This window comes from Sapajus apella, unplaced genomic scaffold (genome assembly GCF_009761245.1).
Source record: "Sapajus apella isolate SASKATOON/1434 unplaced genomic scaffold, GSC_monkey_1.0 scaffold42, whole genome shotgun sequence".
Classification (NCBI taxonomy): domain Eukaryota; kingdom Metazoa; phylum Chordata; class Mammalia; order Primates; family Cebidae; genus Sapajus; species Sapajus apella.
The window spans coordinates 6,514,948-6,587,036 of record NW_022436982.1 but is presented as its reverse complement, the minus strand read 5'-3'; the positions used below and the strand labels follow the sequence as shown (position 1 = coordinate 6,587,036).

Genomic DNA, 72,089 nt, shown 5'->3' with positions numbered 1-72,089 from the left:
AGAAAAATCAGACCACTGTGTGCTCAATGGTTTTGGGATGTTGTGCTTTCAAAGCAATTAACACAGAAAGACACAGAAAGAGAAGAGGCTAGTGACTCATGGGTGCTTCCAATATGATATAACGCTCCTTTCTCCTCTAAATAGGAAAATAGTGAAAATCTCAAATAGACGTTCTCTCTTTGAGAAACACAGCTTTACGGCTTTTGTGATCAATGCCCATTGCCCTCACCAACAAATCAGTCATTAATTCCCAACTGCCTTGCATTGCAAATACAGGAAAAAACGTCTTTTGTATCTCCTTAGCTCTCTTTGAATGTCTGTGGGAAAGAAATGAAGGAAGTAAATGTTTCTGCTCCAGACTGAAGGTAGCTTTTGATAAACTTGGAAGCTCTCCAAACCACACCCTGCTCTCCTGGCATAGAAAATAAACAAGATTTTTCATTTTACATCATAATTAAGGCAAAAGACAAAAGTGAAGGTATCATCCAACCTGATCTTCTTTAGCCTCTAGCTGTTCTACCTACACAGGACTATTTTCTCAATATTCCAATTAGGTTTGATATACTGCTCAATATTAATTTCCTTTTAAGAAGCTAATTCACCATTTGGAAAGCCCCTTGGGTTGAATAATCATTGAATTTCTAAATGGCCTCTGGATAGCCTCAATTGCGTTAGTGTTTCATGTCCAGTAAGTAATATGAAAGAGGTTTGCCTTGGGTATTTAACAGCTCTTAATGATGCTTTTCAGGGGGAAAAAATCCTTCTGAAAGGATTTTTGGAAAAGTTTCAGTTAAAATTTTCCCAAGTCTTGTTGTCTAATGCTCAACAAAGTCTCTGTAGAAATGAATAGATAACCTCCTTCCTTCATTTTTCCCTTCCTTTTTTTCTTTCTTTTATCCTGCCTTCTTCCCTCTTTTCTTTCTTTCTCTTCCCTTCTTTGTTAGAGGATTTATGATGGCTAGGTAACTCATCAAGATTTCTACCCAGTGTCCCAGAAGAACAATTGTCCCTTTTAATAAAATGAATTACATTTTCATTCCCTTTCATTGTCTTTTCATTTTCCCACGGTTTTTTTTTTTTGGTGGGAGCTGGTTTTTTTCAGCAGATGATAAATGATGTTTTCATTTGAAATTGCTTCTTACTACTGCTCAGATGATCAGCACGAGAAGTCAGAAGTAAAGCACATGTGCTAGTAAGAGAATCAGGGTGTGGAAAAGGGTCTTTAAGGGTCCAAGAAGGAGACAGGGACCCAGACATGCCCATCACCAGTTTGAGGCTCCTAGCTTGTTCGTGCAGAGCCAGAGCTTGTAGTTTGTGGAGCACAGCTTGTTAGAACCCAGATCTCATGGCTTTCAGTCCAGAAATATTTCTTGGTTTGGGAGTTGTTTTTCATTGTTGCAGTTGGCCAGTAATTATGGTACTCTTGTGAAAAGGCCGTTTTACAGGTCAATTATTTGGAAGGGCCATTTCCCCTTCGTTTGGTACGGAATAGACGTGCTTGCCTTGTTCATTTGGCAATGCCCTGAGCTCTTTAATCTCTCAGTCCTTTCTTTTAGAAACAATGGTTTGCCTATAGGATGCCAGGTGCTTTCCTCAGGGCCCTGCTCTTCTTGTATTTGATTTCTCTGTCAACCTTTTACACTACTACATATATCCAGAGTGAGATATAAAAAGAAGAGAAAGAAAGCAAAAGGAAATAAGGAAGTTGGAAGCAAAAGAAGAAAAAAGGAAGGAAGGGAGGGAGGGAGGAAAGAAGGAAAGAAGGGAGGGAGAGGTTGAAGATTATCAGTGGCTTATACAGAAAAGTTAACAATCATATATGCCTTTGTTAAATTTTAATTCTTGCAGTCATGTCTATCATAAAGGAATATAGAAGTGATTAGAAACAATCTCCCTTCCTTCACCCCCGCTCTCCCTACTCCTACCCCACCACCCACCAGGTCTTTTTTCACTGTATCTTCTTGGATGATGACATAGGAGTCTGGCATTATGTTCCTTAAATTTTTTTCTGCCTTTTGTGGGGTTTGTTTGCCAACCACCTTTCTTATCCCACCTGCAATTTCCTCATTCCTTGCTTTATTTTTGGAAGAACACATCTACCCAGACACTCCTTTCTTTGTTACCTCTCAAGTCATCTAGTTGAAATGTGTTGACCTTGACCCTTATCAGCAGAACTGCTTAGCTGACCCCGGGACTCTTGAGAAATAATAAGTGGTTGTGGTTTTAAGGTGCCACATTTTGGAGTGATTTGTTACGCAGTTTTATTGTGGCAATAAATAACTGATACAGATAACATGGTGGTTTTGATGAATAAAAGAGTGCTTGGCCCATAAGTAGACACTCAATAAATGTTGGGCTGGAAAGAACTGGCAGATAGAGTAAATTAATATTCATCAATAGGGGCTTAATTAAATATGTTGTGACATAGCCTAACAAGGGAACAAAGTGCAGGTATTAAAAACAATGAATAAAAATTCAATGAGTTGATGGCTTAGGATGTGTGCGTTTGTCTGCTTATATGTCATATTACATATTAGTAAAGAAAGCCTGTGTGCAAGCAGCAGGCATCATATGATCCCCTTTTAATATTAAAAAACTACATTGTATATATTCACAGGAAAGTATCTGGCAGTACATATTCCAAAATATTCACAATGGTTCTCCAGGTAGAATCATAACAGGTAATTAAAATTTATTCTATACTTATTTATTTTATCTGAAAATGTTCAATTTTATTTTTTCTAACAAAAGAATAAATTGATAAGATACTTTTTTCGTGACTCCAGAACGCATGGGGTGAGCTACCCTGATATGACATTTTCTCTCTCTCCCCTCAAAGCACACTGAGGATCTTGAAGGACACCAAGGGACAAGGAAGGCAACAAAGGCAGGCTTTGTTGAACAGCAAATGAATGTGCTGAGCCATTGTTCCAAGACAGCTTTGTATTCTGAAGCTCAGCATGGGCCAAACTCAACCCCTGGGTGAAATATGTGATTCCACAGGCATTGTCAGAAGTGGCAAATGGCTTTTCTCCTCCTAAATGTGGGGTGACTGTGGAGGCCTACCAAGGTGATTCTCCCAACAACCAGAGGTAGCAAGAAATGGCAAACCTGCCACGACCTCTACTGTCTGCTTTCTGTATTGCTGCCTCAGTCATGCCCCTCCTCTTGACTTGTTTCGGTGAAGAGTGTCTGGCCAGCAGCCCTGCCTACCCTCTCTTTCTTCTGGTCCTAGCACCCTGCCCCAGCCCAAGCGGTTCCAGCAGGCTCCACTTCAAGGGGCGCACCCTCCAGGCCACAGTGTAGGTTTATGACCCAAGCATCACCAACCAGAGGGGCTCTTCTCTGAGAATTTATACACGGACCCTGAGGTCAGCAAGCAAGGATGATATAAGCCACAGTTCTCTGCCGCCATCCCCTTTTCACCTCTCTCAGTTATGGATGATTTATCTGCAAAAGGGGAAAGAGAAACAACAAGGGAAGTACAGCTGAGAGAAACACCAAAAGAAAGGGTTGAAGACATTGTTTAAATTCCTGCATCCGGTAGTGCCCAAGCCAGTGCCATCCCTGGAATTCCTATCTACAAGAGTCAATGGATTCCCTTTTGCTTAAGTTCATTTGAGCTGGGCTCCTGTCACTTGCCACAGAAAGAGTTCTAATACAGTTAATAACCTGTAGGCAGCTCAGAGAATATCTCAGAGTCATTAAGTGTTAAAGGACATTTGAGACCATTTGCCTCAGCATCTAGGGCAGCTCCGGATATGCACAATGTGGAGGGCAGGGAACTAACATTTATTGAGCACCTACTATGGGTTAGGACCTGTGCTGGACATTTTCACATATACAAATTCATCTGTTTCTCCCGATGACCTTGGATGGTGAGTATCATTACCCTCATTTTGGAAGTTATGACAACTTGCCTAAGGAAGGTTCATACAGAGCTTCTTTGGTGCTCTCGATCATGACTCTGTTTCCTTGCATGCATCAGCTCTATAAGAACTGAGATTAGTGTTCGGGAGTTGTAGCTGATGCAGTAGATACCTTAAATGCCCTGTGTCACATCTCCTGTCACATCTCTGATTTCAGTGCACTTATGATGTGGCCTCTATCCCAGATCTCAAGCACTCAGCAGCCATCATTTCGCTGTCTGTCCCCGGACTGTTTCCACAGATGCAGGAGCTTGCTCAGTCTAGGAGAAGGCAGGGTGCCCCTGCTGCAGCGAGGGAGGGCTGAAGGCCTCAGGGACAACCAGTGGAGCATGAGAGCCAATCAATAAATACTTGAGGTGAGCAACTATGGGAGGCATTCTTTACATTTCTTAGAGATCCAAGGAAAATTTAGCCCCAGTTGCCTGAAGTGGCCAGTTGCCAAATGCATCCTTATACTGACTTTTCCTCTTTTGTGTTGCAGGCTGACTGATCTCTCACTCCCACTTACTGGAATCACCTCCCAAACTAACTGCACACTAGTCCTTGTCTCAGGCTCTGATTGTGGGGAATTCCAAAGCAAGATACTTTGTTTCCTGGAAGACTGGAAATGAAGACCATCTTGCGTACTGACTAGTAAAGGAAAAGGTTATTGTTGTGAGGTCTGTAAGAAAATAAGCTCAGCTTAAACCAGCGAGAGGCCTTGAAACAGAGTAAGCAATTCCAAGCTAGGAAATGTATTAAGAAACAGTCTCTTACATAGAACACCCTTTGAGAAAATGTACTCAAAGTGTATAACTTAAACATGCCTGTAAGGAAATACATCTTAATATTAATTATGATTATTAATTATTCTTCTCTTCTGAGTAAATTTCAATGGACATTCCTGAGACCTTCTTCACTTCTATTACCTATCAGTCTTGATCTGCCCCCTCAGGAATCACAACTCTTGTCACTGTAATTAATACCCCCCCTTGTTTTTTCTGTGACTCAAATTAGGTAGAAGATACTTCGCCATCATTCTCCACTTAGAAGGCAGCATAGCATGTTCATTCAGAGTATGGTGTAGGCAATAAAAGAAAGTCAAATTCTAGTCATCTGGGTCACTTGGTCTGTTACCCAGGTTTTGCTGTGGAAACAAACACCTGCTTGTGATAGTTAATTTTTAAGTTGTCCACTAGGCTAAGGGATGCTGACATAGCTGGTAAAACATTATTTCTGGATGTGTCTGTCAAGATGTTTCTGGAAGACATTAGCAGACTGAGTATAGCAGTCCACTCTTACCAATGTGGGAGGGCATCATCCAACCCACTAAGGGCCCAGAGAGGACAAAAAGGCGGAAGAAAAGCGAATTTACTCTCTCTCCTGGTGCTGGACTACCCACCTTCTCGGTGGTCTTTGAACTTCAGGACTTACACCACCTCAGCACACCCACCTTCCCAATCCCCATCCCATTTCTGAGGCCTTCAGGCTTGGGCTGAATTATACCACTAGCTCCCCTAGCTCTGTAAGTCAAAGACAGCAGAGTGGGGGACTACTCGGCTTCCATAATCATATGAGGAGTCAATTCCCACAATTAATACCAGTCCCCCACTCTGTTTCTCTGGAGAACCAAGACTAATGATTAATACAACTCCAAAACTTAGTGGTTTAAAACTGCAAAGATTAATGCATGGCTTATACAATATGCATATCTTGATGGGGGTGGGAAAGGGGGCTCTGCCCATGGCTCCCTCCGGAGGACTTAGGCTGCAGAGCACCACCACCTGGAATGTTAGTGGCCACTGTGGCAGAGTGAAAAGGAGGCAAAGCTCATGCTGGTTCTTTAGCCATCCATCTGAAAGTGACAAATGCTGCTTGTTCATATTTCATTGGCCAAAGAGAGTCACAGGTTTCACTGAAAGGGAAAGTGTAATCTTTCTTGTCGATAAGAAAGGAGGAAAAAAGGGGGGAGATTTTGAAAAATGTCTTTCCCATTTACACAATCATTTAAGCTATACTTCAGTGTTCTCATCATGTACTGCGGATGTCCACTTTACAAGGTTATTATGAGAGTTAAATGTGAAGCTGCAAAGTACTTGGCACACAATCGTTACTCAATAAGTGCTGCTGTTTTGACTGTGATCCTTTGTTTACCTGAAATATAATATTAAGATGTACTCCAATCTTTCCTACATTTCTGGGAATAAAAAGCTCTTGAACCTTTTTCTGGATGTTGCATTTTCTAGTCTTTAAAAATGAGTCCAGTGCCTTTTCCCTGAATTTCTCCAAATTCTGACTATTCCAAGATATGGATTCTAGCTCAGTGCGCCTCATGCAGAAAGGTTCTATTACTAATGAATGAGAAAATACTTTCTGCTTTAAAAAAGAGCTACACAAATATTAAATGAGAATAATTACATTTATTATTTGTGGCAAGTATTATTCTAGTACTCAGAAAAATTCAGCATAAGTTCATTAGGGCAGAATGGGCCACATTAGAAAGAACATATTATCATTATGTTTGAAAAACTAGGACCGGGTAAAAGGTTACTATGATAGTTTGGGCTCAGTTGACCAAGTATGTTATTACAGTTTCAATGGAACCGTTATCTCGTCAACAGAACACATGGTGAAACCTGAAGAGGCTTCCTCAGGCTTCATGAGAGTGAGTAGACTCTGGTTTTCCCTAGGAAAGGCAGGGGCCTGGTAGGGTCTGAGCAAGAGCCTGAGGCATAGACTGTGTCCATCCTCCTCTTCTCTCTCCACTCATCCCAGTTTTTGGTTTAGAAAGCTAGCATATTGAATATCTAGTCACAAGACTTTCTCATTGTCCTCGGGGTGGTTTGCTGCCCCCCATACCCTCCTTGTTCCCAATTGAAGGTCATTGAACTCTAGTTTTATAAGGTGTTTATTCTTGTAGAATTTGGACCAGGGACTCTTTCTGTTCAGCAAATGTTTCAGTGCATGTGGACCCTGGGGTTGTTTACATTTTCAGGAACTGCTATTGCGAAACTAAAGAAGTTTCTTTTACGTAGTGGGGTTGCTTTTGCCAGATGAATTAACTTGCTCAAGTTATTTTTAAAATGTGCTTTCCCTTAACTCCTTAGAGAAGCTCTGGTCTCCTCTTGCTTTTGTGGGTCTAGGCCAGAAAAAAAAATGCTAAAGTTATTAATGGAAGCCAGAGAAAATGTCTTGCCAAGGTGGATCAAAGACGGTTCTCAGCTTTGACCCAAAACCCTTTAACTTCCTGAAGGCTGGGCTAGCATACTAGCTGGTCCAGGCTCCAGCAGCTTCAATGACTCGTGTGTCTAGAACCAGGAAGACCATGCAGATGAGTTTCAAACTGTTCCTACAGGTGTGTTGGAAGGGGGAACCCTATGACTGAGTATTCATCCAGAAGAAACTCCCCTGCTGCCAACTGGAACCACCACAGTCCAGCAGCAGTGAGACTACTGGAGGCAGTGAGAATGCAGAGCACAGACCCTCTACCTCACTGGGGTCAAGTGGCCTGAAATGATTCATTCATCAGCCTGCTTTGCAAACATTTTACTTAAAAATTGATACTTAGACCGGGCACGGTGGCTCACGCCTGTAAACCCAGCACTTTGGAAGGCCAAGGCGGGCAGATTATGAGGGTCAGATTGAGATCATCCTGGACAACATGGTGAAACTCCATCTCTGCTGAAATACAAAACGTTAGCCAGGCATGGCGGTGTGCACCTGTAATCCCAGCTACTTGGGAGGCTGAGGCAGGGGAATTGCTTGAACCCAGGAGGCGGAGTTGGCAGTGAGCTGAGATCAGGCCAATGTACTCTGTTGCTCTGGTAACAGAGCAAGACTTTGTCTCAAAACAAAACAAAAAACAACTGATAGTTAGAAATAACTTTTTATGACATAGTTTCTTATCTTTTGGGGGAATCAGAGACGCCTTTGAGAATCTGAGGAAGGCTATGGAGAAATAGCTGATGAAGCCTGTGGGAAAAAACTGCCACTTGGAAAAATGTATATATGCAAGCTGTTCCTTAAAATTTGAGTGGTATCATTGGGATGACATCCAAAAACTGTCGGGGAAGTCCACAAATCCCCTTGCTTCAGAATTTGGTGAAATTTTAACCTGAGATTAATGGTATGTAGATACTATTCATTCAATCAGAGCTTACTGACTTCCTGTGTCATGGCAAGCACTATGCTGGAAGCTGGAAATACAATGATATATAACACGAAGAGCCAGCCTTATGGAGCTCACAGTCTAATGGAAGACAAAACAAACCCATAATGATGACACATGATAATGAGTTAAGTGCTGTGCTAGAACTGTAAGTGCAGAAGCAAACAAGAGCCCCAAGTAGAGGGTAATTAATTCAACATATATTTAATAAACACATTACGTGCCAGGCAATCGGGAATAAGCTGGTACACAGACAAGATCCCTATCCCATGGAGCTTAAAGTCTGGAATACTCTCAACTTGAAGTTGGAGGAGAGGCCTGGAAGAACATGATGCCCACCTAAGGTGAATCCTGACTGACAAGTTCATCCAGGTAAAGTGGGCAAGAGTGTTGCAGGTTGTGGGAGCAGCACGCGTACAGGCCAATAAGAGCAAGGTGAGTCAGGGGAAACTACAAATAATTCATCAGGGCTTTCCACGAAGACAGGAGCAGTGAGATACAAAGGTGGAAAGGCATGCTGGGGGCAGATCCCCAAGGCTCCTGTGCTTCACCATGGATTGTGGGTTGAAGGTTGTCAATGAGGGCTTTTTAAGGCAAATCAGGAGTTTCATATTAGAAAGATCACTGTACCACAAATGGAGAAAATTAGTTAGGCAAAGGGGAGGGGGTGGCTAGTGGGTGAAATCATGGAGACTAGAAGGAAGGAAGCTGTTGAATTAATCTAGATAAGAAATGATAAGGTCTTAATAGTGGTAGTGGAGAAGGAGTAAAGTGAACGGATTGAAAAAATGGGATGAGGCCTCTGAAGAGTAGCTCACAGGCAATTTTTTCATTCCCTACAATGACATTTGCTTAAGGCAACACTCTCTATTATGTGCAATAAGCAGTGATGGGCTGAAGCTAAGGAAATAATCTTGCTACTGACATGGTATCACCGGAATCATGGCTGTAAAATTGTAGTTTAATAATCAAATTTTGGAACTTTACATTTAATTGTTTTTTTTTTTTTTTTTTTTTTTTTTTTGAGACGGAGTTTCCCTCTTGTTACCCAGGCTGGAGTGCAATGGCGCGATCTCGGCTCACTGCAACCTCCGCCTCCCGGGTTCAGGCAATTCTCCTGCCCCAGCCTCCTGAGTCGCTGGGATTACAGGCACGCCCCACCATGCCCAGCTAATTTTTTGTATTTTTAGTAGAGACGGGGTTTCACCATGTTGACCAGGATGGTCTCGATCTCTTGACCTCGTGATCCACCCGCCTCGGCCTCCAACAGTGCTGGGATTACAGGCTTGAGCCACCGCGCCTGGCCTTACATTTAGTTGTTTAATGCTGATGATGATTATGACAGGGATAAAATGGATAATAGCTTCAACCCAAGTTTACTGAGCACTTACTGTGTGCCAGTTGCCGTTCCAAGCATTCTGAATGTATTAACCCACATAATCTTCAAGTGACTATATGGGGTAGGCTCTATTCTTAAAGAATAGATGAGGACACTGAGGCAGCACAGAGAGGTTAAATACCTTGTCGAAGGTCATACACCTAGGAAGTGAGAAAATAAGGATTTGAGCCTTGAAAGTCTGGTTCTAGGACCCGAACTTCCAACAATTCTACTATTGGCTTACAGTGATAAACATAAATTATGGTCCTTCTCCATAAAACTCAATATGAACATTGAAACTGACTTTTTACCATTTATTATGAACATTCTGAACAATCACAATAAAAAGTAGTGTGGAAACACTATTCACGTCTCCAAAAACGTCTTACGAGGGGTACATGAAGCAAAATGCTGGGTGTGAGTGTTTTTGCAGATTCAGGCTCCAAAGAACAAAAAAGCAGAAAAAACAAACAATGGTGTTTTTAAACAATGAATGTTGTTTTCCTTTAGCTGTAAGGGAATTTTAAAGCTTGACAAACCCATTCAGCTTTCAAAGCATTCCACATTCCCCACCCACAAGCAAATGCCAAAAGGTGCCAGTTTGAGCCAACTCAGCTCAGGAACGACTTTCTAAATACTGGATCAGATTTCTTGAATGTCCACACTCCATAGATGGATACTTACTATTGTCCTAATTGGTCTGATGAAAAGTACTTAGCAATTTATCAAGCAATTAATTAAAAAAAAAAAACCCAACAACCAAAATTTCACCAAGACATGAGAGAGTATGGCACAAATGCAGAAACAGAGATTTCAAAAGATTGAAGTTTACTACTTCAAAAAGATTGAAAAATTGCTCCCTAAAGTCTTTGAAACTTTAGAGCTAGGTTGTGTATAGGCTTAATTGTTAATGAAGAATCTTCTGGAAAAATAAGTTTTTGATTAGATAAAGAAAGTGATTTCCCTGATTTGCAGGAAATAATTCTTTTTGGGAAGAACAAATAAATTAATACTTAATATGCTCATTACATCCATCCAGCTAACATTTACTGGAAGCATGCCATGTGCCCTGGCACCATCCTAGGCACTGAGATACAAAAATGAAAAAGTCAAGAATCTTGTTCTTTAACCTAGTTGGGGAGATAGCTAACCAAAGGCATAGTGTAATAAATGCAACAAAAGAAATATGTACTAGCTAGACCTGTGGGAAGAAAGGTTAGAAAGATGAACAGAAGCTGTGTGCTAGAATTTTGGACCTAATTCTGTTAAGTGTTGGAGAGTCATTAAGCAGAAGTGATCCCCAGATTTCAGAAGGATCATGTTGTCATCAACATGAAGAATGGGCTGTAGTGGCAAAACATCAAAGGCAGATTCTGTTCCACTCTTCATAAAAATCACACCACATCACTCTGATACCCTTTTTGCTCTCTAATCCATTTCTCCTTTTCCCCCAAACACAGATAATTTAGAAATTATTTAATCTCTTAAAAGCACAGGTTTCCAAGTTTTTGAGGTTTTCGCAGATATTTGTTATTGGTTTATAATTTAATTCCATTGTGGTCAGAGAACATATTTTCTATGACTTGAATCCTTTTAAATTTACCAATATTTGTTTTATGGCTCAAAACATGGTCTATCTTGGTAGATGCTTCATGTGCTATTAGAAAGAATGTGTCATTCATTGTTGTTGGGGACTGCTATGCTCTGCAAATGTCACTTAAGTCAAGTTGGTTGATAGTCTTGTTCTAATCTTCTATATCTTTATGGATTTTGTATATTCTTGTCCTACTAAACATTGAGAGGATATTAAAATTTCCAATTATAATTGTGGATGTGTCTACTTCTTATAGTTCTATCAGTTTTTGCTTCATGTATTTTGATGCAGCTGTGAGGTGAAAAAATATTTAGGACTGCTATATCCTTTTGCTGAACTGACTCTTTAATCGTTATAAAATGATCATTTTTATCCCCGGTAATATTCTTTGCTCTGAAATCTATTTTGTTTCGTATTGTCACTCCAGCTTTCTTCTAATTATTAATATGGTATATCTTTTCCCCATCCTTTTACTTTTAAGCTGTTTGTCCTTTATTTTTAAGGTATGTTTCCTGTTGGCAGCATATAATTGGGTCTTGCTTTTTTATCTGATGTGAAAATCTGACTTTTTAAGGACATTTTTAAAACAAAAAAATAACAGTTGTATATATTCACAGCATACAACATGATGTTTTGAAATAGACATGCATTGTGAAATGACTAAAGTTAATTAATATATACATTACCTCACATATTTATTTGTAGTGAGAACGCTTAAAAGATACTGTCAGCAATTTTCAAGTGTACAATAGATGTTGTTATAGTCACGTTGTACAATAGATCTCTTGAACTTATTCCTCCTATCTAACTTTATATCTTTGACCAACATCTCCCCAGTCCACACCCTCTCCCCTAGCACCTGGTAACCGTGCTTTTACTCTCTGCTTCTGTGAGTTCCAAGTTTTTCAATTCCACATATAAGTCAGATCATGTGGTATTAACATGATTCCACATATAAGTGAGAGCATGTGGAATTAACAATCTCTGACTTTTAATTGGGGTGTTTTTAATATTTATATTTAAATATCTTTAGAAGATAATTGACTGTTTAAGTAAAAAATAACAATTAAGTGTGGAGTTTATAATGGATGTAGAAGTAAAAACGTAGTAAGACTGTACCAGCACAAAGGCGAGAAGAGTTTTCTTATGCTATATGTCAAACAGTATATAAACTGGTAAGTTACTAAGAGATATAACCCTAAATCAATCACTAAAATAAATCAGAGTTACAGTTAGTAAAACAACACAGGAGACACAGAATAAGAAAAATCCAAAACAATGGAGGAAAACCAAAACCAAAACCAAACGGAACAAATAGAAAACAGCAAGGTGACAGCTTTAGCCTACCATGCCAAATAATAATCATAATTAAATGTTCCAAATGCCAGTTACATGCTAGAGATTGTTAGATTGGATAAAAAAGTATGTATGAAGCACTGGTAAGGTACTGAACTAAGGATCTTACAAGGTCTCATTAAATCCTCTGGTGAAGTAGGTATTGTCATTCCATTTCAAATATTTACAAAATGAGCCTTGCATAGATTAAGTAACTTCTCCAAGCAGCACAGCAGGGGTTCACACTCGGGCTCTGAATAGTGCTAGTAGGCATGTAAAACCTGCTTCCTTCCTCTCCTTTCAATTCAACTACACAGAGTACCAGTAACATGGAGTTATTAAGTTAGGAGCTGTGCTCATGGCAATGCTGAGATGAAATCCACCTTTACCAGCTGTGTGACCATGGGCTGTGTATTACACATCTTTAAGCTTTAGTTTCCTCACTTGTAAAATGGAAATAATACCAGCCCTATGGTGTTACTGTGTGTTAACTGGAGGTGGTTGCCTGTTTCTGCTACTTTAAGCTATACCCTGCAGATCATAGAAGAAATATCAATTTGTACAATTTTACATCAAAATTAAAAGTGTTTATATGAGTGACCTCTTTAGCCGGCAGCATTACAGAAACATGCTATAAAGATAACTATCTTTTATTTACTTTATAGTATTATATGAAGTTTTGGTTTCATCTTTGAGAATTACAGTGATATGATCAATTAGTCTTTTTTCAAAGAAACCTCTCAACTTTTCTATCTTCCGTTTTTTTTTTTTTTTTTTTTTTTGAGACGGAGTTTCGCTCCTTACCCAGGCTGGAGCGCAATATCCGCTCACCGCAACCTCCGCCTCCTGGGTTCGGGCAGTTCTCCTGCCTCAGCCACCTGAGTAGCTGGGATTACAGGCACGCGCCACCATGCCCAACTAATTTTTTGTATTTTTAGTAGAGACGGGGTTTCACCATGTTGACCAGGATGGTTTCGATCTCTTAACCTCATTATCCACCTGCCTTGGCCTCCCAAAGTGCTGGGATTATAGGCATGAGCCACCGCGCCCGGCCCAACTTTTCTATTTTCAAGTAAAATTTTTTCTTGGAGTGAAAATGTCAAACCTATTCCTAGATTCGCACATAAAAGTGTTTAGATGCCTTGGACTTTTACTTTGGATACATGTATTAGATACCCTGAACAAATAACTTTAGTTTAGCTTATACTGATATTATAATAATAGGAATGTTTAAAAAGAATTTATCGAAATAGTATTTCACATTTGAAATATTTATAATTTGAAAAATCAAACTGAAATCCAGAGAGTAAAGCAGAATTTTTTTTTTTTTACCATAAGACTACAACACTATAAAGGATCTTTAAATATTTTTTCTTTGAAAAGACAAAATTAATTAAAAAAAAAAGTTTAGATCCAGCAAGACTGTCAGCTGAACAGAAGCTGATCAGTCTTCAAATATCATAGTAGTATACTTTTCTGAACAAACAACTGAGACAAAATTTCAAATATATTTTATTTAAAATTCTCCATCTAGGAGAAAAGATATATAACAATGTTTACACATGCTTTAATAACTTATTTCACTGTACAACTTACATTCTATATAACAGTACAATAAACCAGCCAAGGAAAATAACCAGTTAGCACTTAAATAAGAATCTATTATGTAAAAAACACTGAGTATGGGACACTACAAGGTAGTATTTATATATTCTTTAAATGACTGAGCTATAGTACAACAGTCATCTAGTTCAGTGTTTGTCAAAAAAAATCAAGATGTCCACATCTTTCTGATTCATGATGGGAAGGCTATTATGACCTTTCAGATTATAACATGCCTTTTTGTTAAATTTGGTGCTAGGGGGCAAAAGTGCTCTTTTACCTTTTTCCCTTTCTTATAAATGTATTTTCCCTTTTATGTTATTTCCACAGTTTTAAATAAAATATTTGTGTTTGTGTATACTACAATGTCAATACTGTGTTAGAATTATATTTATCAGTTATTTTATAGCCAGCAAAATGGTTCAAACACATTAAGGAAACAAAATAAACAGACCACTTAGCTTTGCCAAAGTAGCACCTAGAAAAATAGCACTTCAGTAAAATTTCTCCTGCTATTCCTTACACCCTGTTGCCGGCAAATGGCAACAACTTCAAAAACATGGGCAGAAATGTAAGAAGGAAGTACTCAAGAAACTATTTTCTGTTCCTGAAAAAAGACCTTATTAGTTAGTATATTCCCTAATGCATTTTATAATCTCAGAGTTACAAATGATTGCCAAAGCAGACACATGTTAAGACTCTGCAAGAAAACAAGATGGAAATGACTGACCAGTGAAATCTGAACTTGTTCCAAGTAATCAGATTTTCCAAGGAAAAAAAGGCACAGGAGGTGCACATTTCAATTTGGCTCAAAAATAATGAAAATTAATTTTAAAAGTTGGCAACAATTACTAAAACATAAAATACAATTTCCTTGTACAGAGCTCAACTATATAGAACATCAACAATAGCAACGACAATAAAACAAACAAAAAACACCCTAACTGTGGTTCACCATGAGCAGGGACTATACCCAAGTATTAGACATTTCTACAGAGTGAATCCCAAGGACTAAATTCACAAAGTAGGACCTAATAATTGATTCCAATTAAACATCTGCTTGATCAATTTTCTTTCTAAATCTTATCCTATGTTCAACCTCACTTTCTTTCTGTGGAACTGAAATCATTTAAAGGCTCTAGTTTTCAGCTGATTGCAGAAGTATTACAGTAATTCCACACACCAAAGAACACAAAAAGATAGGAAGTCAACTAATATCTGTAAAAGCTAACTCAGATTTCACCTTGATACATGTAAACCATTAATCATATATTTCAAAAAAACAGTAGTTGTGGTCAAGTTTATATCCTATTATTATATCTTTAAAAGATAGCAATAATATTTATTATGTTGTAAACATAGGTCTGTATTCCAAAAGCATAAATCTAGGAAAAGAGACATCCAATGTAATGATGCACCTGACATCCCCGCACAGACTCTTGTGAAAACTGTAGTGTAACTAACTTAACTGCAATTGCTGAGCAGAACTCTGGAGTATGACCCAGGGGGATGTTTCCCCACACCACTGAGCTACTTTAGCAGCGATCATGACTGTGATGGAATATACTTATCAAGTTACATATTTAAAAAGTCATTAGAACATCTCGCTCTTGTACACTAGTGTAGAAAGGTCTTCCAAAGATAAAAGAGTGTAAGCCTGGTTTAATTTTCTCAGCCAGAGCCATTATTATGTTAAGATCGCCCTCTGCTGTTAAATCAAGGTCTATCTTCAGGTTCCGAAGAGATTTAAAGGGCTTTTTTCCCTTCTGCCTAAAAATAATGAAAAAAGAAAAAAAAAAAAAACGCAAAAATTATGATATAGAAAATGTACAAAGGAAACAGAACAAAAAACAATGTACAAAGGTTTTTCTTCTGTGTAGGAGTTTTACTCACGTATCATCTTCTATGTATTTGATTAATGTCAAGGCTTTTCTGTGGAGGACAAGTAGAAACTGTGCAAGGAAAGTACTCCTAAGAGATAAGCCAGGTTTCAGCTGAAAGACCTGCAGGGAGAGGAGCCATTTCAACACATAATTTGCTCACATCCTACTTGTACAGCAATGTTTCTATGACAGTGTTGAGTGTGCTTGGCAGATGATACACACTAAACATCTCCTTAACTATTTCCACTGATGTCCCCTAACAGGAGTGTGGTATAGAAGCACTGGGTCTAGGAACAATCTGACAGTTTTTTGAAGTTTTCTAATTTATCTTTAAAAATGCACTCAAATTTTGCATTCTACTTCAGAATATACCCATTACTTATTTCGCTATTAAAACTCACATATGTTATTTTATATTACTTTTTTCTGCCCATGTCTTCAAATAAAACTGACACTCCCAGAAGGTGAGACTATGGTTTTGAGACATTCCTATATCTGTATTTTGCAGGGGTTGGGGTGGGTGAGTAGGAGCAGAATGTGTGCATGTGATGAGGTGAAGGGTGGGAGGGATTTTATTTCAACTAGAGAAGCATGAAATTCCAGCCTATGGATTTTCCTTGAACTTTACAGTATGTCACAGACCACAGAGATCTATATCCAAAATTTCTAGTAAACATAAGGATCTCATTATTTCAAAGCTTTATCTGTGATCGGTTTCCTGGCCTGATCTCCAGAATGTTATTACAACAAAACTGTAATAGTAAGAAATAAGTTCCATATAATATACAATTCCTTTTAACTGTATAATTAAGTAGATATTTTTTAAAAGAATGAAACAATAAAGATGCTATCATTTAAATAAGTACACTATGCTTCAAAAATATTTTTGACTCAGTTCCGGCAAATAACCCCCCTTTCTAAAAATTAAAAAAAACCTAACTGAGTTATAGGTTAATGCTTAAATTAAAATATTTGTTCCCTGAAGTATGGAATGCTGCATCCTGAATTGTTAATATACAGATTCTTCCCCATTAATAAGTCAAAAGGAAAAATCATTTAGACACTTTAGAAAGACTGGACACTACAAAAAGATAAGCACCTAATAAAAAAGATTAGGACTTAATTCTATAATGTTTTATATATGAAAAAAATTAAAATATATATTATACTCTATGTCTAAGTATATGTTATATGTTTTACATATCATATATAACATATACTCTACATATGACATATAGGGTTATAAGTCTATAACTTACATATAAGTTTTTTAAACATATAAACATATATATATATATATATCTCCTACAATGCTTATAATATATATATATATATATACACACACACATACATATATATACTTGTACTATATATACAGTACAAGCATTGTAGGATATATAGGTATATATTATATCTGTAAAAACAAACTCAGATTTCACTTTGATACATGTAAACCATGAATTCTGTTTCAAAAAACAGTAGCTGTGGTCAAGTTTACATCCTATCATTACACCTTTAAAAGACAGCACTATTTATTATATTGTAAACATAGGTCTGAATTCCGAAAGCATAAATCTAGGGCAAGAGGCATCCAATATAATGATGCACCTAACATCCTCTCACAGTCCCTTGTGAGAACTATAGTGTAACTAACTTAAGTGCAGTTGCTGAGCAGAACTCTGGGGCATGATCCAGGGGAATATATATGGCAATGGGCATTGTAGGATATATTAAACAAGAAAACATGTCATATCATTCACTCTGACAATCTCAAGTTCAACATTTACCTGATCCAGGAAGGCTTTCACTAGAGTGTCTCTGTGTAAGACATCTTGAAAAATATTTCTGAGGAAAATGAAGAAAAGAAAAAAGTTCAAATGTTGAAATGGCTATATAATGCTATTTTCCACAATCCCTCACTTAAGCCAACATTTTAAGTTCTTACAAACTGATATTACATATAAACATATCTGTAAGAATATAGATGTATATATTTGAAGATATAAAATATGCATTAATTTTAACTCAAGGATATATCTACATTTTATTGGTGTTTGCCAGGCTAATATGTAATTTTTTCTCTGAAGAATATGAACGGTCCCCAATAACGGTATGTATGTATCTATCAATCTACTTTAGTACTCTCATCTTTTTAAAAAAATTAGAGACCCTTAGGCAATTAACAAATATAACCACCAATTCTTGCCATCTCAAAAACAAAACAAAACAAAAGCCAGTAACAAAAATAAGCACACAACCACCACCACCAAAAAACAAAACAAACCAAAAAATGTGAGAAAAATTTGTGTGGGATTAGAGAACACACTCAGATGATTATCTAATGGGTTTCCCTCAGTGGGAAACCATCTACAAGTAACATCCAGCTATCCAAGCAAGTACTACCTAGTGAGAAGTAGAGATATAATGGCCACTTAAGATAATGTATGCCTAATATAGCACCTAGGTTACAGTAGGTGCTAAAAGAAACACACAAACAAGATTATTTATTCCCTTTTCAGGCCCAACCTCCCTTTCATCTTTTCTCTTTCATCTTCCCTAGGTTTTACTCAGGCCAGACCGGTAAGAGAACATTTGATAAGGGAAGGAGTTTTTAACTGAAAATGGTAGGGATTGTCCTGTAACTGACCAGAATGGCAAAAAGAGAATGGGTGTGTGCACAGACAAACAGGAAGGTAGTTCAAGTTTTCTAATCTTAAGAAATGAGTGTACCACACTGCAGAAGAAAGAAACTGTAAAGGGGAAAAATATTAGCATTTCATGCCAGATATAGGTGACGGGGGGATGGAGGCAGCAAACCACATTGCCATGTATGTACCTATGCAACAATCCTGCATGATATGCACATGTACCCCAGAACCTAAAGTACAATAAAAAATATATAAATAAATAAAAGATATTAGCATTTCATTATTATTGACTGGGCACTAATAGTACCCCTTCTTGGGCTTTGGAAAGAGAATAAGGCTTTTATTTGAGTCCAGTGGTCTTATTAAACCTGTTTCACTGAATTGATATATTAGTCACAAGTGAATTAGATAAAGCAAAGTGTTAAAAAAGAACATTTCAATTTGTTTGTGTCATCTCTCATTTCTTTCAGCAGTGTTTTGTAATTCTCATTGTAGAGATCTTTTACCTCCCTGCTTAGCTGGATTCCCAGGTATTTTACTCTTTTTGCGGCTACTGTGAATAGAACTGTGTTATTGATTTTGCTCTCATCTTGGATGCTGTTGGAGTATAGAAAATGCTGAAACTTAGCTGAAATTTTTATCTGATCTAGGAGCTTCTGGGCAGACTATGCAATTTCCTAGGTACAGAATTGTATTGTGTACAAACGGAAATAGTTTGACTTCTTCTCTTTCTATTGGAATGTCTTTTCTTTCTTTCTCTTCCCTGATTGCTCTGGCTAGGACTTCCAGAACTATGTTGAATAGGAGTGGTAAGAGGGGGCATCCTTGTCTTGTTTCGGTTCTCAAGGAGAATAGTTGCAGCTTTTGCCCATTCAGTAAGATACTGGCTGTGGGTTTGTCATAGATGGTTCTTACATTTTTGAGGCATGCTCCTTCAATGACTAGTTTGTTTAGGACTGTTTTTGTTTTTTTCTTTTTGAGACAGGGTCTCACTCTGTTGCCCAGGCTGGAGTGCAGTGGCATGACCTCAGTTGGCTGTAACCTCTGCCTCCTGGGCTCAAGAAATCCTCCCATCTCAGCCTCCTGAGTAGCTGGGACTATAGATGCATGCCACCATGCCTGGCTGATTTTTTTTTTTTTTTGTAGAGATGGGGTTTCACCATGCTGGCTAGGCTGGTCTTGAACCCACGGGCTTAAGAGATCCGCCCGTCTTGGTCACCTAAAGCGCTGGGATTCTAGGTGTGAGCCACTGCACCTTACTATAGAAGGTTTGTAACATGAAAGGATGTTAAATTTTATTGAAAGCCTTTTCTGCACCTATTTTGTTTTTAGCTCTGTTTATGTTATGAATCACACTTACTGATTTGCGTATATTGAACCAACCTTGCATCCCAGGGATAAAGCCTACTTGATCAAAGTAGATTAGCTTTTTGATATGCTGCTGGATTTGTTTTCTAGTATTTTGTTGAGGATTTTTGCATATACATTCATCAAGGATATTGGCCTGAAATTTTCTTTTGTTGAGTATTTTTGCATCTATATTCATCAAGGATATTGGCCTGAAATTTTCTTTTTCTGTTGTATCTTTGCCAGGTTTTGTTATCAGAATGACACTGGCCTCATTAGGGAGGACTTCCTCCTCCTCAATTTTTTGGACCAGACTGAGCAGGCATGATAACAGTTTTTCTTTATACACAGGTATAAAGAGAGATACAAACACATTGAAAAACATTCCACGCTCATAGATAGGAAGAATCAATATTGTTAAAATGGCCATAATGCCCAAAGCAATCTACGGATTCAATGCTATTCCTCTCAAACTACCAATGCCATCTTTCGCAAAACCAGAAAAAAACTATTTTAAAATTCATATGGAACCAAAAAGAATCCCGAATAGCCAAAGCAATTCTAAGCAAAAAGAACAAAACTGGGGGCATCACATTAGCTGACTTTATACTACAAGGCTATAGTAACCTGGGTACTGGTACAAAAACAGACACATAGATCAATGGAACAGAATCAAAAGCCGAGAAATAAAGCCACACACAACATCTGATCTTTGACAAAGTTGACAAAAACAAGCAACGGGGAAAGGACTCTGTATTCAATAAATGGTACAGGGATAATTGTTAGTCAAATGAATTAGAGTGAAACTGGACCCCTTCCTTATACTATATACGAAAATCAACACAAGATGGACTAAAGATGTAAATGTAAAATCTAAAACTATAAAAACCCTGGAAGACAACCTAGGAAATACCATTCCAGACACAGGCCCTTTTTTTTTTTGTGAAAAAAAAAAAAAAAGAAAAAAAAAAAGAAGCAACTGCAACAAAAACAAACAATGACAAATGTGACCTAACAAGCTTCTGCACAGCAAAATAAACTATCAACAGAGAAAAAAAGACAATCTACACAATGGGGGAAGAAATATCTGCAAACCATGCATCTGACTGACAAAGGAATATCCAGAATCTGGAAGGAACTTAAACTAATTAACAAGCAAAAAATAACCCCATTACAAAGTGGGCAAAGGACATGAAACAAAAGAATATATACACACAGCCAAAAGCATATGAAAAAAATACTCAATATCACTAATCATCAGAGAATTGAAAATCAATTCTCTAGGAATGGGTATTATTAAAAGTCAAAAAATAACAGATGTTGGCAAGGTTGTGGAGAAAAGGGAATGCTTACACACTGCAGGTGAGACTGTAAATTAGTTTACGTATTGTGAAAAGCAGTTTGAAGATTTCTCAAATAATGTAAAATAGAACTACCATTCACCGTAGTAACCCCATTATTCTGAATATACCTAAAGGAATACAAATTGTTCTACCATAAAGACACATGCATGTGTATGTTCATCACAGCACACTACTCATGGTAGCAAAGACAGGGAATCAACCTAAATGTCTACCAGAGGCAGACCGGTTAAAGAAAATCTGACACATATACACCATGGAATACTATGCAGCCATAAAAAACAGATGGAGCTAGATGCCTTTATCCTAAGTGAACTAACCCAGGAACAGAAAACCAAATACTGCATGTTCTCACTTCTAAGCGGGAGCTAAACATTGAGTACACATAGACACAAAGGAGGAAACAGCAACACCAGGGCCTACTTGAGGGTGAAGGGTGGGAGAAAGGTGAGGATCAAAAATCTACGTATTGGGTACTACGCTTATTACCTGGGTAATAAAATCATCTGTTCACCAAACCTTCATGACATGCAATTTACCTGTATAACAAACTTGCACATGTACACCTGAACCTAAAATAAAAGTTAAAAAAAAAAATCCCAGTGACCAATTTTTCATGTATTGGCAGTGACTAGAATTATTTTAAAAAGTTAAAATTAAAAATAACAAATGTAGGTCCGGGTGCGGTGGCTCACACCTGTAATCCCAGCACTTTGGGAGGCCGAGGTGGGCGGATCAACTGAGGTCAGGAGTTCGAGACCAGCCTGACTAACATCATGAAACCCCGTCTGTACTAGAAATACAAAAATTAGCCAGGTGTAGTGGCGGGCACCTGTAATCCCAGCTACTTGGGAGGCTGAGGCAGGAGAATCGCTTGAGCCCGGGAGGCGGAGTTTGCAGTGAGCCAAAATCACATCACCGCACCCCAGCCTGGGTGACACAGGGAGATCCCGTTTCAAAAAAAGCCAAAACAAATGTAAAGAACATGTAAAAACATAGACTTAAAAGTAAAATGAGTGTGACACATTGACTTAACACACAATCTAGTGGTTGAAAATACTATTTTTTGGGGCAATTTTGTGTTTAGAAAATTTAGAGCTGGAAATCAAAACCAGATTGAGATACCATCTCACACCAGTTAGAATGGCGATCATTAAAAAATCTGGAGACAACAGATGCTGGAGAGGATATGGAGAAATAGGAACACTTTTACACTGTTGGTATGAGTGTAAATTAGCTCAACCATTGTGGAAGACAGTGTGGCGATTCCTCAAGGACATAGAAATAGAAATTCCATTTGACCCAGCAATCCCATTACTGGGTATATATCCAAAGGATTATAAATCATTCTATAGTAGAGACACATGCACACATACGTTCACTGTGGCACTGTTTACGATAGCAAAGACCTGGAACCAACCCAAATGCCCATCGATGATAGACTGGACAAGGAAAATGTGGCACATATACACCATGGAATACTATGCAGCTATAAAAAAACGATGAATTCATGTCCTTTGTAGGGACACGGATGAATCTGGAAAACATCGTTCTCAGCAAACTGACACAAGAACAGAAAAACAAACACCGCATGTTCTCACTCACAGGCGGATGTTGAACAATGAGAACACATGGACCCAGGGACGGGAGCATCACACACTGGGGTCTGTTGCGGGTAATAGGGGAGGGACAGTCGGGGGTAGGGAGGGGAGGGATAACGGGGAGAAATGCCAGATATAGGTGATGGGGGGATGGAGGTAGCAAACCACATTGCCATGTGTGTAACTATGCAACAATCCTGCATGTTGTGCACATGTACCCCAGAACCTAAAGTGCAATTATACATACACACACACACACACACACACACACACTTAAAAAAATTTAGAGCTGGAAGCAAAATTTTAAAATTCAGGATATTATTTTGTCATGGTCAGCAAAATGAGAAGCTAATTATAGTTTGCCAAATCAGCAAAACAAATAGCTTGCAAAAAATGATTAAGAAATGTTAAAATACACATACTCCTTCTGAAAAAAACACAAAAATACTAAATGGTTGCAAACTCATTCTGCAGTTCACTAAATTTCCTCAAATAAGCTCCAATCAAAAAAGGGAAAAATAATAAGCACTTTAGGAAAAAAGAAAATGTTCCAAGGCACAGATTAATTAGAAAACTTCTACATGTCTACCAAAATTTACCAATATATAAAAACTTATTGAGATGAAATTTCAGTTTGAAGTTTGACTAATTCCTTTTCTTTTCTTTTCTTGAGATGGAGTTTCACTCTTCTTGCCCAGGCTGGAGAGCAGCGGCGTGATCTCAGCTCACCACAACCTCCGCCTCCTGGGTTCAAGTGATTCTCCTGCTTTAGCCTCCCAAGTAGGTGAGATTACAGGCATGCGCCACCACGCCCTGCTAATTTTGTATTTTTAGTAGAGATGCAGTTTCTCCATGTCTGTCAGGCTGGTCTCGAACTCCCGACCTCAGGTGATATGCCTGCCTTGGCCTCCTATAGTGCTGGGATTACAGGTGTGAGCCACCATGCCCAGCCGAACAATTCATTTTCTGAAACAATTCCCCTAATACTTTCTCAAGAACCAATAAAAACTCCAGAGACCTAGGAAAAAATGAGTCCTATATTAAGTCATCTTTCTGCACCTTGAGATATATAAGGCTGGGGATCCCTTGAACAAGATGTTTCTATTCTGTGCCTTTGGTTAACACTTAAATGCATAATTACTGGTGCTCCACATACCTGTGGCCTACACTCAAAGTCATTCTGTAGAAACACAGGACAAGGTTGTTTGCCCCAGTTTTTCTATTGCCTTATACACTTCGACCTGGGTTATTACAGTTAACATTTACTGACTACCTTCTATGTGCTAAGCATTATTCCAAGCATTTTTTTTTTTTTTTTAAGAGAGTCTCGTTGTCCCCCAGGCTGGAGAATACTGACACAATCAATCATAAAACTCCCTGTAACCTCAAACTACTGGGCTCAAGAGATCCTCGTGCTTCAGCTTTCTGAACAGCTAGGATTACAGGCACACGGAAACACATTCAACTAATTCTTTTTTACTTTTTGTATAGATGGGGTTTCACTATGTTGCCCAGGCTGGTCTGGAACTCCTGGCCTCAAATGATCTGTGTGTCGTGGACTTCCAAAGCTCTATTCTTATAGGCATAGGCTACTGTGCCTTTTTTCACTTGATAAAAGAGAGCCACAGAAGTATACTGTAATTATTTTCCTGATTTTAGAACATCATTTAAGTGTTTACTTAGTGTTTTATGATAATAGATTTATCATCACCATTTTTTTTTTTTTAAGTTGGGTCCATGTTCAACATTTAATTATCCTTACTGTTCCTTTTGAATTTACTGATCAGACTTTTTTTAAAATAAGAAGTGAATAACAATATAAAATGCAAGGTAAAAGAATGCTCTATTAATATATTTTAACAGTTTTTCTGTATTTTATATTCATATGTCAAGAAAAAAATAATTACTTCTTTGGTTTTGTTAATAAGTCCATGCAGTAACCGTTATACAATAGACTATACGCAATGTAGGGACTGGGGCTGTCTGCTTGGCCACTATTAAGCTCAGTACCTAGTACTGTGCCTAGGAGCTCAATATATATTTATTAAACAAATATTTAAATATTTACCTTAAGGGCTAATCATACCTATTTTAAGGTAAACACAATTGTATGGGGAAAAAAAATTAAGGAAAAAATGCTTGATTAAATGTTTCTTTAAGCATAATTCTGCTAGTGATATTTCTTTCCTCTTAACTGCAACTTCTGTTTTGTTTTTATTCCTAAAAGACACAGTTTTGGCCAGGCATGGTGGCTCATGCCTGTAATTCCAGCACTCTGGGAGGCTGAGGCGGGTGGATCACTTGAAGTCAGGAGTTCGAGACCAGCCTGGCCAACATGGTGAAATTCTGTCTCTGCTAAAAATACAAAAATTAGTCGGGTGTGGTGGAACTTGCCTGTAGTCCCAGCTAGTTGGGAGGCTGAGGCAGCAGAGTTGCTTGAACCCCGGAGGCGGAGGTTGCAGTGAGCCAAGACTGCACCACTGCCCTCCAGCCTAGGAGACAGAGCAAGACTTCATCTCAAAAAAAAAAAAAAAAAAAAAAAAAGACAGTTTCATATTGCTTGACTACAGTACCAGCAGGCAGAGCATTACATACAAATCAGGAGTAAAGCTTTCGTCAGTGTAGATGATCGTATCCTGAGCCATGTCTTCTTCTGAAGTGGCTCTCCAGAAGGCTGTCAGCTCGGATCTCATGTATCTACGCTGATTATAAATATGTTCATGACAGGGTGGCATCTGCTTCACAGTATTGACATCCACATCTATGTGTGTGGTGGGATATGGAGCATACATAACTTGCCGAAAAGGCAGCACAAAGCTTCCAGTTGAATCCTGTCAAAATAAAAGGAAAATTTACTGTCTTACATAAATGTTTTTTAGTTTTAAAAAATGGGCTTTGATTTAGCAAATCCATCTCTAAAACTTTATCCTAAGATATTACTCATGAGTGTGTGCAAAGTTTTAGTGACAGGAATGTTCACTATCTCATTGATTTTAATAGCAAAACATCAGAACAACCGAAGCATCCAAAAGAAGTGGTTAAATAAATAAAAATGTGTTTATTATTTAGCAGCTAAAGATGAAGTTGTAGTTTGTGTTGATATTCAAAAAGGCTTAGAATCTGCTGTGAAAAAAAAAAAGATTAGAACATGCAGAGATAATCCGTGGGGTTGGGAGTCTTAAAGAAAATACATGCAAAAGGGAAAAAAAGACTAGAAAGAGATATGCCAAATCTTAATAGTGGTTATTCACTGGATTGTGAAATTACAAGCGTCTTTTAATTTCTTAGTTACTCTATACATTTTTAAAATCTCAGTGAATATGTATTTTTATAAATAACAAATTTACTTTCCTAATCTGTTGGTGTATGTAGTTACCATATAATAACAACCTACTGTATATGAAGTACTGTGCTATATGCTATGCACAGAAGACAGAGGCTATTTCCATTTTTCACTCTTACAATGCTGTGATAATCATCTTTGTATAATGTCAAAGGTATATTCTGGAAAACTAGATAATTTGTGCTTGCATAGAGAACTATTACATATTTTTTCATTAAATCATAATTTTGAAATTTCCTCTATGCATCTGGTATAGGCCCCTTTCAGAGCTAAAATTATATAATTAAATGAGAGGGTGCTGAGGAAACAAAAGTATTAAGCACTTTATTATGTCTTTAACAGAAGTTCTAATTTACAGATCTATAGAATTCAAATAGGAAATGTTTCCTTTAACTAGTTTCTATATTTAAATACTATCATTCTGAACTCATAGCAGCACATTGTTGAAAATGCAAAAGCCTAACATAATTTTTCTTTCTAACAATTTTTAAACTTTATTCTTTCATTTTGCTGTGACTACATCTCAAGAAAGTAGTCACTATGAGACAATCACATAACCATTAGGAAAGCTATTTCTTCACGTCTTGGGACAATAATTGAAAAGACAATAATGGATTCAACAAGGTGAACAACTTTCTTCCCCTTAAGTATTGTAAATAATTGCTAATTTACATTTCTGTTTTGCGACTTGAAGAGTAGACTCAAATGAAAGAAAAATACAAGTTTTTTCTAATACATGTTATATATAGAAATATATACATTTTAGTACACATACATAGGAATTGCTTAAATCCTCTATGCTTCTTTAAGATGTTTTAATTTTTTTTCAATACAATTCAAATATGTTTAGTAAAAAAGAAATGATCTTATTTTAGACATGCAACCTGATTCATACATGTGTTTTAAAAAAATCCTGAGGCTAAACATGTAGGTACAGGTAGTTTCCCACCTGGAAGTTTCCCACCAGGAAAACAAGGATATTTTACGGTGTTTTACTGATGATACTAACTGTAAATCCATAAGACATACGGTCTATGCTCAGAACTGTGTAAAGGAAGTCAGTCCCTTGGCATATCAATGAGATACATGAAATATTAATATTTAAGATCTGTCTATAACGAGTCTCAAAAATGATTTTAGAAAATTGTTTCACTTGTGATAAGTAGAAACTATACCTTTAGTAGGCCTTGTACAAAGAGCCCTGACTCATATTTAAATGACGATTCTGCTTCACATAACCTGGAGCATTTTCTCTCTGCTGGAGTCAGAAAAAGGCATAATGTTCTGACTATCTATAAAAGAAAATATTTTAGCATTAAAATATGAAGTAAAAAGACCACTGATTTGCTTATGAAAGAAATCTGAGTAGAAATTTTAATTGTTATTATCAATAAAACATATCCTAAGAATTAAGCATTCCTTAGTCACCAGGAATCCATGGGATATAAGAGTTGTTGCTTAAAATGGGGATTCTGTGGGCAAATATAGAAAATGCTTGGTAAATTTACTGTATGGCATCTCAAAACCTTTAACATTTGGGTACATATTGTGACTCTTCAGGTGAATTATATAATACGCAGACCTTCTCAGACTTATTTGACAACGGAAAATTTATGGCTTCTGTTTAGTGGGTCTACATGTGAAATTTGTTATAAGAAATATCAAAGAATGTCCAGATCCTCCAATAAAAAGAGAATTAATTATTGAATTTGATTTAAAATAAGCAGGTCATTAATTGGGGTTTAGAAATCTGATTCTAATAATATTTGACCTACAGCTCTATTAGGAAAAATAAAAAGGAATGTAACTATCTTGAAATTCAAACTATATCCAGAATTATTATGTTGAATCAGTGGTTATCAACCTAGAGCAGTGGCAACTTCTTTCTCAAATTAAAAAAAGACAAAAGGGATGCCTTTTATCCCTTTTATCTTTGCCTCAAGAGGATGGAGGATGGGAAAAATGTTTAAAAAGCCTAACCCCAACTATGGAGCCTTTCTTCTTCATAAAGCAGCTCAGCAGTCTCTCTGGGGAACCTAAGGCTTTGGAGGTCACAGATGGAAAGCCACCTGTTTGAGGTAACAGAAATAGTAAGATCACTAGTCCCTAGATGCAATATAATAACAGAGGTATACTAAGCTCTCACAAATGGTTATATGAGAAATACAATTTTGATAAGTTAAGGTTCATGTAAATACACAAAGTAGCTTATTACGGAAAAAATAAATTATGAATACCTTTGTAAAGTAAATAATCATTTCCAACACATTTCCTATGTAAAGCGTTTTTAAAAAAATTAGGTTTGCTGAAATTGAAAGATATACGTACTTATCTCTGAACTCTTTCTAACTAATGGTCAGTGAAGAAAAGTGCAAAATCATTTAGTTTACTAGCTAAGGCTTGGAAGTGTAACTGTTCATTAATCCTTTATTAACTCAAGTAGCACTGAAGGAACGGGTGAGAAACACTACTGAATAAAGCATAATCGTCACTGACCACTTAATCCCAATAGTTCCCTAAAAGGGAGAGATTTAGAAGGAAAACCAAGACAACGAAATCAATATGAATAAACGTAGTATCTTTGGAACTAGGACCAAAAGTACAACTATCTTCAGATTTGTTAAAGATAACATTGGGAAATAGAAAAGTAGTATTTTTTTAAATATCTGATTTTAATATATTCTCAAAACCATTTATACACAACGGACACTGGTATTTACAAGTTATCAAAATAAACTGATATATAATTCCTATTCAAATAGTTTATTTCAAACTCACTGCTGCCACAAGGTGTCTCAACAATTTGATGAGATTACACTGCCTCCTTATACTATTAGACCATTTCAATTGCAAACTACCATTTAAATGACAATCCATGACATATCAACAGTATTAAACAGTCAAATCATTTGCTAGATTATAAAATAAACTACCTTATTTACTTTCTCTGCACTGCTACCTACTACAACGGAACAGCCACAGGTTTGCAAGTGTGAGCTGATGGCACTGTAAGTTAAAGAAAACAGATAAAAACATTGCTGGTAAAACAATTTAACAAACTAAAAGCAAAATAAGTAATTCAGAATAGTTTTACATGATAAACACTGAAGCTATAAGCATAATGTTATCTTTTATTTGTATAGGACCTACATTTTCTAGACACCTTTCACAGTAATTTTCTTGAGTCTTAAAACAGCCCAATTAGTAAAATATCATTTAATTAATGTATTTATATATTGAAATACCATAATTTTATAGCTGAAGAAATTGACACGTAGAGAGATGAAGTGATTTACTTAAAGTCAAATGAGATTTAAAATGATGTATGAAAGGCTGACACTGAACAGACATAGGACTAAAGTGCTTCTGATTCAAGCCATTAAGGTTCTTAGGTTAAACACATTCTGATACTCCCTCATAAGCCTGAAGGAAAAGACAGTGGACATAAAAGTGAATACTTTATCCTTTTACTTCTCTCTCTCTTTTTTTTTTTTGAGACGGAGTCTCGCTCTGTCACCCAGGCCACAGTGCAGTGGCACGATCTCGGCTCACTGCAACATCCGCCTCCTGGGTGCAAGCAATTCTCGCCCTCAGCCTCTGGAGTAGCTGGGATTACAGGCGCCCACCACCATGCCTGGCTAAAATTTTTGTATTTTTAGTTGAGATGGAGGGGGTTTCACTATCTTGGCCAGGCTAGTTTTGAACTCCTGACCTTGTAATCCACCTGCCTCTGCCTCCCAAAGTGCTGGGATTATAGGCATGAGCCACTGCACCCAGCCTACTTCTTTTTAAAAGTAAAATTTCATGATAATCTGCAATTGTAAAGAAACACTAAAGCAGAATGTGAGATAACACATGTAGAGCACTTAGTATAGAAACTAACATGTAGGCACACAACAAATAATTGGCTATTTGTTATCATTTTCCTTAGAAGAAATGTAACTAGAAAATGTTAGCTATTAGCTACTATTAAGTGTTTTTATGTTCCAGGTACTATACTAAGTGCTTTATATTATTTATCTTACTCAATGCTTACAACAATGCTATACATTAGGTACTATTACTATTATTATTGTCATTTTACAGATGAGGAAATGCATGCATAGAGAATTCAGGTACTTTGCCCAGGGATACACAGTACTAACCCAAGCAGTCTGTTTTAAGAGCACAAACTCTTACGTACTAAACTCCACTGCTGGATGGAAAAAGATCAGTACCGCTATGAATAATTTTTTTTTCTAGGCCTAAATAACTCAAGTTCATTTACAGTACAACTTAATTTGAAAGGGTTCTTTTAGCTTTAGTGAGAAGTAAAACAAGAAACCAGAATCAAGCAAGGGGCCATGACTTCTTCTCTGGGAACTACAGAAACTCAGTTTCTTTAAACAGCTAATGGATAAACATCAAATATGTTGCAGAAATATAATGAGTGAAAAATAACACAAATTTAAGCAACAGTTCAAATATACAATGTTTTCCCTAGAATAATCTGAGTAGACAGTCTGTTATTTTCTTCCTTCCAAATCTAGTCATAGGTGAACATAAGATTTATATCTGCTTCATCAAGCTTTTATGAAAAGAAAAATTCTTACTTGAGAAGAAAGCCTTCATGACAACTATCACCAATATCATCATCATTGAGTACCGTATCAGCTATCTAAAATGCGCCAAAAAATAAAAAGAAATTAGTCTGGCTATAATATAGTGTTGAAATAACACTTTTAATATACAGGTTTTCTGAAGTCTAGATTCAATATAACACACTGCCTTCATTTCTGAGACTCAAGACTCCCCATAAAACAATCTCTGTATACTACCATAAACTTTCAGAACAAATGTCAAAGCTGGTCAAGCAGGTTAAACAATTTTTACAAGAACAACTTCTTCTTCTGAGCTGTCAGAATCAGGAGACTAACCTAAATGACCAAATGAGGAAACAACAAGAATAGTTTCTTAAAGATATCTCTTAATACTCATAGTATGTAATTCAAAACATCCTCAACAAATGATTAAGGAAATGAAATTTGTGACTACAAGTAGACTTCCCTTAATGGCTACTACTTCTGCACACTGTTTGGTTTCAAAAGGTACTGCCATTAAATAGCACTGCTTTGTAAGAGCTGGGATCCTCCCACTTCTAGGAATTACAAAAGTAGTGAATAAATGAAATTAATTTTGTCATCACTGATCAAAGGGTTCTTTTAGCTTTAGTGAGAAAAAAAATCCAGGATTTTACCATAAAAATCCAGGATTTTGTGTGTGCTTATTTGTTAAAAGTGGCTAATACAGCATGTGAATAATAATGTATGACAAAATGCTTAGTATTAAAATTAGAATATTAATAATACATACAATAATAATATAACCTCCCCAAAACTGATAGAGGGCATAATTGCTCTCATTTAAAAATATAAAAACTTACATCTATTTCTTCAGGAACACTGTGTGATTTCATAGATGAAAGCAGTTCCATTACAGGAATCACTTCCCCAGTAAGCATTGGAATAATACTCTGGCCCTGCACAATAAAGTAACATGAATTGAAGAAAATCACATAATATGAGATAAGCTGGGTAATAAAAAATAAGAATCAGACAATAACATTCTTTGATAAAAATACTTGGTAATTTGTTCAAACACCGTACCAAACAAGTCTACTACTTGTCTAAAGGATTTATACACAATCTAAAGCTCACTTTCATTTATTTATTTTTTGAGATGGAGTTTTGCTTTTGTTGCCCAGGCTAGAGTGCAATGGTGCGATCTAAGCTCACTGCAACTTCCACCTCTTGGGTTCGAGTGATTCTCCTGTCTCAGCCTCCTAAGTAGTTGGGACTACAAGGGCTTGTCACCATGCCCGGGAAATTTTTGTATTTTTAGTAGAGACGGGGTTTCGCCATGTTGGCCAGCCCGATGTTGGACTCCTGACCTCAGGTAATCCACCCCCCTCAGCCTCCTAAAGTGCTGGGATTACAGGCATGAGCCACAGCCCATGGCCCGAAAGCTCACTTTTATTCTTTAGTGAGCACGGAATCATTGGTTTATCATTTACTGTTATATGCAATAATTAAGTCACCATGCCACTTTTAGAAAAGATCTCCTTTAAAATTTGAGACATATAGAAAATCTTGTTAAAGATCATCAATATATTTCATATTTAAAAATGAGGAAAACAAAGCACAAAAAGACTTTGAAATCCTTACCAAATAACACAGTAGGAAAACTTCAATCAACACCTAAATGCAAATCAAAATCAGCACATATACTTTAAGAATCAATAAAACAGAAAAGTTCCCTTTAGAGCTATTTCAAGATAATACTATTATTTATTACATCTTGAAATTGTAATTTTGAAATGTGTAGTTTATAGAATCAAATTGAAAATTCAGTATAACACGTCGCAAATGTAAAATGTTTCAAATATGGGTGGTCCCTCATTAATTCACTACCATCACCAATCTCACCAGTTTTGTGACCAACTTGGGTAAGTAAACTTTTTGAGATATAAATGAAATTGTCAAATGTCTGTGAATTTTTAGTTAAACATATTTTTTTTAATCATACATTACTAGTTGTTTTTCCTCATTTATTTTATGAAATGATTTTATTCAAAGTCTTCATATGCATCTTTAAGTTGGAATCTCTGTCAGACCCAGGGCTATTTTTTGAGAAACTTTAACCAGTTTTTCAGAGTCCTTTATTATTATTAACTTGCTTGAGAATTTAAATGTGACGGTACCTCTGTTGTAAGTTTTATCCTAAGCCATATGTCCATCTGTATAATGCTGAAAGTTTAATTTTTTTAAAAAAAATCATCCTTTAGTACCTTCCACAACTATTGTTTTTAGTTTTCAAAGTAATAATTATATGCCCGTTTAGAATTACAATGAACACATTCAATCTAACAAGAATAATGACTGGATCCATGTTAAATTTCCTGCCCTGTGAAGCAATTTTATCAAATGACAACTACAACTCAAGTTGTTTCAGACTAAAGCATCATCCCCAAACAGTATTGTTCAAAATAAAGTCGTTGTGAGATTTGCAAGGACTCAATCAAAAGACAAGGCCTTCTTTTCAGAAAGGATAATTTTGGGAAAATATTTCCTCTTAGGTTTAGACATACATAGTATTTCATTCACAGTATCTCAGACATTTATTATCATTGTAAGTTAATGGAGATCCTCATTGAAGCTCAACACCACCAAAAAAAAAAAAAAAAAAAATCCTTTAGGGCTAAATACAGAAGAGGCTCTAAAAGAAAATCCCGCAAGTTTCTGTTCCTCCTTGTGCTTCTCAAACTTGAACTTCTCAGCAGCAGTAGGATAACATTTTCAAGAAGAGCACTTAAAAGAGAGACCAAAATTCATTGAGTGGTCAACTTAAGGTTTCTGATTTGAAAAGACAAAATCCCAGTAAAAGCAGAATTTTACTTGGTTCTAAATTTCCTCATCTTGAGATAAGTCGACTTAATTACTCCATAACTAGTGGGTTACAGGGTACTGAAAGTTACCCCATTCCTGGGGACCCTGATTACCGACAAGCAAATAAAGACTGGGATTCTTTGGTTAAAGGGAAATCTTTTCTTTTCTTGTTAAATCAGACTTTTACACAGAATTACTGTCTCTGGACTGTAAAGCTATCTACAAAAGTACAAACACAACAGTTTGGTAAAGGAGATCATTGTATAGGGTTCTGTATTATGTCCCTGTATTTTCCAAGTTTTTTTTTTTTAAATTAGTTTTTTTAAGTATCATTTGTCTCAGTCATGCTAAGAACCAGAGAAAGGCAAAACAGCCATGTTTAAGACACTGGAGTTTTACAAGGAGCAATGAGGGTCACCCACAAGAGGAAATGGAAGTAAAAGTGAAGAATTCTTTCTTCACTGGAGATTCCCCTTCAGGAGAATTTCTCTGCTTTACACTGAAATGGTCTGCACCTAATTTCTAGAGGGGAAGCCACACCCTTGTAACCATGCCTCTCAAACTCTAGTGTCTGTTCCTCAGGGGCATTCAAAGCCAAGGGATAAACATGGCACATTTTCCTAGAGGAGAGAGTAAGAAATATCATTGACAAATTTTTAATATTAATATAGTTATATCATGGAATAAAATGTAAATTGCATGAGTTTTAACGATACAACATAAGACTTAAAAGAAATATTGTGTGGACTTGGGCCTATGCCCCAGACAGATACTTTAGGGGTACATATGTTCTCTCTCTGTTACAGCTACTTCTATGGAAAAGTGTGAGAAGTAATACCTTAAAGAACATATCACAGACAATTTTTAAAATTTTTACTATGAACAAGTTATCCAAAATTTACTCTTGTACAAACAGAAAAAAAAAGGGGAGCAAATATTAATTTGTAGATGTAATTACTATTTTCCTTTTTTTACTGATTTAAGTCTTCAGGAGTAAGATATGGAAATCTTCCTCCAGTTTATTCTGCACAGCTCCATAAAAGTACCATTAAGGCTTACTCGGTATGTCTCCCAGGCCTTCATAAATGTAGCCATTAACCTTATACAGATACAGGCAGAGTGAATAATAATATTTGACATTATGCAATCTGTACTTTACCTGATCTTCCATTCTCTCTGTGCCTTCTAAGATAATCTTCTGGACATTTTCTTGTCTTTCCTGAGCAAGAGAAAATTTATTTAAAAAAACAATTCACAACATTTTGGTACTTGCTTATTTTTCAATAGACATGTTATTGTGTAGTAATTGAGTTCACAAGAAAAATACTTTTCTACTTTAGAGAAAAAATGAGGGCAGAGGCAGGAAATTAACCCAACAAATGCATGTTCTCATAAACAATACAAAATAAAATCAAAACACCCTTTATTCTGCAGTGAAAAAGCAGTTAACTTCACAGAAAAGTCCATGTAACATCTGCATCGTTTCAAAACGGAAAAGAATGACTTGCACTTTTCAAATTTAACATTATGATGTTGTTTAAAAGATTCTCCTGATTTTAAAGTTTCATAATGTGAGGAAAAAAGGAAGTAAGCCTGCAAACATAGTAAAAAATTATTCTTTTAAAAGATATTATTTTTCCTTACTATTGGGTAAAAGCCTTTTAAAATTGGTAACACTTAATGGACTTTCAGGTTATTACCAAACTGGAACACAGGAAGGAGAATTCAAGATGTTCTTTAGATATACCAAAACTATACTGAAATGTAAATATCACTATATATTCAACTACAGGATTTAGAGGGAAACAATTTCTGTAAAATCAAAAGGAAATCTCTTGAAAACCATTCTGTCCAACCTCCTCATTTTATGAAGTTGGGAACTTGGCAAAGAGGTTAAAGGGACCAAAGGCTACATGATCAATAGCTTATGAAACTATGATTCTGAACTGTTATACTGACAGATAGTAGTAAGTGAAACACAGGATTGAGCAATGAAAGGAAAACAAAATGTATTCAAGTCAAAGGTTCCTAATAAGAATCCAGGATCTAAAAGTTTATTTGTCTAAGCTTCAGTTTTTCATCTGTAATGTGGAGCTACCATCTCCTGCCTTCCACAGTTAATACGAAGATGGCAGACATCAGACCAGATCTATCTGTATCTAATAGGGTAAATGCAAAATAAATAACATCTATTATTTTATGCCTATTGCATATAATTAAAAAATAAGATTTATATGTATCAGAAAATAAGTTTTCAACAGATAGGTTCACATGATTAATAAGCTGAAAAATCACTTACCTTATGCATCCATATTCTTCCTTTCCTGATTATATGTGTTAATCTATCAACACACACTCTATGAAGCGGGAGGTAGAAACTAAGTTCTGTCTGTGGAAGTATAATTGATAGTCCATATGTGCTGCGATCCCCATTCCAGTTTCCATCAAAGATTAATGAAACAATAATCACTCCCTTTTCAGACAAGACAAAAAACTTTACATCTATAGCACCACTCTCTGCATTTCGAAGGATTTCTCCATTTAGGGTGTGGTTGGCAAGAAAAGTTATTTCTCCATCACTGAGAAGTAACTGTTCTGTCTTTGGAGCCCAAATGTGCCTTACTCTAGGACCAAGAATATTGTCCCAGTAAGCAAAAGTAGCTGCTAACAAAGGTGATTCACCACTTAAAGCAATCTCTGTCTTGGCAACAGCTGGAGATGGTGGTGGGCAAAGAGTCGACATCACTGCATTCCAACTGTCACATTATCCAAACGCTCCAGAGATATCTAAACAATGACATATAAAACCAATGATTAGGTTCAGCAATTTAAAGATAGCCATCAAAACCCCAAATGATTTAGACATACATGGTTTGTCCTCTTAAGTCAGAGACTCAGAAGCCTGTTGTGTCCTATCAGGATAAAGGCATTCAACTAGCACAGTAGGTACACATTAAATGTTTGTTGATATGATCATATTATGAGACATAGTAACTTGTTACTTATATTCAGGGCATACATTTAGAAATTCAAAGGAATAACAACAAAAAAAGGGCTTATTTACACTGATATTAAATGTTACATTGTTACATAGTGAAGTTCATAGAACAGACCCTCACTATTCCGAAATATCCAGTCCATATGCAATTCTAGTATGATTGGATATTTGGCCCCTAACCCACAGCAGCTAAAAAGGAGAAAAACAGGAAGGGAAAGGCTTAGCTACAGACTGACACTTGTGGGTTGAATTGTGTCCCCAAAAAAGATATGCTCAATTCCTAACCCTTGGTGTATGTGAATGTGATCTTACTTAGAAATAGGTGTAATCATGTTAAAATGGGGTCACACTGGATTAGAGTTGGCCCTAATCCAATAACTGCTGTATTTATATGGAGACACAGACACAAAGGGTAGACAGCCATGTGAAGACAAAGGCTGATACTGGATCGCTGCAACTACGAGGCAAGAAAGGAACACTCAAGATTGCTGGTAACCACCAGAAGCCAGGAAGAGGCAAGAAGAGAGTCTTCTTTCAAGTCTTTTGAGGATCATGTCCCTGTCAACACTTTGATTTCGGACTTCTAGCTTCTAGAATTGTGAGAGAACAAATTGTTGTTGTTTAAAACCACTCAGTTTGTAGTGCTTCATTACAGTAATCCTAGAAAAGTAATACAACACCTAACAACAGACATACTTTAAAGCTGCTAAAAGGTTAAAAAAAAAAAAAAAAGATTGCAATACCACAAGTCTGGAACCGTAACAAAAAATGAGTAAACAGCCCTGTTATCCTCAGTGAACTCTCTGGGTATGAGAATACTAAAGCCAGATCCTGGTGTTTAAAATGACATTGAAATATCAAGACAAAGATAAATACATTTAATATGCTAGTCAAGAAACCGGTACAGCACTTTAACATTGCAAAGAGAGTTCTACACTAAATGGCTGGAATTAAAAAGCTTTAGTTATTTAGAACATGTAGAGAACCAAAGGGCTAAACAGGGCCTGTTCAAGTCTTTCAATTTAATGAGAAAACAAACATGATGAGAAAAGCGTAAAAGCTCACATCCAAGACAGAGCCAAGGGCTCTTGGTTCCCATGCTCAACCTGTACATCTTAATCCACACAAACATATCACTTTAAAAAGGTACATCCTATGTGATACTAATGTAAAATGAATCATTTTTGCAAATAGTTATGTGCCATGCAATGTTTCAGTCACTGGTAGACTGCATACGTGACGGTGGTTCCATTAGATTATAATGGACCTGAAAATATGCTATTGCCTTAGTGACACTGTAACCATCATGAAGTCTTAGTATAATTTTGCAAGTCGTTGAAAGTATAGCACATACTACAGTATATAACACTTGATAACACACTACCATGTTGCTGGTTTATGTATTCACTATACCTTTGTTATTTTAGAGTGCACTCCTTCTACTTTTTTTTTTGTTAACTATAAAACAGCTTCAGGCAGGTTCTTCAGGAGGTTTTCAACAGAAAGCATTGTTATCATAGGAGGTGACAGCTATATGTGTGTTATTGCCTCTAAAAACCTTTCAGTGGGTCAAGATATGGAAGTGAAGGCAGTGAGGTGGAAGGGAGTGATACTGATAATCCTAATCCTGTCTATGCTGAGATGAAAGCGTGTGCTTTAGTTTTTAACAAAAATGACTAACAAGTAAAAAAAAATAAAAACATAGAAAAGCTTCCAGAATAAGGCCATAAAGAAAAAATATTTTTGTACAGCTATAAATGTGGTTGTTTCAAGTTGTTATTTTAAAAGTTAAAAAAATTAAAAAGTTTATAAAGTTATAGTAAACTCATGTTAGTTTTTTATTGAAAAAAGAAAAACTGTTAAGATAAATTTGGGGTAGCTTAAGTGTACTGTTTATAATGTCTACAGCGGTGTACAGTAATGTCCAAGGCCTTCACATTCACTCACCACTCACTCACTAACTCACCCAGAGCAACTTCTAGTCCTGCAAGCTCTATTCATGGTAAGTGGCCTATACAGGTACACCATTATCTTTTATACCATATTTTTACTGTACCTTTCCTATGTTTGGATATATTTGGATAAATACTTACCACTGTGTTACAACTGTCTACAGTATTCAGTACAGTAACAGCTGTACAGGTTTGTAGCCAAGAAGCATACCATATAGTCTAGGTATGTAAAGGCTATAATATCTAGGTTTGTATAAGTATAGTCTATGATGTTTGCATAATGACAAAATAGGTGTTTGCATAATGACAAAATAGCCTAATGATGCATTCCTAAAGAATGTGTGACTGTACTATAATTGAAGACTTGTTATCCAAGACTGAAAGTAAAAAAATTATTTCATTTAAGCAGGTCTAAAACTGTGAAATCTATTTATCATAATAGCAATAGAAAGCAGCTAATTGGCAAACTATGATATACTTATCTTTGCCATATGATTGCTTTGGGAGCTAATATTTGATCTGTAAATGCATGACAAAGTAAACAATTTTATTTAAAGAATTTTATCCACATCTTGTCAAGAGAGTTCAGAGTCTGATTAAAAGCAGTGACTTCTATTTATAGAGCATTAGATGAGTGCTTTTATCATATTATAAGGAGGCATACAGAGCCTGGCAAAACAGTTAACTGTAAGTATGTGCAGAAATGTTTGAACACAAAGACAGTTTTAACATGTGTATTTTTAATTTCAAAAACTCATTTAGGTAATGCTTTCAGGTATATCAATTTAATAGTCATAAGAGACAACACACTGGATATAAGCTGTATAGCTTGTTTAAAATATCCACGGTTTTTAATACAATTTAAGCAGTCCGTTTACAATGATCAAATACAGTAATGTAACCTGAAATGAAATGGTAATGACACTACTGCTGTCATAACTAACAACAGCAAACTGGAGACCAACATAATGAATTAACATACAACCATAAATTATATTGTAAACATATTTTTCTTTCATTCTTTTAGAATAAAAAGGTGAATAATCATAAAGGCAATATTACAACTCTAATATTTCATCATCAAACTGAAAATAAAATTATTTCCTAAAACAGAACTGAGCCCTGAAGCAAAATCTGATTGAATTATAGGGAGACCTTTTACCATGTTGTAAAAATTGAACTGCTATAGACTGCTAGGTAGCGGGTGGATCACCTGAGTTCAGGAGTTCAACACCAGCCTGACCAATATCGCGAAACCCTGTCTCTACTAAAAATACAAAAAATTAGCCGTGTGTGGTGGAGGGTGCCTGTAATCCTAGCTACTCAGGAGGCTGAGGCAGGAGAATTGCTTGAACCTGGGTGGCAAAGGTTGCAGTGAGCTGACAGCGCCACTGCACTCTAGCCTGGGCGACAGCGAAACGCCATCTCAAAAAAAAAAAAAAGAAAAGAAAAGAAAAGAAAATGAAGGACAAAGATCATACTGAATTATTTAGCTTTAAATCCTATCAAAAGAAACAGCTTGAAAAACGAAATGTCACAGAGAAGTATAATTAGGAAAGTTGTAAAATTATTTTACTGACACTTGAGGTCATCGTCTTTGGTGACAAAAATCCATACATACAAATGCAGCTGAAAAAAATCAGCTCAAAGCCAATAGTTGTTTATGTACCTATCTTATGTACATGCAGTGCTGGCTACGCCAGAGAGTTACCAAACATTAGTCACAGAGTGTTTTGAGGGAAGCCAAGATTCAAATTGAGTGAGACGGTGGTTTGCCACTCCTGTAAACAAAACACAGGGTTCATGAGAGGTTTCCTAATACACTTTCTGAAAATAATCCCATATATGCAGACATACAGTAATTAGCATCTGCTAAAACTGTTAGTATGAGTGCTAAGTTTGAGGTGTTGCTTTCTCTTTAAACATTTGTTAAAAATCAGCCATCTCTTCCCTGATGGGTATTTAAAAAGTTGGTTGGTCCATCGCTATTGTAAGTCAAAATTCTACCATCATAAGGCCGTCACTTCTTGTTTTTTAGAGACAAGGTCTCGTTTTGTCATCCAAGCTGGAGTGTCATCCAGGCAGGATCATAGCTCCCTGTAACTTCAAACTCCTGGTCTCAAATGCTCCTCCTGCCTCAGTCTCCCAAGTAGCTAAGACTACAGGTGTACACGACCGTGCCCAGCTAAGTTTTTATTTTTAATTTTTTGTACAGACATGGTCTATGTTGCCCAGGTTGGGCTTGAACTTCTGGCTTCAAGTGCTCCTCTTGCCTCCACCTAACAAAGCTCTGGCATTATAGGTGTAAGGCACCTTCTCCAGCCTGGCTCTCAATACTTGTAGCCATGCTGTGTATTTTCTCCCAACCGAAAGTGGTGCAGGATCCTAGACCAGTCCACTTTCCCCAACAGGAGCCGCCCAAGGACCACTGTAAGGACAGTTCACTGCTTATAGCACTAAAAAGTTCACAACACTTTCTAAATCTTCAACATTAGGAAAGACTCAGAAAGATATCATTATCTTGCCATTTCTCACAGATTCAACTTTCTCAGCCAATAGGCTAAATCTAGTCCTCCTGGGAACGACCTAATTAATGTAGAATAGAATCCAAAGGCAGACTTGAAAAACGGAAGTCGTCTTTGGTTTACTTTAACTTCTTTCTCTGAAACGAAATTTTGGAGTGCCAACATAGCCAAACAGAATAAACAACTTCATAAGTTGCTTGTAATTGTTTCCTGGAGCAGATAAATGCTGGCTTAGTGAACAATCTGGAATGTGGTCAGTAATTTCTCTCTTTCTTTCAGATGTACTGTCAGTGTGAGGCAGTTTCCAACTGATTCAGCGTTTTCCTAAAGTGACAGGGCTTGGCAGAGGTGGTGATAATAGTGCCTGTGTCAACTACATTTCAAGTATTCTGACTCCAGGTTATTAATAGCCCCTATATGATAGTCTTGCTTCTGTGATATTCACGGATTATGTTAAACGTTTCCCAAAGTCTGAGCAAAATCATACCTAACAGTATCTTTTTTTTGATCCTTTGTACAAAGTAGAAGAAATACCAGACAGATTGTGTACCTCGCGGTAAACAACTGGTGGTGCATGGGAACAGTTTGAATAGCAATTTACCAACCGCCACAACCAGGCTAGTACTCTACCAGAGCCTAACAAACTCGCTTGCATCTGAAAGGGACCTCCCTCCTGTTTCCGAATACAAAGCCTCGTGGAGTTCATCGTGGCCAGACAGACCCAGTGAGGACACAGAAATGCAATCTGTGCACTTCTGTCTGCAACTGATTACTATCAGTCAAGTGATGCCCAAGTCACAAGGGTCACTTCCTTTAAGCAAGTCTGTGTCATCTCCGAGCTGTGAAGCAACCAGGTCATCTCCCACAGAATGAGGGTACACTGACTGGCACTGCTGTCCTCACATGCAAGTACTCAGCACTCTTTAGAAGCTTGGGCTGAAATTCTGCAGGCGCGGCCACACCCCCAATGCACCCCGCAAGATCTCCTCGCCCGCAGGGACCTTCTCCGGTTCCCGGCGAACCTCGACTTCGTCCGCAGGAGCCCGCGCCGCGCGCCGCCCGCCCTCTGGCCTTCCCCCGGGAGAGGCCTTTCAGTGCCCGAGGCTCCTTTCTTCTGGAGCCCGCAGCGGCAGCGCACCCGGCGGGTCACCGCAGGATGCCGGGGAAGGAGACAGCTCCGGCACTGCGGGCGGGAAAGCGAGAAAGAGGCCAGATCCCCATGCCTTGTCCCTGCACCACCGCGGCCGGGAAGCCGGGGGCCCGGATGCAGGCAATTCCACCAGTCGCTAGGGAGGAAAGCCTGAAACCCGGCTTTGGTCAGAGAATTTAGGCGGAAAGTAAAAACGTGTGGAGCTCTCAGGAGAGCACCCGCGGCTACCCGCGCCTCTTCCTTCAGCCAGACCCCAAACAGCCACCCGCCAGGACGCCGCCGCCGCCCCCTCACTCACCGACTTGCCACCGCCTGCGCCTCGGCTGCCGCGGGCGCAAGCACCGCAACCGCAGCCCCGCCCCCGCCCCCGGCCTGGCCCCGCCCTCACCACGCCCCGCGCCCGGCCCCTCGCGCGCGTCCCCAGAGTTCCGGAGCCCGCTTCACGCTACGGTTGTTTCCCTGTTTGTTTTCTAATGGTTAATCTTTATCAGATGTTTTCTTGTTCACCCTCAGTGAGTACTGTGAGAGCAAGTAGAGGGGAAAGAAGGTGGGAAAAACAGAAACACACACCTCCTAAACCCACACCTGCTTTAGCTAGACCCCGCCCCCGACTGAAGGAACTGGGCAGCAGGGACGGCTGACGCAGCAAGCGTCATCTTTAACGTGGGCGGAACTTGTCGTTGCTTGACGCACCTCTCTTTCCTAGCGGGACACCGTAGGTTACGTCTGACTGTTAGCCTTAGGCGATGACGTTGACGCAGGAGGCTCGCGAAGCGGGGCGGGGCAACTTGCCAGGTTCTATTACCTTAGACGCGCACTGGAGGAGCGTGGGGGCAATAGCTTGCGCGAACCGTAGTCGGAGAGCCTGCTGGGCCCAGTGAAAGTGAAGCCGTTTTCGTGGTTTCGAATGGTTTTGTTTGTGCTTGGCAGTTGTGGGCGCTCAACAAATTGGTGGATGAAATTTTGTTAGACACTGTTAAGTACATTCAAAACTCCACCGCAAACCCTGGTAGGGGACCGTTCGGGCACGGCGGGCGGGAATCCGCCCCCACACCGCAGTTTTTCCTTTACATACAAGAATTCTCTCAAGCATGATTTTCACACTGGGGAGTGTAATTTTTGCTAGTTGCAATATGTGGATGAGTTTTTTTTTTTTTTTTTTTAACCTTTGAAAAATGTGCTTTACCATTCTGCTTGATGTGTGAAAAACGAAGTTTTGAAACCTTGCGTCTTTTGGTCTGCAGGTGTGTAGTTTACACTTACTACAGATGAGTAGCATTTACACCACTGTATTTGATGTGTAGAAAACAAAGGTTTTTTAAACCTTGGGCCTTTGGGTCTGCAAGTGTGTAGATTACACTTATTACAGATGAGTAGCATTTAGCCTTTCTCATCACTAAAAATCATACAGAACGTTTTAATCATTCACCGAGGCAGAAGGGGAGGAATAAATACACAAATTGATTCTCAACGTCTACATTTTTGCAGAAACAGACCCTTTTCCTACTGTTCTATGCTTTGTGAAAGCTGATCATACAAATTGAGTCATTCTTTCTATACCCAACTAAAACAGTGGGGTAGGGGGTAGAAAAGCACTCAGGACAAGTGACATTGCTCCTGCAATGTTATTCTCTCCAAGTCCCGCTGCTGAAACTACCAGTTGTGACCTGAGAACAGTTTTATTTCTTAATTGCTGAACGACTTGCTGCAACTCTGTCTACTACTGTTGCTCACCAGTAGAAACTTACTAGCTTCCTAGAACCTTACTAGTGCCAATGAGTTTTCTCAAAGAGCAGGATGTAACATTTCTCTTTTTAAATAAAACCTCCCACCTTTTCTTTGTTGTGTGGATATACCAAAGACCATCTGATCTACATGTACGTCCTAATTTTAATTCTTTCTTCCCAAATAAATCGTTTAATTCAGAGATTTGTCTCTGTATTTTTATTTTGACTGACAGCTTGTAACAAGTAGTTAGCATTTACTGAATCTCTACACTGAGTTGTACTTCACTTATACATAGAATGAGAAAAAAAATTGAATTCATGGAAACAGAGTAGACCCTTGGTTGGGGGGATTTTAGGAGAAAGTAAGTTGTGGGGTAGGGTACAAAGTTGCAGTTATGTCTAGTATGTGTAGACATTTAATGTACAAAATGAGGACTAGTGTTAATAATTGTATTGGTTCATTCTTACACTGCTATAAAGAAATACCTGAAACTTGGTAATTTATAAAGGAAAGAGGTTTAATTGGCTCACGGCTCTGCAGGCTGTACAAGAAGCATGGCTGCATCAGCTTCTGGGTAGGCCTCAGGGAACTTACAATCATGATGGAAGGCAAAGGGGGACCCCACACTTCACATGGCAGGAGCAGGTGGAAGAGAGAAATGGAGGAGATACTACATACTTTTAAATAACCAGATCTTGTTAGAACTCACTATATAGTACCCAGAGGGGATGGTGCTAAACGATTAGAAACCACTCCCATGATCCCATCACCTCCCACCAGGCCCCACGTCTAATATTGGGAATTACAATTATGTAATTTGGGTGGGAACACAGACTCAAGCCATGTAACTCCACCCTGGCTCCCCTCAAATCTAATTGTCCTTGTCACGTTGCAAAATGCTCTCATGGCTTCCCAACAATTCCCCAAAGTTAACTTGATCCAGCATGAATTCAAAAGTTCAAAGTCCCAAGTCTCATCTGAGATGAAGATAGTTCCTTCTGCCTATGGAGCCTGTAAAATCAAAACCAAATTAATTGTTTCCAAGATATAGTGGGGGTATAGCCATTGGGCAAATACCGCCATTCCGAAAGGGAGAAATCAGCTAAAAGAAAGGGGCTATAGGCTACCACCCAAGTCTGAAAGCCAGCTGAGCAGTCATTAAATCCTAAAGCTCTGAAATAATCTCCTTTAACACACACCCAGGGAACACTGATGCAAAGAGTGGTCTCCCAAAACCTTGGGTGGCACCACCCCTGTGGCTTTCCAGGGTTCAGCTCCCACAGCTGCTCTCTTGGGCTAGCATTGAGTGCCTGCAGCTCCTCTAGGCTAAGGATGCAGCTTGGATCTATCATTCTGGGGTCTGGAGGACAGTGACTGTCTTCTCATAGCTCTGCAAGGCAGTGCCCCAAGGGACTCTCACGTTTATTCTCCTCCCTTCTCTAGAGATGTTTTCCATGAGGGTTCCACCCCTGTGACAGGCTTCTGTCTGGACCTCCAGGCTGTTTCATACATCCTCTGAAATCTAGGCAGAGGTTCTCAAGCCTCAACTCTTGCATTATGTGCACCCACAGGCTTCACAGCTCATGGAAGCCACCAAGGCTTATGCCTGCACCCTGTGAAGCAGCAGCCTGAACTGTCCTCTAACTGGTGGAAGTTATCTGGGTTACTAGCTGTAAATCCATGTGGGTCTGCAGCAATCTCAATTCTTGCCTCCTCAGAAGAAAGAATTTGACTAAGGGGGATAAGGCAGAAAAGGAGACTGAGACAAGTTTCCGAGGAGGAGTAAACATTTATTAAAAGGCTTTAGAACAGGAATGAAAGGAAAGTATGTTTGGAAGAGACCCAAGTGTGTACCTTGGAGGTCAAGTGCCCTGTTTGACCCTGAATCTAGGATTTTATACTTTGCCCTACTTTTGGCATCTTGTGCTGCTTTCCGTTGGCCCTTCCCTTGGGGTGAGCTGCCGGCATGCACGGTGCCCTGCTTGCACTTGGGACGTGAGCATGTGCAGTGTGTTTACTGGAGTTGTATTCATGCTCGCCTGAGGTTTTTTTTTCCCTTTTCCAGCTGAATGCCCCCAAAGGTCATACTCCACCATTTTGCCTCTTAATGCTCTAAGACTGTGTAATGTGTAAAGAAAAGATGTTTAATTGACTCATGGTTCTGCAGGCTGTATAAGAAGCATGGCAGCGTCAGCTTTTGGGGATGCCTCAGGGAACTTACAGCAAAAGGCAAAGAGGGAGCCAGCACTTCACATGGTGGTAGTAGAAGGAAGAGAGAGAGGGAAAGGGGGGAGATGTTACACATTTTTAAACAACCATGTCTCACGAGAACTTCGTCACTGTACAGTACCAAGAGGGGTGGTGCTGAACCATTGGAAGCCACCCCCATGATCCAGTCACCTCCAACCAGGCCCCATCTCCAATGTGGGAGATTACAATTGAACATGAGGTTTGGGTGAGGACATGGATCAAACCATATCAATGTTGTATACTGGAAATTTGGTAAGAGAATATATTTTAGATAATCTCATCACACACATGAAAAGTAGCTATGAAATGATGGATATGTTAATTTGCTTGACTATAGTAATCACTATATATGTGTATATCAAAACATCATGTTTCCCATTTAAAATACATACAATATAAAAGGAATTACACTTAATCCTCCTGATATCTCTAGGATGTAGATATTGTCATCCCTGTTTTACAGGGGAGATAACTGGACTTCTGAGAGATTGAATTATTTACTCAAGGCTACATACTTTGATAAATTAGGCCAGTTTTGACAACAAGCTGGTACCAAGGTTGTGACAACCCATCTCAGATTCCTCCTATGGTGGTTAATACTAACATTAGTCCCAGTTTACAGTAGCATTGGGACTTGGATTAAGTAGCATTGGGACTTGGAGGGGAATACAACTCCAAAAGCTGGTTTTCCTATTTCAAAATTTGGCCTAGAGACAAATAATTTTTCTTTTCTCTAGTAAGTTTCTGAGTTTGTGTGTGTGTGTGTGTGTGTGTGTGTGTGATATCAACCTTAAAACAACTGTTTCCTAAGAGAGAAATAATCAACACCCAAGGCTAAATTGTACATGATCATGAGAAATAAAATACATGATGAAAATAAAATACATCATATGCATGATGTTTTCTAGCCAGTGAATGTGAATCCTCCCCCATCTAATCCGAAGGTATTTAGTCATTGTGTAGCAGCACAGTAGCTTGTATGCCTTCAATTGGATTGGAACAAAAAAATCAGGAGGGAAACAATAATTATAACATAGTACAGTGGTCCAAAATACTTTCTTGCCTAAAAAGGTAAAAGAGGAGGACAAATATACTAGCACATATCCAGTCTTCTGGGAACCAAAGAGAAAATGATATTAAGTATCTAGTGATGTGATTCATATGAGCAGCCTGAAATTTGGCTTGGGAGGGCTTTAACCCTTATCCCTTTGAAACTCCGTTAACTGGTTTATCCACCCCTCAAATAACTGTAGCATAGGTTTTTCTACAGAAATGCATCTTTAAACAAGAACCCTAGTCCTCCATTTTCAACCAGAATGACATCCGTAAGGCCTTACATAAAAAATTTTTAACTATTCACATATAATAAATGCAGTCATACAAAAAGACTCAGCAACTAAGTGATGCAGAAGAGCATATGAGTAAGAGAGTGGGCTCTGGAATCAGAGCTGTGTAAGTATTGTCTCTTTTTTTGATTCGTGGTGACATTTTGGTCAGTACTGTATTTCTCTGTGCTTCAGCTTCTTCCGCTACAAAATGGCATGCAGAATAATTTCTCCCAGGATCATTGTGAGGCTCACGTATGATCAAGCAAGCTAAGGATTTGGAACAGTACATTCAAGAAGTGGTTCTCGTCTCAATTTTAGTAACTATGCAGGGATAATAAACGCAATAACAAATGACTTATTACCCTTTTAAGCTATGTACATATGTATGATTCCAGTAATTATTAGAATCCAGATAACCTTCCTGCTATGTCACAAATGCCAGTTGTTGTCAGGAAGCCTTTTCTTCATTCTCGCTATCCGTGTATTTCAAAAATGCAATATGTGCTGCTGATTCGGAGCTGAAGCTGAGAGCTTGTTGATTAGCTCCGATTTATCCAGATTACAGCAAATTAGATTTAACTGTGACTGGCATGTGAACGATCTGATGTAGGACATGGGTGAAGAATACTGCTCCATAAACCACGGAGCATTTAATTTCTTTTAAATAATGAGATTTTATGTGGTTGCTTTAATCATTGCCGACTTAGCAGTAAGCATGTTATGGTACTTTATCTTTTGGTTGGAATGTGAATGAACCTACACCTACCTGAGGTAATTCCAGGTGAAATTTTGATTCTTGAAATTATAATGTTACTTCTGGCTGCCAGTGTGATAGAAATGGTTTAGAAAACTCTAGGGGTTCTGTGTCTGGAGACAACACTCTGTAGTTGTAATGATACACAATGTAGGCAATGCCCTTGCAAAAGACTATCAGGCCGGGTGCAGTGGCTCACACCTGTAATCCCAGCATTTTGGGAGGCCGAGGCAGGCAGGTCATTTGAGGTCAGGCGTTTCAGATCAGCCTGATCAACATGGTGAAACCCTGCCTCTATTAAAAATACAAAAAAATTAGCTGGGCATGGTGGTGCATGCCTGTAATCTTAGCTACTCAGGAGGCTGAGGCAGGAGAATCCTTTGAACCTGGGAGGTGGACGTTGCAGTGAGCCAAGGTCGCACCCCTGCACTCCAGCCTGGGCAACAGAGTGAAACTCTGTCTCAAAAAAAGAGAGAGAGAGAGAGAGAGAGAGAGATAATATTAGAATCCAATATATATTTCCTATATTTCCTGTTGGCTTTCCCTGGGACTTACAATTCTATAAATAATAAGCTAATAAGCTTTTCAACAAGGGAAATCACATCTTTGACTAGGCATGAACTTCTGTTCCTTTTTTGTTGATTCTCTGCACTTTACATGCAACAGTTTTGAGTGATCTAAGGCCTGGAATACAGAGTTCTGGGAAGAAGAAGTTCCTAGTTCATTGCAGCCTCATAAAACATAGAAGAAAGAGAACAAGAAGTAGGAAGATGAGCATGGTCTTCTTACATTTTAGTCAAGATCACTAGCTTATAGAGGAAGGGAGAATTTGAAGTAGTACCTTGATAGGTTTGTCATAATTTGATGGAATTTAGATGGAGAGAACTGTACACAATGATGGTTTTGGTGCTGACCTACCATATGCCTGAATAATGGGGGACCAGTAGCAGATGAGCCTTAGCACTCTCACAGCAATGACTCCCCTTCTAGACATACTTCTCAAATCCACTTCAGAATGGCTCCCTGAGAAAGTGGCTTAGCTTTACCCCTCTACTTGCAGCTGTCAGCATTATTTTGCATGTGTGGTTGTATTTTATTGTACTTACTGGTATATTCCTTTGTAAGTAGTTTCTTTTGTTATTTCATGTATGATATGGAAAAACTGCTTCCCAGCTTTGTCACATGCTATATGAGATCCAGGACTGTAGGCTTATAGTTTGTTAACTCCTTTATTTTTAACTCATATCAGATGATTAGCAAATGCCATGGAGCTGATTGAAACTTCATTCTAACTACTCAAAATTAGTATCCCTGAGCTAGGCTAGTTTCACAGGTTCATCACGTATTTGGAAATTTTATTAAATATTCTTATTGGTTATAAATTAAAAAAAAACAACAAACAAAACAAAAAAACAGCGATCAAAACACACAAGAAACAAGCCCTAAAACAAAAAGTTGCTAATCATTTCACTCTCATGTTCTTCAACTTTCAGTGGTTTCCATTTTCTATATGCCAAGGTCCTTCCCATGACTCTATAGTTCCTCCACAATCTGGCTCCACTTGACTTGCAAGCTTCTCTTATACTACCCTTTCCCTTTGATTTTGCAGATGCATGACTGTTTACTGCTCTGTAATGTCTCATATAATTCTCTCCACCTGAAATGTTCTCACCTTTCCATTTTGTGTGAGCAAACCTTATTAACTGCAGCCATATGCTGCCTCCTCCGGGAAATCTCCCTGGATTTTCCCAGTTGGAATAATTCCATTGTGCACTTTTTTTTTTTTTTTTTTTTTTTGAGATGGAGTCTCACTCTGTCGCCCAGGCTGGAGTGCAGTGGTGCAATCTTCTCTCACTGCAACCTCTGCCTCCCAAGTTCAACCAATTCTCCAATCTCAGCCTCCCGAGTAGCTGGGATTACAGGGGCACGCTGCCACGCCTGGCTAATTTTTTGTATTTTTAGTAGAGACGGGGTTCCACCGTGTTGCCCAGGCTGTTCTCTAACTCCTGAGCTCTGGCAATCCACCCTCCTGGGCCTCTCAAAGTGCCGGGATTACAGGCAGGAGCCACTGCGTCCGGCCCCATTGTGCACCTTTAACCTCTACCGGTAATACAAAACCTAATTCTTTGTATTAATATTTTACATTTTTGGAGCAAATAATGGTCACATAATATTAATAGAACTAATAATTGGAAGCTATTAGAGTTGGTTGCAGTGCCACAATAGGGTTTAATGGCATGAGCTTAGGAGTCAAACCAACCTAGTCTTAAATTCTGGCTCAACCACTTTGCATGTTTGGGTGAGTTACTTAACATCTTTGAGCCTTAATTTCCTTTTCTTGAAAATAGAATTGCCTTGAGGATTAAATTAGGTTATCATCATAAAGGATTTATCTTGACACCTGCCTCATGGTAATTGCTAAGTAAGTTTAGCTACTATTATCACATGGTAGATGCTCAATTTGTGTTTGTTAACAAATCTATTCCCAACCCCTAGTTTATAGATGAAGAGACTGAAAGGGAAAGGGAAAGAGACTTGCTCAAGGTAACACCTTTAGTTTGGGGCAGATCTGTAACTAACACCTTCATATGCTAGCAACCAGGTAAGAGCTTTTTTTATCAACATAAAGTGTGTAAAAGTCTTTGTGATCACTCCACTGAAAGCTTACTGAGGGCAAGGAACTTGTCTGATTCACTTTTGTCTGCCCTTTGCCTCTAAGCACAGTAATTGCCTATGTTAGGTCTTTAATAAATGTTGGATGTAATTTAAGAAAGTTACCATTAGAAACAAGAATACATTAATAAATTTTTAAAATCAGTGTGTACATTTTATATTACAAAATTTCACTAAGCTCTAAATATGGCATACAATCAAATGATGTTAATCAAAAAAAGCTTAATTTAAACATTATTGCATTTTTAGGGGACAAACCAACAGGCCACTTCATCATCAAGATTTCTAGAAAGAGCAGGTATTTCATACGCTGCCAAGCAAAAAGGATAAGATATTGAAACACCTATTTTTAAAGTGCAGTTGCACCCATGCCATTTAGCACAGTTTGAAATTTGAATACAAAAGAATATAAAGTATTGCCTTTACGGAAGTCATGGAATTTGACAAGTCATTATCATGAAGGATTAATTAGTATCCTGTGAGAACAAAACTGAGTCACAGGTAGTAAGCCTGTTTACAAAAACATAAGAAATAGATTGTCATGTTATTGTTTTTCATCTCAAATATGTAGAGATAGTTGTCTTTTTTTTTTTTTGAGACAGAGTTTCCTTCTTGTTGCCCAGGCTGGAGTGCAATGATGCTATCTCAGCTCACCCACAACCTCTGCCTCCCAGGTTCAAGTGATTCTCCTGCCTCAGCCTCTCCAGTAGGATTACAGGCACCCATCACCATGCCTGGCTAATTTTTGTATTTTTAGTAAAGATGGGGTTTCTTCATGTTGGTCAGGCTAGTCTCAAACTCTCGACCTAAGGTGATCCAGCCACCTGGGCCTCTCAAACTGCTGGGATTATAGGCATGAGCCACTGCACCTGACCGAGATAGCCATCTTAAACAGCATACCTGGGAAATTATAGAATGTTTATTTTGTCCTATTTAAGATTTTGCAAAGTTTCACATATAGATGCAGAGATAAGCATAAATAATTTGGTATAGAACAACAAACTAGATGGATAAAGAGGAAGTTATTACTTTCAAATCATAGTAGTAACTCTCAAAAATTAATTTTCTTACTTGGAAATAACTTGTTTGCCTGCCCATATTCCATGTGCAGGATATAAAAGGGAAATAGTGCTCAGACATTGCTGATCACAGCTGAGGACCATCACTTGTTTTTACCAAATAGTGCTTTAGAAAAGAATGAAGTGCTGAATGGGAAATGAAACTGGGATCTAATTTTCAAGCTTTTTTTCCACTAATAAACTATATATCAAATATCAGGAGATGTGCACATTGGTTTTCTGAACACAGGGCAAAAAAGAAAAGTAAGTGGTTCATTTGATAAATTGCAAATACCTAACACCCTTCTAGTTTTGCTACACAAAGATCCAATTATCTCTCACAGTTCTTGAGTTTTTACAAACTCCCTATTTATTCGGGAAGAATTTTTTTAAAAAATCACATTAAAAAAAAAGAACAAAGAATTGTAGTTCAGATAACTTTAAACACGTAAATAATGTCACTGTGGAAAAAACACTATAAAAAGTGCAGTTCAAATTCGTGCTTGGTCTAGGGCAGCTTGTACACAGTCCAGCTCAGTGTGCCTAGTCTTGTTAAAATTAATTATCACACACATAGCAGCTTTCATTCTCTAAGTAGAACTCCCAGAAAATATGCTTGGAGTGGAGAAATGCAGATTGGGTCGTGAGGTAATTTTGTACTGTAAGGACAGATTTTTTTTTTAAATTCACATTACCTCATGTTGGAGAAAATTCGTTATTATTTGTAAAGCAGAATGAGCCCCAAAGCCAATCCCTTTCCAGTCTCACTGTCACTTTCTGCTTTCTAAACATCACTAAATTTCTAAATGAGTAGGCTAATCCTTTCCCTACAAGAGCCATAAACCTTGCTTGGGGTTTTGCCAACTTAAGTGATAGCCCTTTTTTCAAAATAATAATAATAATATTTTTTTTTTTTGAGAAAGAGTCTAGCTCTCACTTCGTTGCCCAGGGTGGAGTGCAGTGGCGTGATATCGACACTGCAGCTTCTGCCTCCTGGGTTCAAGTGATTCTCTTACCTCAGTCTCCCGAGTAGCTGGGACCACAGACATGTGCCACTACGCCCAGCTGCTTTTTGTATTTTTAGTTTTGCCATGTTGGCCAGGCTGGTGTCAAACTCCTGGCCTCAAGTGATCACTCACCTTGGCCTCCCGAAGTGCTGAGATTATAGGCATGAGCCATCGTATTGGCCAAAATAATTCTTATTCTCCAGGAAAAACATTCAAACACCTTATTTCAATGTGGCCAGAACTCTGGTGGAAAATAAGTAATGTCTCTTGTTTATCATCACTAAATTTTGTTTCTTTGTGCACCTTGGTCCCTTAAAAATGAGGCCACTGAAATACTTTACAGTGCAGGCTTAGAAGACAATTATCATACCATTTACCATTTTACATATTTAACTTGGATTTGGTCAACAAGATGATTCAACAGTATATTTAATATAATAGGATATACTATACTATTTTGAATTAATCCAAACATTGTTACAAACATAATTATTTTAAATGCAAAATTTATAAAAGTTTGTTTAGAACCAAGTAACAACCAAAATCATCATTCACGCCCCTCCTCTACCAGCATCCCCACAGCCTTATTCCAAACTAATGTAAGGCAGGGTGAGTCTTCTGGCGTGACTAACCCAATTTAAGATGAATGAATCTTGTTTACAGGGTTCTGAGGCTGATAGCAGTCAGTGTGTTGAAGAGATGAGATTTTTCCATCATCAGATAAGAACTTCTGACACGGTTGCATCAACATAACAGTGGTAGTGAACTCCTGTCTTGGAACACATTTCAAGGGTGGCCTATCACCGATCATGAGAGAAATGTGAGGTGATGGATATCTCATTCATCCTGATGTGGTTATTGCATTGTATATGCCTGCATCAAAATATCTCATGTACCTTACAAGTATATATACCTATTATATACCCATAAACATTTTAAAAAATAACTTTAAACAAATTAAATTAATTGGGCAAAGAATGATTTGAGGATCAGGCAACCCCCAGAAACAGAAGAGGTTCAAAGCACTGTTGCCACATGGTTGGAGAGGATTTATGGACACAAAAAGAAAACAGAGATACACAGAATGGAAGTGAGGTACAGAAACAGCTGGATTGGTTACAGTTTGACATTTGCCTTATTTGAACACAATCTGAACAGTTGGAGGCCTTTGGTTGGTGGAAACTTGGTGACTGGTTCAAGAGTAGATTATAGTCTGTTTACACAAGCAGTTAGGTTACAGTTCACTATATGCGAACTGTATATAAGATTTCTGCTTAAGAAATCTTTAAGCAGAACTTAAAATATATAAAGAGGAAGCTTTAAGCTAAACTTAACACACCCAATTATCAAAAAATGAGTAGCTTTGCAAAAATGGATTTTCCTGGTCATCTTTAGTACTTCCTTAAAAGAAAAGTAGTAATTGGAAATGAGTTGGATTGAAACTCACGATTAAGAAAAAAAAGGAGACCTCACGTCTTTATTTTATTCCTTTCCAATTTAAAATTTTACATCATCTGAGGAAAGTTTTTCCCTTTGGCCGCTTTCACAGACATTTCTTCTGCATGGGTTGGCCAGAATCAGAAGAGTAATTGTAAGTTTCTGTTCCTGTCCTCCAGTTACAAAGGGGTTTCACTTTGTAAATGCTCTTTGGATGGCAGGAACCAAGCAGCCATGAAAAGAGGAAATGGATCTTTAAGGGAGTCATTACATTATGACTCTCAGGGTTGGAACATGGAATACCTGAATGGCCTCTTTGGCACAGATAAGTGATGTTGAGCACCTTTTCATGTAACTGTTTGCCATTTGTATGTCTTCTCTTAAAAAAGGTCTATTCAGATCTTTTGCACATTTTTAAGTAGATTAATACATTTTTTCCTATTGAGTTCCTTATATATTATGGTTATCAATCCCTTGTCAGATGAATAATTTGCAAATATTTTCTCCCACTCTGTGGGTTACCAGAGGCTGAGAAGGGTAATGGTGGTGGGGGAGAATAAAGATGGTTAAGGAGTACAAAAATATAGATAGGCATAATAAGATCTAGTGTCTGATAGCACAACAGGGTAATTACAGCCAATAAAAATTTATTGTGCATTTTGAAATAACTGAAGAGTATAATTGGAATGTCTGTAACACAAAGAAACAAAATATAAAAATATAAAATAAATACATATATAAAAATGAATACACATATAAAATGAATACATAAATTAAAATGAATACACTGAGAAATCTATGCCTAACCCTAGTCTTCATCGACTCAATTACTCTTACCTTTTATAGAAAACCACTTTATTCTAGCTAATGTGTGTATCTTTATTATCTCTTAATATAAAATGGAAGAAAATATAAATATGCAATTACATCAACCTTCTTTTTTAGACAAAAAGTTCTTATACTTTATGGCTTATTTTGTACTTTTGTCGTTCAGTGATATGTCTTCCATCCATGTCAGTGCATAGAGAATTTCCTCATTCTCTTTAAGGGCTGCAGAGTATTCGTGAACCATCATCATGAAACCAGTCCCTATGGGATGGATATAAGATCTGCTTTTCAGGTTGCTGCCATTACAAACAATTCTGTAATGAATGACTTCATACATTATTTTCCAAGTGTGCAGGTTTACCCTAAGACAAATCCCCATTCATAGAAGTGCTAGGATAAATGCATTTATAGTTTTTAAAGATGTTGCCCCCCAAAAAAATCCCCAAATTTTCTTCCATAAAAGTTGTATCATTTTCATTTTCTCCAGTAGTTCACAAGGAATTCACATTTTCCCACAGATCTGCCAAACAAATGTTTAGTTAATCTTCTGGATGTTTTTGAATTCTTTAGGTGAGAAATTGTAACTTAGTGTGGTATTGTTTTTGCATTTCTTTAATTGTGATTGCAGTTGAAATCTTTTCAGATGGGAAGAATTCAAGATGGTAGATGAGAAGCAGCTAGTGTGTGCTGCTCTCACAGAGAAAAAACAAAGTGGCAAGTAAGCATCAACTCTGCAAGTAGATCATCTAAGAAACCACATCAGGATAGATTAAGGGAGTGAGGGGACACAGAGAACAGGGAAGAGCGAAGCTGGGCAGCTGCCCACCCAAGATGGGCATGGATCCAGGAGAAGCTCCCCAACATTCAGAAAGGGTGAGTGAGTGACAGCCCCTGGGGGATCCTCACTTTCCACCGGGACCTATGAAATCATGGAAACAGGAGAACCCCTCCCCCCAATCCCAATTCCTGATCCCTGTCCCTGGGCCTCTAGACTGAGAATAGAGAGTTGCTGGAGTTTTTGCAGAGGCAAAGCTCAAGTCCACAGGGACTTTCACAGGCCTTGGACCCTGGAGCGGTCTCATGCCAGCTGCCACAACCCTGATAGAAGCCACAATTATAGTACCAGGGAGCAGTGACATTGCTTCACTCCCCATCACCAGACAAGGCTCAGCATCAGCTTCCAGCGCAATGGCTAGCCCTCTGCCTGAACTCTGGGGGCGGGCACAGCTCTCTGTTATTCTAGGAAGCAGTTGGACAGTGGGTTGAGAGACTCTATCTTTTTTGACTGTTTGGTTCATCAATGTATCCTCAGTTCCTATAGGCGGAGTCAACAATTCAGAATAATCAAGGACAACTCCAGCGTTCTTTGTCTGAAAACTGGAAGGCTGAATTTGCTGTTTATGGGCGACAAAGAGGAGAGAAGAAAGAAATAGAGAGGAGAGAAGAGCGCAGTCGGTTGGGGATCCCAGACCTGGGAGCTCCCCCAGCCCAGGCTGTGATTCGCCCTTTGCGGCCCCGCGGTTCCTGGAGTCTCCAAGCTTCCAGGCACCAACGCGTTCCGTGGTGCCAGCTGTGGAAGCTGCTTGTGGTGCGCTTGGTCCAGCTGCAGCCTTGCATAGCCAGCACCCGTGCCAGCCCTGGAGTTGTCCACTCCGCTGTAGCAGCCAGCGTGCCTGACTGTGTGCAGTGGCCAGACCCACGCTCACTCGCTCACACGTGCCTCACGGCTCCGCTCCGGTCTCTTTGGAGGCATGGGATCCAGGCCAGTGGTGGGAGCTGAGCTCAGACTGCCAGGATCTGAGCAAAATTCATGCAAAGGCGCCACTGGCCGCAGTTTTCCGGACAGAAAAGCAACACCCACAAGGATCCCATAACAGTATCAGTATTTTTCAGTCAGGAGGAAATTGCCTACTTCTTGTTGAGCAGTGTTGCTAAGGGTATATTTAGTTGTATTAGTTTCTAGGGCTGCTGTAATAAATTACTACAGGCGGGCACGGTGGCTTACGCCTGTAATCCTAGCACTTAGGGAGGCTGAGGCAGGAGGATTGCCTGAGCTCAGGAGTTAGAGAACAGCCTGGGTAACATGGTGAAACCTCGTCTCTACTAAAATACAAAAAATTAGCTGGGCGTGGCAGCATGCGCCTGTAGTCGTAGCTACTCCGGAGGCTAAGGCAGGAGAATTGCTTCAACCTGGAGGCGGAGGTTGCAGTGAGCCGAGATGTGCCATTGCACTCCAGCCTGGGCGACAGAGCGAGACTCCATCTCCAATAATAATAATAATAAAATAAAAATAAATAAATAAATTACTACAAATTGGTGGCTTCAAATAACAGTAATTTATCCTTTCACTGTTTTGCAGGCCAGAGCTCAACAGCAAGGTGTTGGTAGGGCTGTTCTCATTTAAAAGCTTTAGGGAAGAATCTTTCCTTGCCTCTTCCAGCTTCTGGTGGCTGCTGGAAGTCCCTGGCTTCTTCAGCTGGTGGCGACATCACTCCAATTTCTGCTGCTCCAAATCTCACATCCCCTTCTCCTCATTTGTCTGTTATGAGGATACTTGTCATTAAATTTAGGGCCCACCTAAGTAATCCAAGATGACCTAATTTCAAGATCTTTTACTTAATTACATGTGCAAAGACCCTTTTTCCAAATAAAGTAACTTTCACAGCTTTCAGGGATTTGGATGTGGACATTTTTTAGTGGGGTGGCATTATTTGATCCACTACAAGAGTTCAAAGCCTTCTTGGGAAACAGCAGCCCTCAACCACTGACATGAGTCTACTCAGGCTGGGAGTGGGAAAAGATACCATGACCTGCATGCCTTTGTTCTCACCTTTAACAGACATCACCCAAATTCAGTGGTGGAGCAAGTGAATTTAACACGAGTGAATTTAATCTCCACATATATATTGCGGGGTGCTAGAATTCAAAACATTGTTTTCAGTGCCCCCATTCTGACTGGCTCCCAAAGCCCTGCCTATTCATGGAATCCCCCTCTGTTTTGTGCTATGGGTGGGAGAAGGGCATTACTTATTGACCTCTGTGTCCTCAATAACCTGGGTAACTGGAGACAAAGGAATCCAGCACCCCATCCCTAAAGCATCCTGTTGGAAACTCCTTATTGAAGGAAGTCATTCCTAGTTGTGTCTTCCAAACAGCACAAATCTATTTATGTGTATTAGGACAGCAACTCTACTAGAAACTATTTTACATCAATGGAAACATCATTACAACACAAGATCAATATTTCTGATTTTCATGCCTAGTGCTATTTTCTGAGAATGACCAGATATTGTCATTTATATAGAGATATGTTCTATTCTGATAATCTGAAAGAACAGATAATGGCTTTGAAGAGTATCAAGATTAAGGTTCCTAGGGTCAATATTTACCCCCTGGACAATGTAATATTAAAGCTGGAAGCATTTCCCTTGAGTACTGGAACAAGACAAGGATGCCTACTCACTCCTATTCAGCATTGTACTGGGAGTCCTAGTCAGAGCAATTAGGCAAGAGAAAGAAATAAATGACCCCCAAAGAAGAAGAAGAAGTCAAACTGTCTTTCTTTGCTGATGATATGATTTCAAAGCCACTGAAAGAAAAATGAATACATTTTTTTTGGTCAACAAGTAATATAGAAAGTCCTAGATCTGTTGCATTTATTTTTTAAACTTCTTTGTAAATATAAGAATACAGTACATATAGAGAAAAGTATGCAATTCACAGGTACACTGCCTCGTCAATTATCACAAAGTAAACACTTCTGTTTATTCACCATCCAGGTCAAGGAAAGTATCGTTGCCAACCTTGCTGTCTTCAGGAAAGACCCTTGAGCCCCTTCTATGTCACTACCTGGTCCTTCTCAGCAAAAGTAGTCACTATCTTGATTGCTAACAGATTAATTTTGCCTGCTTTGGAATTTTATATTACATATATTCTTTAAGCTTTTAAAAATAAAAATATCTGGAAACCACTCCTTTCATGATATTTCATCTCAGAGGTAGAATAATTATTTCTTTGTAGGTAACTCTCTGTCAGAAAGATGAATAGCTTATCCCATAAATCATTATCATAAAAACTTATTTATAATTTACATGATAAGTCAGTATGAAGAGTTACATTACGACCTTGTTACCTAACACCTTACACAAATAGAATTATTAAAAATAAAGATAAATGAACAGTGGAATTTTCAGTTTGTGAATTACCTGGTTTTCTCTGCTCTTGTCCTTCTCTCTTGATAGTAAGGTGACTTTAGCCTTTGGGGCACAGTAACATTCTCTTGATCATGAAAAGTTTTTTTCTCTCTACCTGCTTGGTCTCTTGTTCATATGCATTTTTTTTCTTAACAAAATGTTTTATTGTTTAGTAGTTAAAAAAAGACATGACTTCAAAGTCAACAATATGTAGAAAGGCTTATATTTGGTGGCATATTTAAAAAATTATGACTGACCCCAATTCTTATTAACACATATAAGCATCATATTTACTCAATTCTAAGAAGAAATCAGGTGTAAGATGCAATGACAAAGGAAAAGGAAAGACTGCATTATATATGCAATCGGTGTAAGGTACAACTCAGTTTCAGAAATGTTGAAATGTGAAGGGAAAAGTGCATCTTAGGATTTAGGAGCAGTGCCATTTGCTGATGATATCAGCAGTGATATGGTCCAGAGGTGGCTTGATGTTGTTAGAATTTCCTTTAAAAATACAAAAAATAAAAATGAAAATAAAAAATTCAGGAAGCCACTTAGAAATTTACATTGATGTCCATCAGCTGTCCCTGGAAGTAGGTAATGGGGACATTAGTGTGTTGTGTCATTTCAGGAGTTCTACAAAGTCCTACTTTCCCTCAAATGTTTATCCTATTGCCTACCTTTCCTTTCTACCATCTGAAAAGTCCCTTCAAAACAAAACAAATAACAGGTAACTGTGTGAGAAGATGGATATGTTAATTTGTTTCTCTACAGTTACCTTTTCACTACCTATATGTATCTCATAACATCATGTTGTATAACTTAACACACAGTAAATTTTACTTTTTAAAAAGCAATTCCGTCTTTCTTTTTTTTTTTTTTTTTTTTTGACAGAGTCTCGCTCTGTCACCCAGGCTGGAGTGCAGAGTCGTGATCTCGGATCACTTACCTTTCCTTTCTACCATCTTAAAAGTCCCATCAAGCCGGGCGCGGTGGCTCAAGCCTGTAATCCCAGCACTTTGGGAGGCCGAGGCGGGTGGATCACAAGGTCAAGAGATCGAGACCATCCTGGTCAACATGGTGAAACCCCGTCTCTACTAAAACTACAAAAAAATTAGCTGGGCATGGTGGCGCGTCTGTAGTCCCAGCTACTCAGGAGGCTGAGGCAGGAGAATTGCCTGAACTCAGGAGGCGCAGGTTGCGGTGAGCCGAGATCGCGCCATTGCACTCCAGCCTGGGTAACGAGCGAAACTCCATCTCAAAAAAAAAAAAAAAAAAGTCCCATCAAAACAAAACAAACAACAGATAACTACGTGAGATGATGAATATGTTAATTTGCTTCACTACAGTTAACCTTTTTACTACCTATATATATCTCGTAACATCATGTTGTATACCTTAAAAATACACAGTACAATTTATTTTTTTTTAATAATTCCATTTTTTTTTTTTTTTTTTTGAGATGGAGTTTTTGTTTTGTTACCCAGGCTGGGGGGGAAAGGGGGAACCGCGGTTCAGCCCATCCTCCGTCTCCTGGGTTCAGGCAATTCTCCTGCCTCAGCCTCCTGAGTAGCTGGGATTACAGGCATGCGCCACCATGCCCAGCTAATTTTTTGTAGTTTTAGTAGAGACGGGGTTTCACCATGTTGACCAGGATGGTCTCGATCTCTTGACCTTGTGATCCACCCGCCTCAGCCTCCCAAAGTGCTGGGATTACAGGCTTAAGCCACCGCGCCCGGCCTCCATTTTTTTTTTTTAATGGACTCTCACTCTGTCACCCAGGCTGGAGTGCAATGGTGTGACCTCGGATCACTGCAACCTCCTCCTTCTGGATTCAAATGAAGAATTCCATCTTTTGAGTCAGTTCTTTGAACACTATTTGTATATATCTGGTAAAGGAAATTGGCCCCTGAATTTCTCCTCTAGCTTTCTCTTACTTCATTTGCATGGCTTAATTGTATATGTTAGCTAATTGTCACTATTAAAAGCACAGATCCTGACCTTGAGGGAATGAAGCTCAGGATAGATACTTGTTAGTTTTCCAACTGCAATCTCAGTTTACTGAAAATAGAAAACTTCTTACAAGGCCTGAGAATGCTTGATTAACACAGAGGGAGTTTCCCAAGAGTATAGAAGAGGAAGCACAATAGGCTGAGTAAGCTATTTCTTCACCTTGTATGTTTAAGTTTGAGTACTACCTCTTTTATGTGAACTTTAAGGAGCGGTCAGTAAATGCCACTTATTTCAAATGGTTTCACTTTGGCTTGCTAGAAAGAAGATGTATGTAGAGCAATGTCATTTGGCATATTTTCATAAATATACCAAACTTTCTTATTTTCTTTAAATTAAGCTTATTTTTCAAATATTATTTATTTTAAAGGAAGATTTTATGTAACTTCTCTAAATAGAATACCACTATCGCCTCCCGTAAATAGAAGATACATATATACCTTTAAAACCATTTCCCGTTTTGGGAAATCGCTTAGAAGAATGAATTTGGAATTTGGAATTAGAAGATCAGAGTAGTCATCTCAGCTCTGCTACTTTTGTGTTTTCTGGTTTTGGAAAAATCACTTGACTTCTCTGAGTCCCAGTCTCTTCATCTAAAAAAACAAAGGTGAAGGAGATGATAACAAATGCCCTTTGCAAAGGGCTATCATCAAGATTAGGGATGACACTTACACTCTTGGCACATTATAAGTGTAGGGGCTCAGAGGCTGACAACTCTATGATAATGCCCCTAGTGTTAGTGTCGCAATTTATTTATTTTTGGTCTTTTCTGAATCTTTGTCTTCTTTCTTTCTTTCTCAAATTACATTAGATAAATCAAGCTGCAAAAGGAAATAGGTGGTCCTTTTTATTTTCAATCTTAAAATCCAGGCAGTTATGACACATGGTTTCACCCCAAGTACAAATGCCCATTCATTTGTAGTGGCTCCTGGACCCATTCATTGAGAAGGGTTGTGATGACCTGCCCCAAGCAAGTGGAGAAGAAGTGCTACTGCATATTTGACACCACTTAACCCTTGCCTGCTCTTTATCAAGCCCTCTTAGCTCACCAGAATCTGCATCTCAGAAGCCACCTCCCATTCCGCATGAACTTCCTTTTTATAAGAGCACCCCAAAGGTTACGTCAAGTAAATCACATTCATGAAATCTCTTTTCATCCTAAAACTGTCTCCTAAAATGAAGCCCTCCCAAGCCCTTCTCATTCTATAACCACTTTCTCACTCCTCCAAAAGAAACTGCTTTTCAGTCCAACGAATTCTGTAGAGAGAGAAGAAACAAGGATCAGCCTGTGTAACTGGGGCTGTTGTTCTATCACTTTCTTTGCTTTGTTGTATGTCACAAAAGTTTAGCAGGTAACCTCCAGAGGAGGCTGGAGTGGAGGAAAAATGCATGAAGCCTGTGCTCTAGTTAGTGTTGAAGTCTCCATAGCAGCTTGCTTAATGCTAATTTCCTAGGCTTTGCAAATAGATTCTACAGTAGAAAAACCATGGGACATAAAAAACTATTTATGACACTTTCCCCTTTTTCCAGCTCATACTCTGAAATGAACCAGTAAACAAATCATTAACACACAAGCAAAATTATTCTTCTGGGGTTTAAGGCGCTGTCCTAGTAGGAAAAGAATAGTGTAGAAGGGAACTTGACAGATATGATACTTTGGAGAATTTAACTTAAAGGATGTTTTGATGCCAACAGATTCTGAAAGCTGACATCGTCATTTCTAATATTTGTCCATTACTGTTTAATACAATAGGTTAAGTGTTGCTTCAGAGAGCTTGGAATTGTTCACTTCCAAGAAGTAAGGAGGATGCTCATTATTTCTCTTATTACTTCTCTTTAGAATTTGCATTGCTTTTACCATCCACGAACTGCTCCTTGGTAATTTTTGTTACTAACAAACCCATAACCTGACTGGTGTCTCTTGAAATAGAGGGTATTGTGAAGTCACTCTGGATACAGATATAGTGCTAATGGGATCAATTAAAATGAATTGTAGCCCAGGGAAAGGTGCTTTGTGAAGCATTGCAATGTGGCAAAGATGAGCTTAGAAATAATCACTTACTTTATGATCACATTTCATAGTCTTGCTCACCCAGTTATTTGTGACAATCATATTCTGGACCAACATAAAGGGTGAGCTAGAGGAAGACAAACTTGCAAACATTATGATTTGAAAAGAATTGATGTTTATTGACAAGCACATCATCATTTCAAAGCACTTTTAGGAAAAAGCATCTTCTTTCCTAGACAACTAAAGAGGGCTGTTAATTCAGATGGAATCATCTAAAAGCTTTTCCATATCAGTTACTGACTTTATTTTCTTTTACTCCTCTCCCCAGTATAAATGATAAATGATGGCATGTCTGGGTGATAGCATTTGAAAATGACAAAAGGAACCCAGAGGTTCACTAAAGGCTAAGGTTAACTGGGTGTGTGTGAGACTGTGCTGTAATTTCCTATTGAATTGGGTGGCTGAGCTGTATAGTTTTTCTGGTATTTTGGGATCTGAATTTAGTCATTATATAAGAATTTTTTTTTTTTTTTTTTTTTTTTGAGACGGAGCATCGCTCTTGTTGCCCAGGCTGGAGTGCAATGTCATGATCTCGGCTCACAGCAACCTCTGCCTCCTGGGTTCAAGTCATTCTCCTGCCTCAGCCTCCCAAGTAGCTGGGATTATAGGCATGTGCCACCACGCCCAGCTAATTTTGTATTTTTAGTAGAGATGGGGTTTCTCCATGTTGGTCAGTCTGGCCTCGAACTCCTGATGTCAGGTGATCTGCCTGCCTCAGCCTTCCAAAGTGCTGGGATTACAGGCATGAGCCACAGCACCCAACAGAAACTTCTAATATGCTAAGGAGTTTAATAATCCATGTCTAAACTTCTCATCCATAACTTCAGTTTTCATCCAGAATCTCTGTTACTCAGATCCTTTCAAGGGCTTCTTTTCTGGCTGCTGAGGAACCCAGAAACTTCTGCCTGGCTTTAAAAGTTCACTTTCCTTGCATTCCTTCTCTCCCTTCTTATCCTTCTTTCTCAGGCTGTTGTCTGTAATAGCCCTTAAACTGGATCTTCTCCATATTTGACTTTTTCTCTCTCTGCCTCTCCAAGTCAGCAAGACCAATTCAAGGTCCATTTCTTCCGGAGGACCTGGATTAGTCTATTCTCTGCCAAGCTGTCCTTCCTCTAAAATACCCCCCTCTTTTTTTGAGATGGAATCTCATTCTGTCAGCCAGGTTGGAGTGCAGTGGCACAATCTCAGCTCACTGCAACCTCTGTCTCCTGGGTTCAAGCAATTCTCATGCCTCAGCTTCCTGAGTAGCTAGGATTACAGGTGTGCACTATCACACCCACCTAATTTTTACATTTTTAGTAGAGATGGGGTTTCACCATGCTGGCCAGGCTGGTCTCAAACTCCTGACATTGTGATCCCCCCACCGTGACCTCTCAAAGTGCTGGGATTACAAGTGTGAGCCACTACGTCGGCCTAAAATACCATTTTTAAAGCCATGTTATCCCGTAGAAATAAAATGCAAATCCCATAAGAAGTTTATGTTATATTGTAGAAACAGGTCAAATAAATTTTGGCAATATAATTTATTTAATCTAATATATCAGAAATATTATCATTTCCACACATAATAAACTTAAGTTATCGATGAGATATTTCCATTTTCTTCTAAGTCTTAGAAATCTAGTTTATATTTTATACTTAAAGCATGTGTCAGTTTTGAGAAGCCACATTTTAAGTGCCCATTGTGGCCAGAGCCTACTGCATTGAACAGTGTGGGTTCAGAGCCTGTGCCACCTTCTATAGCTCTCAATCACGTATTTTCCTATTTCACAGCTTTCTACCAGACCAAACTGCAAGCAACTCCTTAGAGTTGGCGGCCCCATTTTACACTTCCTCTGTCATCACAGTTTATTTCTCTGTGTGTAGTAAGCTACTAATAATTGCCTATTGATGTATTAGTAATGTTAATTTTATCTGTTACCTCTTAAACACAGCACACTTACTCCGACTACAGTGTCCTCAGGCTTGAAATTTCCCTTCTCTTCCCCATATTTATATTATGATTCAATAACCAAATCACCTCTGTTTTGTTAGATCTGAATCTCTGGGTATGTTGGCTGAGATTATAAGAAAGAGATGTGCATTATTTGCAGTTCTATTGCACTAGAGAGCAGCATTTTCACAGAATACTCATCGTTCAGACAATTCAGGCAAAATAGGATTTATAGTTGAAATCACTGGAATAATTGCCTCCATTGTTCTTTTTTACTTTCCTAACAGAGACCTGGCCAATGGCTCATAAGAGTCTCCTGGTCACAGAATCCAACCATGAAGCAGAGGCCCTCCAATTTGATTACAATGGCAAAGACACAATTTTATAAGCTGGAACTAAATCACTGGGATAGGAATAGCTTACAAAATTGCAGGGAGAGAGGGTCATGAGGAAGAAAAGAAACTCTAGAGAGTACAAGGACAGTTAGGGGACCTGAAACAGAGGACAAGATGCGGAGGTTACTAAATTCTGTCAGGGGTGCTAAAATGTGGGGAGCATGCTATAACTGAGAAGCTCAGTTTTAAAAATGTAGCTTAACCACCCACTTTCCTTTTTTTCTTTCTCTCCACTCTCATCTCTTCCTTCCTTCCCTCTCCAGACACTCCCCTCTGGCAATGCCTGCTTATTTAATTATGTTATTGAGAAATTGAGAGGCCAATCTTGAGAAATTGGCTTTGAGAAAATCCAGAGCCAATCTTGAAAGAAACCATACATGGAGCCCTGAGTGCAGAATCCTCCAGCTTAGTGAACAGTCAGTAACAATTAGTTTACCACCATCAGGCTGAATTTAAAATAATACCAACTAGACCTGCAGATGGGTGCCTATCTGAGACAGCCATTGGAACAAGACATATAGACCCTGACCCCTGCACCACTCCTGCGTGCCTCCCATACCAAGTTTTCTTTTGAAAATTCTATGGTATATTTTAAAATTTAACACGGTCCTGGTGACTATAGTTCACCATCTTCTTGGTTTGCTACTCCTCCAATTAAAACCACATTTCGGGTCTGATCCAAGATGGCCAAATAGGAATAGCTCTGGAGTGCAGTTCCCAGCAAGAACGCAGAGGGTGAGTAATCACTGCATTTCCAAACAAGTTTTTACTGCCAACAGACCAGGAGATTCCCGGGTGGAAAAGCGCCATGAGTTTTCAGCATGGCTGTTTTAGCTGGTGCAGTGGGTCTCCGCACAAAAACTCACACAAATCTGGGCAACCATTTCAACTAGTGCCTGGACTGTCTGGGAGACAGAGTTGCCCATTCAACTGGAAAAAAGGGGGCTGAAACAGGGAGCCAGGTGACCTGGCTCGGCAGGTCCCACCCCCACAAAGACCAGCTAACTGAAATGCTCTGCATTGAGAGTTTCACAGCAAGCACAGCTGGACCCCGGATGGTCCAGCTCTGTGGGGGGAAGGGCATTCAACATTACTGAGGCAGTCCACCACTACCATGGCAGTCTGCCATTACTGAGGCAGTCCACCATTACTGAGGAAGTCCACCATTACTGAGGAAGTCTGCCATTACTGAGGCAGCCTGCCATTACCAAGGCAATCCACCATTACCAAGGCAGTCTGCCATTACAGAGACAGTCCGCCATTACTGAGGCAGAACACCAATAACTATACCTCTATAAACAAAACCGCAAGGAAGTTCACATAGCAGCTGGGCAGAGCCCATGGCAGCTCAGCAACACCTCTGCTGGCAGACTGTGATTAGGCTACCTCCTCACTGGGCAGGGCATTGCTGAAAAAAGGCAGCAGCACATCAGGAACTTATAAATAAAGCCTTACCTTCCCAGGACAGAGCACCTGGGGAAAAAAAGGCTGTTATGAATTCTGCTGCAGCAGACTTAAATGTACCTGCCCAGCAGCTCTGAATGGAACAATGGAGCTCAGAGCTCAGCACTTGAACTCCTATAAGGGACAGACTGTTTCCTCAAGCAGCTCCCCGACATCTGTATATCCAAAGAGACACCCCAAAAAGGAGGCTCAGGCTGACATCTGGTGGGTATCTTTCTGGGACAAAGATAAAAGAAGAAGAAACTGACGGCAACCCTTACTGTTCTGCAGCCACTGCAGGTGATTCCCAGGCAAGCAGGGTCTGGAGTGGACCTCCAGCAGTCCTACAGCAGAGGGGCCTGACTGTTAGAAGAAAACTAAAAAAAAAACAGAAATAACTTCATCACCAACAAAAAGTACATCCACTCAGAGACCCCATCTGAAAGTCACCAACTACAAAGACCACAAGTAGATAAATCCACAAAGATGGGAAGAAACCAGTGCAAAAATGATGAAAACACCTGAAACCAGAGTGCCTCTTCTCCTCCAAGGGATCACAGCTTCTCACCAGCAAGAGAACAAGGCTGGATGGAGAATAAGTCTGATGAATTGACAGAAACGGGCTTCAGAAGGTGGGTAATAAGAAACTTCTCTGAGCTAAAAGAACATGTTCTAACCCGATGCAAAGAAACTAAGAACCTTGAAAAAAGGTTTCATGAAATGCTAATGAGAATAAACAGCTTAGAGAAGAATATGAATGAATTGATGGAGCTGAAAAACACAGCATGAGAACTTTGCGAAGAATACACAAGTTTCAATAGCTGAATCAACCACGCAGAAGAAAGGATATCAGAGATTGAAGATCAACTCAATGAAATAAAATGAGAAGGCAACATTAGAGAAAAAAGAGTAAAAAGAAATGAACAAAGTCTCCAAAAAGTATGGAATTATGTGAAGAGACCTAATCTACATTTGATAGGTGTACCTGAATGTGATGAAGAGAATGAATCCAAGCTGGAAAACACTCTTCAGGATATTATCCAGGAGAACTTCCCCAACCTAGCAAGGCAGGCCAATCCCATTCAAGTCCAGGAAATACAGAGAACACCACAAAGACATTCCTCCAGAAGAGCAACTCCAAGGCACATAATTGTCAGATTCACCAGGGTTGAAATGAAGGAAAAAATGCTAAGGGCAGCCAGAGAGAAAAGTTGGGTTACCCACAAAGGGAAGCCCATCAGACTCACAGTGGATCTCTCTGCAGAAACCCTACAAGCCAGAAGAGTGTGGGGGCCAATATTCAACATCCTTAAAGAAAAGAACTTTCAACCTAGAATTTTATATCCAGCCAATCTAAGCCCCATAAGTGAAGGAGAAATAAAATCCTTTACAAACAAGCAATTACTCAGAGATTTCATCACCACCAGGTCTGCCTTACAAGAGCTCCTGAAAGAAGCACTAAACATAGAAAGGAACAACCAGTACCAGTCACTCCAAAATCATACAAAATGGTAAAGAGCATTGACACAATGAAGAAACTGTGTCAACTAATGGGCAAAACAATCAGCTAGCATCAACATGGCAGGATCAAATTCAAACATAACAATATTAACTTGAAATGTAAGTGGGCTAAATGCCCCAATCAAAGGACACAGACTGGCAAATTGGATAAAAAGTCAAAACCCATCGGTGTGCTGTATCCAGGAAACCAATCTCATGTGCAAGGATACAAATAGTTTCAAAATAAAGGGATGGAGGAAGATTTACCAAGCAAATGGAGAGCAAAAAAAAGCAGGAGTTGCAATCCTAGTCTCTGATAAAACAGACTTTAAACCAACAAAGATCAAAGGAGACAAAGAAGGGCATTACATAATGGTAAAAGGATCAATGCATCAAGAAGAGTTAACTATCCTAAATATATACACACCCAATACAGGAGAACCCAGATACATAAGGCAAGTTCTTAATGACTTACAAAGAGACTAAGACTCCCACACAATAATAGTGGGAGTCTTTAACACTCCACTGTCAATATTAGACAGATCAACAAGACAGAACATTAACAAGATATCCAGGACTCGAACTGAGATCTGGACCAAGCAAACCCAACAGACATTTACAGAAATCTCCACCCCAAATCCACAGAATATACATTCTTCTCAGCACCACTTCACACCTACTCTAATACTGACCACATAATTCTAAGTAAATCACTCCTTAGCAAATGCAAAAGAAAGGAAATCATAACAAACAATCTCTCAGACCACAGTGCAATCAAATTAGAACTCAGAATTCAGAAACTTACTCAGATTTGCACAACTTCATGGAAACTGAACAACTGGCTCTTGAATGTTGACTGGATAAACAATGAATGAAGGCAGAAATAAAGATGTTCTTCAAAACCAATGAGAACAAAGACACAATGTACCAGAATCTCTGGGACACATTTAAAGCAGTGTCTAGAAGAATATTTATAGCAATAAGTGTCCACACGAGAAGCAAGGAAAGATCTAAAATCAACAACCTCTTATCAAAATTGAAAGAGCTAGAGAAGCAAGATCAACAAAACTCAGAAGCCTACAGAAGACAAGAAATAACTAAGATCAGAGCATAACTGAAGGAGATAGAGACACAAAAAACCCTTCAAAAAATCAATAAATCCAGGAGCTTGTTTTTTGAAAAGATCAACAAAATAGACAGACCGCTAGCCAGATTAATAAAAAAGAAAAGAGAGAAGAATCAAATAGATGCAATAAAAAGCGATAAAGGGGTATCACCACAGATTCCACAGAAATACGAACTACCATCAGAGATTACTACAAACAACTCTATGCACATAAACCAGTAAACCTGAAAGAAATGGATAAATTCCTGGACACTTGCACACTCCCAAGCCTAAACCAGGAAGAAGTGAAAACTCTGAATAGACCAATCACAAGGGCTGAAGTTGAGGCAGTAATTAATAGCCTACCAACCAAAAAAAGCCAAGGTCCAGATGGGTTCACAGCTGAATTCAACCAGACATGCAAAGAGGAGCTGCTACCATTCCTTCTGAAACTATTCTAAACAATCCAAAAAGAGGGAATCCTTCCCAAATCATTTTATGAGACCAATACCATCCTGATATCAAAACCTGGCAGAGACTCAACAAGAAAAGAAAACTTCAGGCCAATATCCATGATGAACACAGATGCAAAAATCTTCAACAAAATACTGGCAAACTGATTGCAACAGCATATCAAAAACCTTATCCATCATGATCAAGTAGGATTCATTCCAGGGACACAGGATGGTTCAATATACGCAAGTCTATAAACATAATTCACCACATAAACAGAACCAAAGACAAAACCACATGATTATCCCAATAGATGCAGAGAAGGCCTTCAACAAAATTCAATAGCCTTTTATGCTAAAAACTCTCAATAAACTAGGTATCAATGGAACATATCTCAAAATAATAAAAGCTATTTATGACAAACCCACTGCTAATATTATGCTGAATGGGCAAAAACTGGAAGCATTCCCTTTGAAATTGGGTACTAGACAAGGATGCCCTTTCTCACCACTCCTATTCAATATAGTATGGGAAGCTCTAGCCAGAGCAATCAGGCAAGAAAAAGAAATAGAGTGTACTCAATTAGGAAAGGAGGAAGTCAAATTGTCTATAATGCAGATGACATGATTGTATATTTAGTTAGAAGACCCCATCATCTCAGCTCAAAATCTCTTGAAACTGATAAACAACTTCAGCAAAGTCTCAGGATACAAAACCAATGTGCAGAAATCACGAGCATTCCTATACACCAATAACAGACTTAAAGAGAGCCAAATCAGGAATGAACTCCCATTCACAATTGCTACAAGGAGAATAAAATACCTAGGAATACAACTAACAAAGGATGCAAAGAACCTCTTCAAGGAGAACTACAAACCACTGCTCAATGAAATAAGAGAAGACACAAACAGATGGAAAAACATTCCATGCTCATGGTTAGGAAGAATCAATATTGTAAAAATGGCCACACTGCCCAAAGTAATTTATAGATTCAATGCTATCCCCATCAAGCTACCTATGACCCTCTACACGGAACTGGAATAAACCACCTTAAATTTCATATGGAACCAAAAGAGAGCCCGCATAGCCAAGTTAATTCTAAGCAAAAGGAACAAAGCTTGAGGTATCATGCCACCTGACTTCAAGCTATACTACAATGCTACGGTAATCAAAACAGCATGGTACTGGTACCAAAACAGAGATACAGACCAACGGAACAGAAGAGAGACAGGAGGCAACACCACCACATCTACAACCACACGGTCTTTGACAAACCTGACAAAAACAAGCAACGGGGAAAGGATTCACTGTTTAATAAATGGTGTTGGGAAAACTGGCTAGCCATGTGCAGAAAGCAGAAACTGGACCCCTTTCTGACACCTTACACAAAATTAACTCCAGATGGATTAAAGGCTTAAACATAAGACCTAACACCATAAAAACCCTAGAAGAAAATCTAGACAAAACCATTGAGGACATAGGCATAGGCAAGGAGTTCATGACTAAAACACCAAAAGCATTGGCAACAAAAGCCAAAATAGACAAATGGGATCTAATTAAACTCCACAGCTTCTGCACAGTAAAAGAAACAATCATTAGAGTGAACCGGCAACCAACAGAATGGGGAAACATTTTTGCATTCTACCCATCTGACAAAGGGCTAATATTCAGAATCTACAAAGAACTAAAACAGATTTACAAGAAAA

General features: G+C 38.5%; 1 protein-coding gene across 2 annotated transcripts; it reads right to left on the bottom strand.

The window, feature by feature from the left end:
* Nucleotides 1-13,878: 13,878 nt before the first annotated feature.
* On the bottom strand, nucleotides 13,879-42,943 carry C9orf72 (C9orf72-SMCR8 complex subunit). Of its 2 annotated transcripts, none has more exons than XM_032300002.1 (11): nucleotides 42,788-42,943; nucleotides 35,892-36,379; nucleotides 34,752-34,811; nucleotides 31,591-31,686; nucleotides 30,761-30,825; nucleotides 29,102-29,174; nucleotides 27,344-27,460; nucleotides 25,421-25,656; nucleotides 17,656-17,713; nucleotides 15,879-15,988; nucleotides 13,879-15,755 (listed from the first exon to the last, which is right to left on the bottom strand). In XM_032300002.1, the coding sequence occupies exons 2-11, from the start codon at nucleotides 36,333-36,335 to the stop codon at nucleotides 15,569-15,571; spliced, it is 1,446 nt and encodes a 481-aa protein (XP_032155893.1). In that variant the 5' UTR covers nucleotides 36,336-36,379; nucleotides 42,788-42,943; the 3' UTR covers nucleotides 13,879-15,568. The 2 variants fall into 2 exon arrangements, with proteins under 2 accessions (XP_032155893.1, XP_032155892.1); XM_032300001.1 differs by lacking the exon at nucleotides 42,788-42,943 and adding an exon at nucleotides 42,516-42,590.
* Nucleotides 42,944-72,089: the final 29,146 nt, after the last annotated feature.

Bases quoted from the DNA above. Each gene is read 5' to 3' on its own strand.
- C9orf72 (XM_032300002.1), bottom strand. From the start codon at position 36,335: ATGTCGACTCTTTGCCCACCACCATCTCCAGCTGTTGCCAAGACAGAG. The intron at 31,687-34,751 runs GTAAAGTACAGA...TTTATTGTGCAG, and splicing joins CAGAGAGAATGGAAGATCAG to GGCCAGAGTATTATTCCAAT. The intron at 30,826-31,590 runs GTAAGTTTTTAT...GGCGCATTTTAG, and splicing joins GTGTTCCTGAAGAAATAGAT to ATAGCTGATACGGTACTCAA.